Raw genomic sequence first — 72,089 nt, 5'->3', positions numbered from 1 at the left:
AATAGCTCAACTGGAATTCCATCACCTCCACTAGCTTTGTTCGTAGTGATGCATTCTAAGGCCCACTTGACTTCACATTCTAGGATGTCTGACTCTAGGTCAGTGATCACACCATCATGATTATCTGGGTTGTGAAGATCTTTTTTGTACAGTGCTTCTGTGTATTCTTGCCATCTCTTCTTAATATCTTCTGCTTCTGTTAGGTCCATACCATTTCTGTCCTTTATTGAGCCCATCTTTGCATGAAATGTTCCTTTGGTATCTCTGATTTTCTTGATGAGATCCCTAGTCTTTCCCATTCTGTTGTTTTCCTCTATTTCTTTGCATTGATCGCTGAAGAAGGCTTTCTTATCTCTTCTTGCTATTCTTTGGAACTCTGCATTCAGATGTTTATATCTTTCCTTTTCTCCTTTGCTTTTAATGCAAATATAATGTCATCCACTATCAAATTCTAAAACAAAACAATTCTGTTTCTTCTTCTAGTTTGCTCACACTTCACTTCTACCACCAGATGTGTGGGTTTTTCCACACCAAGCAATTAAACTCAATTCTGACACTGTCTACTGAGGAATTAGTGTCAGATTCCACAGTTTAAGAATTCAGTCCCACTAGACTGCTTCCCAGTTCAGGTGCCAGCCACAAGTATGCACCTCTGGTACTTCTGACCAACTGGCTATAAATTGGCCTCTGCCACAACTCCCTCATCATCCCATTCTATGAGCCATATAATGGTTCTATGAGCCATTCCATTCTTCACTAGAATGGCTCATAGAACTCAAGGAAGAAATTCATTGTATTTACCAGTTTACTGTGTAATAGAGGACACAGAGGAGTCACCAGATAAAAGGAACACAGGATGAGGGCCCTGGGGGCAGAGCTCTCATCTCTGTGGAGTCGGGTGCGCCGTCCTCCCACCACGTGGAGGCGCTAGCCAGCCAGCGACTTCCCCAAACCCCCCAGTCAGGGATGTGTATGAAGGCTTAACTGCTTAGGCATGACTGACAATTGACTCACCCTCTAGCCACCTCCTCCCTAGAGGATAGGGAGGTTATAGAACTGCAAGTCTCGAGTTTCCAATCATGACTTGGTCTTTCTGGTGACTAACCTCCACCCAGGAGCCCATCAAGAGTCACCTCATTGAAACAAAAACATTCCTATCATTAAGGAAATTAAAAGTGTTTTATAAGCTCTGTGTCAGGAGTCAGAGGCAGAGACCAATACACACACACACACACACACACACACACACACATAATATCTGTATATACTTATACATGGGCTTCCCAGGTATCTCAGCAATAAAGAATCTGCCTGCAATGCTGGAGATTCAGGAGATGCAGGTTCAATCCCTGGGTCAGGAAGATACCCTGGAGGAGGGCATGGCAACCTCCTCTAGTATTTTTACCTGGAGAATCCCAAGAACAGAAGAGCCTAGTGGGCTACAGTCTGTAGAGTCACAAAGAATCAGACACAACCTAAGCAACTGAGCATACATGCATACATACATATACATATATATATACACACACATACATATACCACTATTTGTATTTTTAAATTTATATGGAAATGTAAGGGACCCAGATAGCATATTAAAAAGCACAGACATTATTTTGCCAACAAAGGTCTGTCTAGTCAAGGCTATGATTTTTCCAGTGGTCATGTATGGATGTGAGATTTGGACTGTGAAGAAGGCTGAGTGCCGAAGAATTGATGCTTTTGAACTGTGGTGTTGGAGAAGACTCTTGAGAGTCCCTTGGACTGCAAGGAGATCCAACCAGTCCATTCTGAAGGAGATCAGCTCTGGGATTTCTTTGGAAGGAATGATGCTAAAGCTGAAACTCCAGTACTTTGGCCACCTCATATGAAGAGTTGACTCATTGGAAAAGACTCTGATGCTGGGAGGGATTGGGGGCAGGAGGAGAAGGGAATGACAGAGGATGAAATGGCTGGATGGCATCACTGACTCGATGGATGTTAGTCTGGGTGCACTCCAGGAGTTGGTGATGGACAGGGAGGCCTGGCATGCTGCAATTCATGGGGTCGCAAAGACTTGGACACAACTGAGCAACTGAACTCAACTGAACGGAAGGGACCCAGAATTGCAAAAACTATCCAGGGGGAAAAGTAGGAAATAAAACAAAGTTAGAGGACTCAAACTTTCTGATCTCAAAACTTACTACAAAGCTCTAGTAATCAAGACAGTGTGGTACTAGCATGAGGACAGGTAGATAAATGGAATGGACGACAGTTTAGAAATTTTGAAGACAATAAAATGGGAAAGAATAGACTTTTCAACTACTGATCTTGGAACACCTGAATATCCACAAGTGAAAGAATAAAGTTAGAACCCCCATCTCATTTCATATACAAAAATTGACTCAAAATAGATTTTTTAAAATAAATTTAGGGGTTAAACTGAAAAACTCTTGGAAAAAAACATAGATGTAAATGTTTATGACATTGGATCAGGCAATAATATTTAGCTATGACACTAAAGCAAAAGCAATGAAAGGAGAAAATTAATTGGACTTCAGAATTTAAAATCTTTGTGCTTCAAAGGACACAGAAGAAAGTGAAAAAGAGGACCTATGGAATGGAAGAAAACATTTTTGTCAATCATGTATCTGATAAAGGACTAGGAGCCAGATGATATGAAGAACTTTTACAATAAGTTGAAAACCCACTTAGGAATTGGCAAAGTATCTGAATAGACATTTCTCCCAAAAAGATATACAAATGGGTAATAAGCACATGAAAATATGCTCAACATTCATTAGTCACTAGGGAAATTCAACTTAAAATCACAATGAGGCATTAATTTATATCCACTAGAATAGCCATGTTTAAAAAAAAAATGGAAAGCAGTAAGTGTTGCTGAGGATATGGAGAAGCTGGAACATTTACGTATTAGTGATAGGAACTTTAAATGGTACAGCCACTTAGGAAAACAGTATGGCAGTTTCTCCAAAGGTTAAATATATAATTATCATATGATCCAGCAAATCCATCCCTAGGTATATACCTTAGAGAAATGAAACTACATCCACAGAAAAATGTCTTCATGAATGTTCATAGCATCATTATTCAAAGTACTCCCAAAGTAGGAGCAATCCAAATGTTCATCAATTAATATGTGGATAAACAAAATATGATATTCCATTCGATGAAATATTATTCACTCTAAAAAGGAATTAAATGCTTAACATTCAAGGTGCAAACCTTGAAAACATTATACTAAGTGAAAGAAGCCAGACACAAAAGGCTACAAATTGTATGATTCCAATTATATGAAATGTCTACAATGTAAATCTATAGAGACAAAGTAAATTAATGGTTGCTAAGCAGAAGGAGAAAGTTTATCAATACAGAGTTTCTCCCCAGTAATCACCTACTCAAGGATACAAGTATTGTGTGCTTATAAGTTTTCAATACTATGAAGGCAAATATATTGGAGCTCCTATTTTACTAAGCAACAAAAAATGTTTGCTATGAGCTTGAAGTGAATTAAACAACGCATCCATTTCTCATGGTATGTTAAGTGGGTTTGTGCATGTTTGCTTAACATCTTTTCCGTATAAATTAGGTCATTACGTTTTCTGGTGAAGTGGGAGCATGTCTGGTTTAAAAAAAAATAATAATAACTCTGCAAACTCTGAAATTTCAGGTAAATCCCTCTTCCTGTATAAATCTCTTCTACTGAGATGCTATTCTACAAATCCAAATAGAAAGAGTTAACTTTAATAGTTATCTATTTGGCTTTGATTTTATAAAATATTTGGTATAACACTACTTATAAGAATTGCTCCTTGGAAGAAAAGCCATGACAAACCTCGACAGTGTATTAAAAAGCAGAGACATCACTTCACTGACAAAGGTCTATGTAGTCAAAGCTATGGTAGTTATAGCTTTTTTCAGTAGTCATGAAAGTGAGAGTTAGACCATAAAGAAGGCTAAGTGTTGAAGAATTGATGCTTTTTAACTGTAGTGCTGGAGAAGACTCGAGAAAGTCCCTTTGACAGCAAGATCAAACAATTTAATCCTAAAAGTAATCAACCTTGAATATTCATTGGAAGGATTGACGTTGAAGCTGAAATTCTAATACTTTGGCCACCCGGTGTGAAGAGCTGACTCATCGGAAAAGACCCTGATGCTGAGAAAGATTGAGGACAAGAGGAGAAGGGGGACAACAAAGGGTGAGATGGTTTTGAGAGGGTAACAGGCAGGCTAGTGGCCCCCAAATGAAGGAAATAGGCTGCAAGTGTCAGACACTTTTTCTCTCTCTCTTAAGCGGCAGGAGGAAACAAACTACAAGTGTCAGATTTTTTTTTCCCTTCTCTATACAAAATTAAGAGGAGGTTTCTTTTAAAATTCTGTGTTGCCACGATGACATCTGGTTCCACCTGAACTTAACTTTTCTCGAACTTTGAGCTAACCAATGCATTATTCTTATAGAAATGTTTGTTTTAAGCTATGTTAATGAGCTATGTATTTATCCTAAACTTTGTCTTTCTTCAAGTCAGTTCCACTCAGAACCAACAATGGCTCAACAAATCAGTATGGTTTACTCATACAATTGTTCTCCTAATCTATGTTAATGAGACTATATATTTGCTTGGAAATCTGCCTTTCTTCAAGATTCATGTCAATCATTTTATGGCCTGGGATGACTCACCTTGTTCCAATGTTGTGGGTGAGAGGCCTGGTGCCACTTTCTGAGTTTTGAGACAATTCCTTTCTCTAATTAGTTATATTAGTACGTATATAACTCTCTGTTAAAGACTAGCAAGGGGGCACTCTATCTACCCACTTCTGATGTCTACATCAGATGCTTTCTCTATCTGTTTTATACTTTAATAAAACTTTATCACACAAAAGCTCTGAGTGATCAAGCCTTGTCAGTGGCTCTGGATTGAATTCCTCTCCTCTGGAGGCCAAGAATCCCAGCATCTTTCATGGCTCAGCAAACACCTTTCAGTTGAATGGCAGCATCAACACAATAGACATGAGTTTAACTAAACTCAGGAGATAATGAAAGACAGGGAAGCCTGGTGTGCTACAGTCCATGGGGTCACAAAGAGTCAGACATGACTTAGGAAATCAGTCCTGAATATTCATTGGAAGGACTGATGCTGAAACTGAAACTCCAATACTTTGGCCATCTGATGGGGAAAGCTGATTCATTTGAAAAGACCCTGATGCTGGGAAAGATTGAAGGCAGGAGGAGAAGGGAATGACCGAGGATAAGATGGTTGGATGACATCACCAACTCAATGGACATGAGTTTGAGCAAGCTCTGGGAGATGGTGAAGGACAGGGAAACCTGCGTGCTGTAGTCCATGGGGTCACAAAGAGTCGGACTGAGAGACTGAGCAACATGCCTTTTTCTCTCTTTTAGATTGTTACATGCCTTTGTGCCAGGCACTCCCAATATGCTCAGGTAGTAGAAGGTGGATGGACCAAGCGATGGAGAGCCACAGACACTTGAAAACCACGGGCAGTTATTACCCATCTAATAAAATAACTCCTTTTGTCTGTGTTTTTCTGTCCTTTCACTTGGGGACAAACGACATTATGAGGAAATATTTTCCCAGTAGTCATTCACTGATCTCTGGGGATTTGAAAGAAGGTAAGAGAAACAGACTCCAGAAGTTAGTTCCCCTTTTGTTTTGTTCTGCTCCTCCCTACAGGCAAGAGGGTTCTACACAGTCCTCGTTTTACCTATACTTTTGAAGACACTAGAACTCTAGGTTACTTCAGATCTAGAGATACATTGTTTGTCCCAAAGCAATACCAAGGGAGAAGCAGGATCTCAGCTTCAATAGTTTTCCTCCTATCTTTCCCTCCCACAGTTATGCCTGGCTGACTTCTGCCCAGACCAAAAGCCTGACCAGTTCAAAAGAAGTTACATCACAATATCCAAGGTTTCTCATAGTTTTCTCCATTTCTTGGTGTTTTTTTCTATAGAACTATCCTGAGGTTGATCTTGGGAGACTGAGGTCAACAGGTGTCTTGGAAGGAACTGCTGCTATTGTTTCCTCTTTTGCTGTACTGTAGTCATGAAACTACACAAAATGTATTAGACAGCTTCATTTGTCCCTTCATATGGTATATATGAATTTGTATGCAAAGCAGGAAGCCAACAGTAATTACTTATCCCTTCTCATGTTTAATATTGTTCTGTATGATAGGGAAATACTGGTGAATCAAAACAGAAACAAATAAAAACAACTAAGAGTAATGTTGGAATGTAAATGGTTCAGTTCATTTCTGTTCAGTCATTCAGTCATGTCCAGCTGTTTGCAACCCATTGGACTGCAGCACGCCAGGCCTCCCTGTCCATCACCAACTCCCAGAGTTTACTCAAACTCATGTCCATTGAGTCAGTGATGCCATCCAGTCATCTCACCCTCTGTTATCTCCTTCTCCTTCTCCCTTCAGTCTTTCCCAGCCTCAGGGTCTTTTCCAATGAGTCAGTTCTTTGCATCAGATGAGCAAAGTATTGGAGTTTCAGCTTCAACATCAGTCTTTCCAATGAATACTCAGGACTGATTTCTTTTAGGATGGACTGGAAGGATCTCCTTGCAGTCCAAGAGACTCTCAAGAGTCTGCTCCAGGACCACAGTTCAAAAGCAGCAATTCTTTGGTATTCAGCTTTTTCTATAGTCCAACTCTCACATCCATATATGACTACTGGAAAAAACACAGCCTTGACTAGAGGGACCTTTGTTGGCAAAGTAATGTCTCTGCTTTTTAATATGCTGTCTAGGTTGATCATAACTTTCCTTCCAAGGAGCAAGCATCTTTTAATTTCATGGCTGCAGTCACCATCTGCAGTGCTTTTGGAGCCCAAAAAGTCTCTCATTGCTTCCACTGTTTTCCCATCTATTTGCCATGAACAGATAGGCCCAGATGCCATGATCTTAGCTTTCTGAATGTTGAGCTTTAAGCCAACATTTTCACTCTCCTCTTTCACTTTCATCAAGAGGCTGTTTAGTTCTTCTTTGCTTTCTGCCATAAGGGTGGTGTCATCTGCATATCTGAGGTTATTCCAGTTTGTGCTTCATCCAGTCCAGCATTTCTCATCATGTACCCTGAATTAAGTTAAATTAAGTTAAATTAAGTTAAATAAGCAGAGTGACAATATACAGCCTTGACATAACCCTTCCCCAGGAAAAGAGACTGATTTGGAACCAGTCTTTATTGACTATGCTTTGCAGTAGTCAATAAAGCAGAAGTAGATGTATTTCTGGAACTCTCTTCCTTTTTTGATGATTCAATGGGTGTTGGCAATTTGACCTCTGGTTCCCCTGGCTTTTCTAAATCCACCTTGAACTTCTGAAAGTTCTTGGTTCACGTACTGTTGAAGACTGGCTTGGAGAATTTTGAGCATTATTTTGCTAGCGTGTGAGATGAGTGCAATTGTGTGGTAGTTTGAGCATTCTATGGCATTGTCTTTCTTTGGAATTGGAATGAAAACTGACCTTTTCCAGTCCTGTGGCCACTGCTGAGTTTTCCAGATTTGCTAGCGTATTGAGTGCAGCACTTTCACAGCATCATCTTTTAGGATTTGAAATAGCTCAACTGGAATTCCATCACCTCCACTAAGGCTCCTAAGTAAAGCTTCCTAAGGCTCACTTGACTTCACATTCCAGAATATCTGGCTCTAGGTGAGTGATCACACCATCGTGATTAGCTGGGTCATGAAGATCTTTTTTGCATAGTTCTTCTGTGTATTCTCACCACCTCTTCTTAATATCTTCTTCTATCAGGTCCATACCATTTCTTTCCTTTATTGTGCCCATCTTTACCTGAAATTTCCCCTTGGTATCTCTAACTTTCTTGAAGAGATATCTAGTCTTTCCCATTCTATTGTTTTCCTCTATTTCTTTGCATTGATCACTGAAGAAAGCTTTCTTATCTCTCCTTGCTATTCTTTGGATCTCTGCATTCAAATGGGTATATCTTTCCTTTTCTCCTTTGTCTTTAGCTTCTTTTCTTTTCACAGCTATTTGTAAGGCCTCCTCGAAGACCATTTTGCCTTTTTGCATTTCTTTTTCTTGGGGATGATCTTGATCACTGCCTCCTGTACAATGTCACGAACCTCCATCCACAGTTCTTCAGGCACTCTGTCTATCAGATCTAATCCCTTGAATCTATTTGTCACTTCACTGTATAATTATAAGGAATTCAGTTTAGGTCATACCTAAATGGTCTAGTGAATTTTCCCTACTTTCTTTAATTTAAGTTCATGATTGAACCACAGTCCATTACTGGTCTTGTTTTTGCTGACTGTATAGAGCTTCTCCATCTTTGGCTACAAAGAATATAATCAATCTGATTTCATTATTGACCATCTAGTGATGTCAACGTGTAGAGTCTTCTCTTGTGTTGTTGGAAAAGGGTGTTTGCTATGACCAGTGACTTCTCATGGCAAAACTCTGTTAGCCTTTGCCCTACTTTATTCTGTACTTCAAAGTTAATTTGCCTGTTACTCCAGGTGTTTCTTGACTTCCTACTTTTGCATTCCAGTCTGCTATAATGAAAAGGACATCATTTTGGGATGTTAGTTCTAAAAGATCTTGTGGGTCTTCATAGAACCATTCAACTTCAGCTTCTTCAGCATTACTGTTTGGGGCATAGACTTGGATTACTGTGATATTGAATGGTTTACCTTGGGAATGAATAGAGATCATTCTGTCATTTTTGAGAATGCAGCCAAGTACTGCATTTTGGACTCTTTTGTTGACTATGATGACTATTTCATTTCCTCTAAGGGATTCTTCCCCACAGTAGTAGATATAGTGGTCATCTGAGTTAAATTCACCCATCCCAGTCCGTTTTAGTTTGCTGATTCCTAAAATGTTGATGTTCACTCTTGCCATCTCGTGTTTGACCACTTCCAATTTGCCTTGATTCATGGACATAACATTCCAGTTTCCTATGCAATATTGCTCTTTACAGCACTGGACTTTACTTCCATCACCAGTCACATCCACAACTGGGTGTTGTCTTTGCATTGGCTCCATCTTTTCAATCTTTCTGGAGTAATTTCTCCACTGATCTCCAGTAGCATATTGGGCACCTTTGCCTTTTCATAATGTTCATGGGGTTCTCAAGGCAAGAATACTGAAGTGTTTGCCATTCCCTTCTCCAATGGACAATGTTCGTCAGAACTCTCCACCATGACCTGGCCATCTTGGGTGGCCCTACATGGCATGGCTCATAGTTTCATTGAGTTAGACAAGGCTGTGGTCCATGTGATCAGATTGGTTAGTTTTCTGTGACTGTGGTTTTCAGTCTGTCTGCTCTCTGCTGGAGAAAGATAAGAGGCCTATGGAAGCTTCCTGATGGGAGACTCTGACTGAGTCAGAAACTGGGTCTTGTAAAATGGTAGCCACTTTGAAAGACAGTTTGGTATTTTCTTACAAAAGTAAATATATTCTTAGCATAAAATTCAGCAGTTGTGTTCCTTGATATATACCTACAGGAGGTGAAAATTTGATTTTGGTAAATCATTATGTAAACTGGATCACAATAAACTGTGGAAAATTCTGAAAGAGATGGGAATACCAGACCACCTGACCTGCCTCTTGGGAAAGAAACCTATATGCAGGTCAGGAAGCAACAGGTAGAACTGGACATGGAACAACAGAATGGTTCCAAATAGGAAAAGGAGTACGTCAAGGCTGTATATTGTCACCCTGCTTATTTAATATATATGCAGAGTACGTCATGAGAAACGCTGGGCTGGAAGAAGCACAAGCTGGAATCAAGATTGCTGGGAGAAATATCAATAACCTCAGATATGCAGATGACACCACCCTTATGGCAGAAAGTGAAGAGGAACTAAAAAACCTCTTCATGAAAGTGAAAGAGGAGAGTGAAAAAGTTGGCTTAAAGCTCAACATTAAAAAAACAAAGATCATGGCATCTGGTCCCATCACTTCATTGGGAAATAGATGGGGAAATAGTGGAAACAGTGGCAGACTATTTTTTGGGCTCCAGAATCACTGCAGATGGTGACTGCAGTCATGAAATTAAAAGATGCTTACTCCTTGGAAGGAAAGTTATGACCAACCTAGATAGCATATTCGGAGAAGGCAATGGCACCCCACTCCAGTACTCTTGCCTGGAAAATCCCGTGGATGGAGGAGACTGGTAGGCTGCAGTCTATGGGGTCGCTAAGAGTCGGACATGATTGAGTGACTTCATTTTGACTTTTCACTTTCAGGCATTGGAGAAGGAAATGGCAACCCACTTCAGAATTCTTGCCTGGAGAATCCCAGGGATAGGAGAGCTTGGTGGGTTGCCCTCTATGGGGTAGCACAGAGTCGGACACGCCTGAAGCGACTTAGCAGCAGCAACAGCATCAGATAGCATATTCAAAAGCAGAGACATTACTTTGCCAACAAAGGTCCGTCTAGTCAAGGCAATGGTTTTTCCAGTAGTCATGTACGGATGTGAGAGTTGGACTGTGAAGAAAGCTGAGTGCTGAAGAAGTGATGCTTTTGAACTGTGGTGTTGGAGAAGACTCTTGAGAGTCCCTTGGACTGCAAGGAGATGCAACCAGTCCATTCTGAAGGAGATCAGCCCTGGGATTTCTTTGGAAGGAATGATGCTAAAGCTGAAACTCCAGTACTTTGGCCACCTCATATGAAGAGTTGACTCATTGGAAAAGACTCTGATGCTGGGAGGCATTAGGGGCAGGAGGAGAAGGGGATGACAGAGGATGAGATGGCTGATTGGCATCACTGACTCGATGGACGTGAGTCTGAGTGAACTCCGGGAGTTGGTGAGGGACAGGGAGGCCTGGCGTGCTGCGATTCATGGGGTCACAAATAGTTGGACACGACTGAGTGACTGATCTGAACTGAACTGATGTAAACTGGATTTTGGAGGTGATGATGTGTCAATGACGGTCCATCAGTTCAGTTCAGTTCAGTTCAGTCGCCCAGTCGTGTCCAACTCTTTGCGACCCCATGAATCACAGCACGCCAGGCCTCCCTGTCCATCACCAACTCCCAAAGTTCACTCAGACTCCCGTCCATCGAGTCAGTGATGCCATCCAGCCATCTCATCCTCTCTCGTCCCCTTCTCCTCCTGCCCCCAATCCCTTCCAGCATCAGAGTCTTTTCCAATGAGTCAACTCTTCACATGAGGTGGCCAAAGTACTGGAGTTTCAGCTTTAGCATCATTCCTCCCAAAGAACACCCAGGGCTGATCTCCTTCAGAATGGACTGGTTAAATCTCCTTGCAGTCAATGGGACTCTCAAGAGTCTTCTCCAACACCACAGTTCAAAAGCATCAATTCTTCGGCGCTCAGCCTTCTTCACAGTCCAACTCTCACATCCATATGTGACCACAGGAAAAACCACAGCCTTGACTAGACGGACCTTTGTTGGCAAAGTAGTGTCTCTGCTTTTCAATATGCTATCTAGGTTGGTCATAACTTTCCTTCCAAGGAGTAAGCGTCTTTTAATTTCATGGCTGCAGTCACCATCTGCAGTGATTTTGGAGCCCAGAAAAATAAAGCCTGACACTGTTTCCACTGTTTCCCCATCTATTTTCCATGAAGTGATAGGACCGGTTGCCATGATATTCGTTTTCTGAATGTTGAGCTTTAAACCAACTTTTTCACTCTCGTCTTTCACTTTCATGAAGAGGCTTTTTAGTTCCTCTTTACTTTCTGCCATAAGGGTGGTGTCATCTGCATATCTGAGATTATTGATATTTCTCCCGGAAATCTTGATTCCAGCTTGTGCTTCTTCCAGCCCAGCGTTTCTCATGATGTACTCTGCATTTAGGTTAATTAAGCAGGGTGACAATATACAGCCTTGACGTACTCCTTTTCCTATTTGGAACCAGTCTGTTGTTTCATGTCCAGTTCTAACTGTTGTTTCCTCACCTGCATACAGATTTCTCAAAAGGCAGGTCAGGTGGTCTGGTATTCCCATCTCTTTCAGAATTTTCCACAGTTTATTGTGATCCACACAATCAAAGGCTTTGGCATAGTCAATAAAGCAGAAATAGATGTTTTTCTGGAACTCTCTTGCTTTTTCCATGATCCAGCGAATGTTGGCAATTTGATCTCTGGTTCCTCTGCCTTTTCTAAAACCAGCCTGAACATCAGGAAGTTCACGGTTCACATATTGCTGAAGCTTAGCTTGGAGAATTTTCAGCATTACTTTACTAGCGTGTGAGATGAGTGCAATTGTGCGGTAGTTTGAGCATTCTTTAGTATTGCCTTTCTTTGGGATTGGAATGAAAACTGACCTTTTCCAATCCTGTGGCCACTGCTGAGTTTTCCCAATTTGCTGGCATGTTGAGTGCAGCACTTTCACAGCATCATCTTTCAGGATTTGAAATAGCTCCACTAGAATTCCATCACCTCTACTAGCTTTGTTCCTAGTGATGCTTTCTAAGGCCCATTGACTTCACAGTCCAGGATGTCTGGCCCATGAGTTGTAAGGAATGAACCACTTTTTGGTTGTGGTGACCCAAGGTAGAAAAAGCAGATAAAACCAAGAAGGATCTTGGAATGCAGAAATGTAAAAACCAGACCCTTATCGTTCTTCCCTCCCCACGTTGTAACTATTAACAGATTTCAGGTTCTCTTGAGCAGTATAACCTGTCTCCCTTACTACGCCATATGAAGAAGATATTTGCCTTACTCTCCCCCAACCCCCACCCAGTATATGTGCCTCACCCAATCAGCAAAAGACCCATAAGACCCCTATCCCACTCCTTGTGCCCTGGGGATAAAAGTGGACTAAGAACCGTTGTTCAATGTTGGTTCTCCCTTGAGCTGGCTCACTGTTCTAACAGCATCTCCCACTCTAATAAACTTTATTTCCCTCTCATTCTGTCTCATGTCTGGTAATTCCTTTCCAACTGTGCCCAGACCATGACAGTGGGGATGTTGATAATGGGAGAACCTAAAACTGCATTAAAAATGAAGTCTTTAAAAGAGAATAAGTAGTGTAACAGAGAGTCAAGAAGAATGCTAGGTTTTAGAAATGTGATATTCAAGTTGCAACTTGAATGATGAGAAAGATATGAAAATCTAGGGGAAAAGATTTCTAACCACAGATATCTGAAAATTCAGTAGTCCAGAAGAAGGAATAAATCTGGTCTATTTATGGGATGGAAACAAGTTGGTATGTCTGGTACTTAGGAATTATTTATTCCTCAAAAGTTTTAAAGAAATCATTCATAGAGCTAAGGTAGAATTCATTTTGAAAGATAAGAATTTAATAGTTTTTTTCAGTTTCTTACTTTGTTATGAATCTATTTTGGTGTGGGGGGGGGGGGTGGTGGTAAGTAACTTTTAAGCTATGTCCTGGAAAACCTGTTATTTCATTGAAGTATAAAGGAACATTTGTGTATTTCATTTCTACCATTTCCTTAAATGAACTCTCTCCTCAGTTGTAATATATGTTCTTTTATTTCTCAGTTAATGTTTTCTGAACAGTCTTCTTTCATCCATTTTGTTATTTTTGTCTCAGAGAATCAGCTCTTGGATGCACTAATTTATCAGTTTCATTTTTTAAATGTATTGTTTTCTCTTTGTAATCTCTTGGGGTTTTAAGTGTTTTTATTTGTCCTAGTCTTAATTTCTTGATTTGAATGCAATAGAAAACACATCTTTTTTTTTTCAATACATATGCATTTTCATTTTCTCTACTTATTCCAAGCTGTATGTATGCCTCCTAAAGCAATATATATAGAAAGTTCGTGGACTGCTTGAATGATAGTTGTGTGCCAGTAGTTCCATTGTGTTTGATTCTTTGTGACCTAGATTCCTCCATCCATGGGATTCTCCAGGCAAGAGTACTGGAGTGTGTTGCTATTTCCTTCACCAAGGGATCTTCCTAACCCAGGGATTGAACCTGGGTCTCCTACATTGCAGGCAGATTCTTTACTGTCTGAGCCACCAGGGAAGCTTGAATGATAGGGAGAAGGTTAAAGTTAAACGGAAGGAAAACAGTTCTCTAATTTAAAATATCCTTTGAGAGTGCTTGGTATAAAGTTGGGTGGTGATGGAACACAAGAATGAATCCTGCACTCTATGGATTATAGATGGAAATCAAGACATGGATGATGAACAAGAATTTGTAATCTGGTTGTCCATTCTCAGGGTCTCTATATTCATTTCCCATCCCACACCACACCTTGTATTGGTGAACCATGAAAAATATATGCAGTTTCCTTGTTTAGGAGCATTAAACTAGTGCTTCCCTTAGGCAACTGTGGTGGATGAAGCAGGGTCACTTTCACCCGAGGCAGAGCTGGGCTGAAAAGATTAGCTGCCTTTCTGCACTTCGAGGTTTTTTTTCTGTGCCTGTCATAGAGGAGATGGAATTTGGGGCTTCCACAGGGTTTTCCTCTCTAAGTTCAGGTGAATTTAAAGTGAAAGTTTAGTCACTCAGTTGTGTCCGACTCTTTGTGACCCCATGGGCTGTAGCCCACCAGGCTCCTCTGCCCATGGGATTTTCCAGGCAAGAGTACTGGAGTGGGTTGCCATTTCCTTCTCCAGAGGATCTTCCTTACCCATGGGTTGAACCCAGGTCCCCCACATTGTAGGCAGATGCTTTACCATCCGAGCCACCAGGGAAGTCTTACTAAATACAGTCTGCTGCTGCTGCTGCTAAGTCACTTCAGTCGTGTCCGACTCTTTGCGACCCCATAGACGGCAGCCCACAGGGCTCCCCCGTCCCTGGGATTCTCCAGGCAAGAACACTGGAGTGGGTTGCCATTTCCTTCTCCAATGCATGAAAGTGAAAAGTGAAAGTCAAGTCGCTCAGTCGTATCCGACTCTTGGCGACCCCATGGACTGCAGCCTACCAGGCTTCTCCGTCCATAGGAATTTCCAGGCAAAAGTACTGGAGTGGGGTGCCATTGCCTTCTCCGAAATACAGTCAAATGGGTCTTAAACGTCAAAGTTGGCTACCTCTTTCAGGGAGCACCCTCTGACCATCATTGCTCTCAATGGGGCTGGAGATGCACGCAGAAATTTCACTTTATTCCTCAAGTGCGTGTTACTTAAAGGAAGGAAGGAAGTTCTGATGTCTAACATGAACATTCTTTGGTGATTACTGGGGATTTGTTTGCTCAGCATCCAGTTCAACCTCTTACTAATGTGCTTCACTGTTCTTCTGAGGCTGGCAAGCTAAAATCTACATTTCTCAGATTCCTTAGCAGCTATGTTCCAGTATAATTTTGATTTAGGCTTCTATAATCAAACGGACATGTATAAGATCTCATTGAGGTCAAAGAATGTTACATTTATAAAACAAGGGTGAGAGTAATACCTACTTCATTGGACTTGAAGTCATATAGAGATACGTGTGTGTGTATATATATATATATATATATATATATAATAGTATATATATAACTACTATATACATATAATGGTATAAACTATATATACTGTATAGCATATTATGAATACATATATATTTATACATATATGTCACATATATGTATTAATAGTACATATATATGTATATAATGGAGTGCCTGGGATCACAGTAAGCAGTTAAGTATTATTAGCTAATATTATATCAATATTTGTAAACATCTCAAAGTGATCTAAAATATAGCCAAGGTAGGAACCATTAATTTTACTTTTTTATGCATTCATTTTTTATATTATTTTTCATTATGGTTTATCACAGAATATTGAATATAGTTCCCTGTGCTATATATTAGGATCTTATTTCTTATCCATTCCAAATGTAATACTACCAACCCCAGACTCCCATTTCATCCCTCTCCCATCCCCTCTCCCCCTTGGCAACCACAAGTCTCTTCTCTATGTCTATGAGTCTGTTTTTGTTGTATAGATAGGTTTATTTTTGCCGTATTTTAGATTCCATATATAAGAGATATCAAATTGAAAGGTTGTTGATGAACCACAAAAGGCCAGGATTCTAGGCCTCTGGAGGAGAAGAATTCAATCTGGGGCCAGTGACAAGGCATGATTGCTCAAAGCTTTTGTGTAAGTGTAAGCTTTTGTGTAAGCTTTTTAAGTTTTATTAAAGTAAAAAGAGATGGAGAAATCTTCTGACATAGACATCAGAAGGGGGCAAAAATAGTGCCCCCTCTAGTCTTTAGCTGGATGTTATATAGCTACTGCTGCTGCTGCTGCTGCTAAGTCACTTCAGTCGTGTCCAACTCTGTGCGACCCCATAGACGGCAGCCCACCAGGCTCCCCCGTCCCTGGGATTCTCCAGGCAAGAACACTGGAGTGGGTTGCCATTTCCTTCTCCAATGAATGAAAGTGAAAAGTCAAAGTGAAGTTGCTCCATAGTGTCCGACTCTTAGCAACCCCGTGGATGGCAGCCCACCAAGCTCCTCCGTCCATGGGATTTTCCAGGCAAGAGTACTGACAGTCTGCTAATTAGAGAAAGGGAATGTCTCAAAACTCAGAGACTGGCACCAGGCCCCTCACCCACAACATGTATTTTGAGACGACATTGGCACAAGGTGAGTTGTCCCAGGCCATAAAATGATTGACATGTATCTTGAAGAAAGGCAGGTTTCCAAGCAAATACAGTCTCATTAACATTGCTTAAGAGAACATTTGCATAAGTAAAACATACTGACTTGTCAAGTCGGTTCTGAGCCTAGGTAAGCCAACTTGAAGACAGAGACTAGGGTATGTAGCTCATTAACATAGCTTAAGACAGACATTTCCATAAGAAAAATGCATTGGTTAGCTCAAGGTTTGAGAAAAGTTAAGTTCAGGTGGAACCAGGTGTCCTCACAGCAACACAGAATTTTAAAAGAAACCTCTTTTTAAATTTGTATAGAGAAGGGGGAAAAATCTTAACACTTGTAGTTTGTTTCCTCCTGCTGCTTAAGAGAGAGATAAAAAATGTCTGACACTTGCAGCCTATTTCCTCCATTTGGAGAGCCCTGGCCTTCCTGCCTGTTATCCTCTCAAAATGGTATTTGTCTTTCTCTTTCTAACTTACTTAACTTAGTATTGTTAGGTAGTTAGAATAGCAAAAAGGAGTACAAAATGGTGGCGGCTAAAAGACAAGAAAGGGAAAAGCCCACCAAAATAGAACAAAGGAAGGTCCAAGGACCAGAGTGAGGACCTCAGGTATAACAAACAGCACTCCTGGCTGACCCAATTTACATGGGGAAGGCCCAGGGAGAGGAAAAAAATATATAAAAAGAAGAGCCAATGGGCCGGGGCTCTCTCACAGGCGTGCACTCTCTCTTCTCTTTGCGTCTTTTGGGTCGGCATGCCCTCACACTTCGAGGATGTGTTTTCCTTTATTTTCTAAATAAAACTGAGCTGTAACACGGAGCTGTAACACTGATCTGTCTGAGAGCTGTAACACTCTTCTATCCAAGAGCTGAGACATGGTCTGTCCAAGAGCTGTGACACGTCGAGGGCTTTAACGTCCGTCGCTTCAAATTTTTGTTGTGACAAGACAGAACCAAGGAAATTACACACTCCTGGCCCTTTGGTTCCTCTTTTTATATGTTTTTTCCTCCCTCTGGGCCTGTCCTATGTAAATTGGGTCAGCCAGAAGTGCTGTTTGTTCTACCTGAGGTCCTCACTTTAGTCCTCAGACCTTCCTTTGTTCTATTTTCATGGGGTTTTCCCTTCTTTGTCATTTAGCCACTGCCATTCTGGACTCCTTTTTCCTATTCTAACTACCTAACATTCCCCCTTCAAGAGATGGGAGGCCCAGTTCTTTGGGAATAGGGGCATCAAGGTCTTTCTGGCTACTTCCTGCTGAAGTGGGATAGCGAGGGGCATTGGGGCTCCCCCTCTTGCTAGTCTCAGGCCTCAGAGTCTTTATAGCAGTGTCAATCTAAGGGTGAGTGATATTTTCCATGGTCAGCTGTAGTTTTATATATCTTTGTTGAACTGGCACTGCATGTTGTAGCTTGTTGACCTGAGCAGAGACAAAATGGATTAGACAATTGATAATACATGGAGCAATTATAAGCAACATCAATACAGTATAATAAGGACTAGTAGGGGCATTAGCCAACTCCAAATTTCCATCACCAGGATGGCTCAAATCCCTTCTTGTTCAGGGATCAGAAGATCTATCTCCTGTCTGTTTTGGAGTACAACCCCTGCCAAGCTATGTTGGCTCTTTAGAGCTGTCCTGAAAAATATTATCCCCAGAAACTTGATTTTGGGGGTTTTCATTAGGATGGCACTCATTTGTAGTTCTTAATAGGTATCTGAGATCTCCCAGGGACTCACAGGTGTATTGAGTGTCCTCTTGTTTTCTTCCGTGGCTTGACTCATGAGTAGTGAATCCAGGAGTTATGACCCAATACCTTGACTGCTGTGGGGGTAGAAAGTATTACAGGGTAGGGACCCTTCCATGTGGGCTGGATTTGAGCCTTTGGGGACCCACCTTTCCAGACTTTAATTAGGACTTGAGTCCCTGGAGCATATAGTGGTGATTCCTTAGAATCTTTTGGGTCCTGGTTGACATCCCACAAGCATATACCCTGTTGGAATTGACCAATGGCCATGGTATAAGACTGGATGGTCTGAGCCTCTGGATCTAGGAAGAGGTCATTGACATAAACAAAAGGTCTGTTCCTTAGGGGCAATATGGGTGCCAAGGAACGCTATTGGTAAAGCCTCCTTCCATCCCAGGGAGGTCCCCTGGGTTATCTTTTTCATCACTGATTTTAATAATTGGTTGGCTCTTTCTACTTTTCCTAAAGACTAAAGCCCCCAGGCACAATGGAGATAATAAGTAATGCCCAATGCTTTAGAGACCTCTTGGGTGACCTTAGAAGTAAATGATGCCCCATTGTCACTTTGAAATGACCTGGGCAGACCAAATCTCGGAATGATTTCATGAAGCAGTTTTTTTACCACCTCCTCAGGCTTCTCAGTCCAGGTGGGAAAGCCTTCAATCCATCCTATGAATGTATCTATCATGACTAATAGGTATTTATACCCTTGAGAAGCTGGCATCTGGGTGAAGTCCATCTGCCAGTCCTCTCCTGGGTAGGTCCCACATCTCTGGACAGGCTGGGCCTTCTGGGGTCTTCGAGATTCTTGGGGATTATTTAATTGCCAAGTGGGACAAGAGGAGACCACTTGCCTTATAGTCATTTGGAGGCCTGTTCCTCTGAAGGACCTTTCTCTGAAGGAATCTCTGGAGGGCCTTTTCTTCTAAATGAGTGGTGGCATGTAAGGAGTTAACCAACTTCCATTGGAGGTTCCCAGGCAGAAAAAGGAGCCCCTTCTTTTGGAACCATCCCATATGATCTTTTTGAAAGCCCTCACTCTTAGCTTTAAGAGTCTCACCTTCAGTATATGAAGGAGTTTCTGGCAAATTAGTCTGTGGAACTAAGGTGGCAACCCCTATTAAGTCATTGTTCTGTAATGCTGCTTTCTTTGCTGCCTGATTGGCTGCTTGGTTCCCTCATGCCACCTCCATGCTACCTTTTTGGTGTTCTTTACAGTGGGAGACTGAAACCTCAGCAGGCAGATGGACTGCCTCCAAGAGTCTAAGGATTTGATCACCAAATTTGACTGGGGACCCTCAGGTGGTCAAGTGGCCTCTTTGTTTCCAAATAGCAGCGTGTGCAGGTAGCACCAGAAAGGCATACTTGGAGCCAGTGTAAATGGCTACTCTTTTTCATTTGCCTAGCTCTAAAGCTCGAGTCAGGCCTATAAGCTCAGCTAATTGGGCTGAAGTACCTGGTGGCAAAGGCTTAGCCTCAGTGGTCTCAAAATTGGAGATCACTGCATATCTGGCTCCTCTTTTTCCATCCAAGACAAAACTGCTTCCATTAGTGTACCAGATTTCCTCAGGATTGGTCAGAGGATCTTCCAACAATCCCTTTTGGGGTTTTGTCCAGTGGTCCAAGGTTTCTAGGCAAGAGTGAAAGGGGGAAAAGCCCTGCCGGGGGTAGGCAGGAGGGTGGCTGGGTTAAGAACATAACAAGGGGATGTAATGAGGCCTGGATTTTCAATCAGCACTACTTGATATCTGAGGATTCTTTGATCAGACATCCATAAATGGCCTCTCCCATTTAGGAGTTGTTTCACTTGGTGGCTGGTAAAAATAATTAGTTTGCCCTCAAAAGAGAGTTTTAAAGCATCTTCTATCAGGATTGCAATAGCTGCAAAGTTTCAAAGGCAGGGAGAGATTTCTTCCAAATAAGGGAGGAGGACAGTCAGGGACCACTAGAAACTGGTGGCAAAATATTTGTCCATCCCAGCAACAAAGTGCTCAGGTGAATCTTTTTGTAATTGTTTTTCCTGTAGCATCCCAAATAGTACAGGTTTGGGAGGAGAAGGCTCCAGAGTAGGAGGTCAGGACAGAGTAGGTGGCCCCTGCGTCAACAAAGAAATTCTCAGACCTACCTGCCACATCCAGTTGCACCCTAGGCTCCAGCCCTGTGGTGGTTATCTGTGACAGGTGGGTTGGCTGGAGTGGACCACTGCTTCAGTTCTATTGAACCATCATGAGGGAAGGCTTGGTGCTAGACCTTGAGGCTCTTGGGTCCCGAGGGCAGAGTGCTGCCCAATGTCCCAATTGATGGCATTTGTAGCAAGCCGATTTAGAAGACTTGTCATGGTTTGAACACTCTTTGGCCCAATGCCCCGCCTGTCTACAGATTAGGCATTTGCCTCATGCCTTGTCCTTCAAGGACTCAGGATTTGCCATAGGGCTTCCCTGGAGAGCAGCCAGCATCTGGACATGCCTTGTCTCTTTCCTTTTCTCCCTCTCCTGGGCCTTGGCCTTCTGTTCTGTGTTATAAAAGGTATTGGTGGCTGTTTGGACCATCTCATCTAAAGAGGCAGCAGGGTCCTGCTGCTATAGTTGTAACTTTATCCTGATGTCTAATGCACATTGGGACAGGAAGTCCAGATTGGTAATCTTCTGGAGGGCCTCTTTCAGCCTTTCCAAAAAAGGCAATGGGGTTCTCATTGGGCTCCTGAGTTATTGCTGAGACTGGGCATAGTCCACAAGTAATAGGCTTCCTTCTATTTCCATGGGTGGACTTCCTTAGGGGTGAGTCTTTTTGAGACTTATCCTACCCAGTACTGTTGCAACCTAAGAGTCAGGCATCCCTGGGTCAGGGTGCAGATCCCCAGGCAAGCTGAGGTGTGACAGTCTCCTGGAGATCAAATCCCCAGGCAGGGGATTGAGGAAATCACTCAGTCATCTCCAACTCTTTGCAACCCCATGGACTGCAGCCTACCAGGCTCCTCCATCCATGGGATTCTCCAGGCAAGAATACTGGAGTGGGTTGCCATTTCCTTCTCCAGGGGATCTTCCTGACCCAGGGATTGAACCCAGGTCTCCCACATTGCAGGCAGATGCTTTAACCTCTGAGCCACCAGGGAAGGTGGTGGTCTTTTCAAATCTGAGACTGAGCCACGTGAGCTTTCTGCTGAGTTCGTTTTTTGCTGTACTGGTTTCCAGCACGCTGGGCTTCTTGTCATTTCCCCTGTGCTGGGTTTTCTTCGTGTTGCGCTTCCACTGCAAGAGCTTTCCCCAAGTTGGGCTCCTGCTGTGCTTGGCCTCCTCCTTGCTGGGGCCACGCCAAGGCTGTTTCAGCCAGGTTAAATCAGAGTCACGGCACCACAGATGTTAGGGGAGTGTAATTTCCTCGGTTCTATCTCGTCACAACAAAAATTTGAAGTGATGGACATTAAAGCCCTTGGTGCATCACAGCTCTTGGACAGTGTTACAGCTCTGTGTTACAGCTCAGTTTTATTTAGAAAATAAAGGAAAATACATCCTCGAGGAGTGAGGGCATGCTGACCCAAAAGACGTGAAGGGGAGACAGAGACCGTATGCACATGTGTGCAAGAGAGAGCCCCAGTCCTTTGGCTCTTTTTGTATGTTTTTTCCTTCCCCTGGGCCTGCCGTATGTAAATTGGGTCAGCCAGGAGTGCTCTTCGTTCTACCTGAGGTCCTCATGCCAGTCTTTGGACTTTCCTTTGTTCTATTTTTGCAGGCTTTTCCCTTCCTTGTCTTTTAGCCACTGCCACTCTGGACTCCTTTTTCCTATTCTAACTGCCTAACAGTGTGATAATCTCTAGCTGCATGCATATTGCAGCAAATGCACTATTGCATTCCTTTTTTATGGCTGAGTAACATTCCACTGTATATGTACCACATATTCTATATCCATTCATCTGTCAATGGACATTTAGGTTGCTTCCATGTTTTGGCTGTTGTGAACAGTTCTTCTGTGACCATAGATGTTCATGTACATTTTTGAATTAAAGTTTTGTCCAGGTTTATTTTCAGGTGTGGGGATTGCTGGACCGTATGGTAATTCTATATTTAACTTTCAGAGGAACCTCCATACTGTTTTCCATAATGGCCATACCAGCTTGCATTTTCACCAACAGTATAGGAGGGGGAATCACTGATTTAGGGTCTTATAACTATGGTAGAGTACATCATGAAAAATGCTGGGCTGGATGAAGAACAAGCTGGAATCAAGATTATCAGCAGAAATATCAATAACTTCAGATATGCAGAAGACACCCTCCTTTATGGCAGACACTGAAGAAGAATTAAAGAGCCTCTTGATGAAAGTCAAAGAGGAGAGTGAAAAAGTTGGCTTAAAACTCAACATTCAGAAAACTAAGATCATGGCATCTGGTCCCATCACTTCATGGGAAATAGATGGGGGAACAGTGGAAACAGTGGCAGACTTTATTTTTCTGGGCTCCAAAATAACTGCAGATGGTGACTGCAGCCATGAAATTAAAAGACGCTTACTCCTTGGAAGGAAAGTTATGACTAACCTAGATAGCATATTCAAAAGCAGAGATATTACTTTGCCAACAAAGGTTCGTCTAGTCAAGGCTATGGTTTTTCCTGTGGTCATGTATGGATGTGAGAGTTGGACTGTGAAGAAGGCTAAGCGCCGAAGAATTGATGCTTTTGAACTGTGGTGTTGGAGAAGACTCTTGAGAGTCCCTTGGACTGCAAGGAGATGCAACCAGTCCATTCTGAAGGAGATCAGCCCAGGGATTTCTTTGGAAGGAATGATGCTAAAGCTGAAACTCCAGTACTTTGGCCACCTCATGCGAAGAGTTGACTCATTGGAAAAGACTCTGATGCTGGGAGGGATTGGGGGCGGGAGGAGAAGGGGACGACAGAGGATGAGATGGTTGGATGGCATCACTGACTCAACGGACGTGAGTCTGAGTGAACTTTGGGAGTTGGTGATGGACAGGGAGGCCTGGCGTGCTGCGATTCATGGGGTTGCAAAGAGTCGGACACGACTGAGCGACTGATCTGATCTGATAGTACCAACTAATTACAGAACTCTCTCTGCTCAAAAAAAAAAGTGTTCTCACAGAAGGATCCAGTGTGTCTTATGTGTGTCTCTAAAACCCTCAGGAACATGCTGTATGTGAACCTGGAAATCTGATTCTATGGACAAAAGATGTATTTTCTGCCTGTGAAAGTTCCAGACTGAAAGTTACTGAAATAACTCTTTGGTTGTTGGTGTGCTGTTGTTGTTTTTTTTTTTTTTTTCTATTCAGTGCAACAAGTTCCTTAGTTTAATCAGTGAATTTTGTGAAAGAAACACTCTTCTTCCAACTCCTTGTTAGGAGGTCACCTCAGAGTACATTTTCACCTAACCAGGGTAGTTACAGGTATAGTACTAACTAATCACAGAACTCTCTGCTCAAACAACCGTTCTCTAGAAGGATCCAGTGTGTCTTGTCTGTGTCTCTACATGCTTCAGAAATATGCTACGTGTGAAGGATCATAAGAGACTACTATCAACAATTATATGCCAATAAAATGGAAAACTTGGAAGAAATGGACAAATTCTTAGAAAAGTACAACTTTCCAAAACTAAACCAGGAAGAAATAGAAAATCTTAACAGACCCATCACAAGCACGGAAATTGAAACTGTAATCAAAAATCATCCAGCAAACAAAAGCCCAGGTCCAGACGGCTTCACAGCTGAATTCTACCAAAAATTTAGAGAAGAGCTAACACCTATCCTGCTCAAACTCTTCCAGAAAATTGCAGAGGAAGGTAAACTTCCAAATTCATTCTTCTATGAGGCCACCATCACCCTAACACCAAAACATGACAAAGATCCCACAAAAAAAGAAAACTACAGGCCAATATCACTGATGACCATAGATGCAAAAATCCTTAACAAAATTCTAGCAAGCAGAATCCAACAACACATTAAAAAGATCATACACCATGAACAAGTGGGCTTTATCCCAGGGATGCAAGGATTCTTCAATATCCGCAAATCAATCAATGTTATACACCACATTAACAAATTGGAAAATAAAAGCCATATGATTACCTCAATAGATGCAGAGAAAGCCTTTGACAAAATTCAACATCCATTTATGATAAGAACTCTCCAGAAAGCAGGAATAGAAGGAACATACCTCAACATAATAAAAGCTATATATGACAAACCCACAGCAAACATTATCCTCAATGGTGAAAAATTGAAAGCATTTCCTCTAAAGTCAGGAACAAGACAAGGGTGCCCACTTTCACCATTACTATTCAACATAGTTTTGGAAGTTTTGGCCACAGCAATCAGAGCAGAAAAAGAAATAAAAGGAATCCAAATTGGAAAAGAAGAAGTAAAACTCTCACTATTTGCAGATGACATGATCTTCTACACAGAAAACCCTAAAGACTCCACCAGAAAATTACTAGAACTAATCAATGAATATAGTAAAGTTGCAGGATATAAAATCAACACACAGAAATCCCTTGCATTCCTATACACTAATCATGAGAAAACTGAAAGAGAAATTAAGGAAACAATTCCATTCACCATTGCAACGGAAAGAATAAAATACTTAGGAATATATCTACCTAAAGAAACTAAAGACCTATATATAGAAAACTATAAAACACTGGTGAAAGAAATCAAAGAGGACACTAATAGATGGGGAAATATACCATGTTCGTGGATTGGAAGAATCAATATAGTGAAAATGAGTATACTACCCAAAGCAATTTATAGATTCAATGCAATCCCTATCAAGCTACCAATGGTATTCTTCACAGAGCTAGAACAAATAATTTCACAATTTGTATGGAAATACAAAAAACCTCGAATAGCCAAAGCTATCTTGAGAAAGAAGAATGGAACTGGAGGAATCAACCTTCCTGACTTCAGGCTCTATTACAAAGCCACAGTTATCAAGACAGTATGGTACTGGCACAAAGACAGAAATATTGATCAATGGAACAAAATAGAAAGCCCAGAGATAAATCCACGCACATATGGACACCTTATCTTTGACAAAGGTGGCAAGAATATACAATGGATTAAAGACAATCTCTTTAACAAGTGGTGCTGGGAAAACTGGTCAACCACTTGTAAAAGAATGAAACTAGAACACTTTCTAACACCACACACAAAAATAAACTCAAAATGGATTAAAGATCTCAACGTAAGACCAGAAACTATAAAACTCCTAGAGGAGAACATAGGCAAAACACTCTCCGACATACATCACAGCAGGATCCTCTATGACCCACCTCCCAGAATATTGGAAATAAAAGCAAAAATAAACAAATGGGACCTAATTAAACTTAAAAGCTTCTGCATAACAAAGGAAACTATAAGCAAGGTGAAAAGGCAGCCTTCAGAATGGGAGAAAATAATAGCAAATGAAGCAACTGACAAACAACTAATCTCAAAAATATACAAGCAACTCCTACAGCTCAACTCCAGAAAAATAAATGACCCAATCAAAAAATGGGCCAAAGAACTAAATAGACATTTCTCCAAAGAAGACATACAGATGGCTAACAAACACATGAAAAGATGCTCAACATCACTCATTATCAGAGAAATGCAAATCAAAACCACTATGAGGTACCATTTCACGCAAGTCAGAATGGCTGAGATCCAAAAGTCTACAAGCAATAAATGCTGGAGAGGGTATGGAGAAAAGGGAACCCTCTTACACTGTTGGTGGGAATGCAAACTAGTACAGCCACTATGGAGAACAGTATGGAGATTCCTTAAAAAACTGGAAATAGAACTGCCTTATGATCCAGCAATCCCACTGCTGGGCATACACACTGAGGAAACCAGAAGGGAAAGAGACACGTGTACCCCAATGTTCATCGCAGCACTGTTTATAATAGCCAGGACATGGAAGCAACCTAGATGCCCATCAGCAGATGAATGGATAAGAAAGCTGTGGTACATACACACAACAGAGTATTACTCAGCCATTAAAAAGAATACATTTGAATCAGTTCTAATGAGGTGGATGAAACTGGAACCTATTATACAGAGTGAAGTAAGCCAGAAAGAAAAACACCAATACAGTATACTAACGCATATATATGGAATTTAGAAAGATGGTAACAATAACCCTGTGTATGAGATAGCAAAAGTGACACTGATGTATAGATCAGTCTTATGGACTCTGTGGGAGAGGGAGAGGGTGGGGAGATTTGGGAGAATGGCATTGAAACATGTATAATATCATGTATGAAACAAGTCGCCAGTCTAGGTTCGATGCACGATACTGGATGCTTGGGGCTGGTGCACTGGGACCACCCAGAGGGAGGGTATGGGGAGGGAGGAGAGAGGAGGGTTCAGGATGGGGAACACAGGTATACCTGTGGCGGATTCATTTCGATATTTGGCAAAACTAATACAATATTGTAAAGTTTAAAAATAAAATTAAAAAATAAATAAATAAAAATGCCATATATGGCTGCAAAAAAAATAAATAAATAAAAAAGAAAAGAAAAGAAATATGCTACGTGTGAACCTGGAAATCCGAGCCTCTTGGCTAAAGCTGTATTTTCTGCCTGTGAAAAGTTGGTGATTTTAGACTGAAAATTACTTGAAAAACACTTTGATTGCTTTTCTTTTATTCAGTTCAACAACTTATTTAGTTTAACCCTTGAATTTTCTGAAAGAAACGTGCTGCTTAAATATGCTTGTTGGGAGGTCTTCTCAGAGTACATTTTCACCTAACCAGGTTAGTATAGGTATAGTACTCCCTAGTCACAAAACTCTGCTCAGACAATCATTCATGTAGAAGGATCCAGTGTGTCCTCTGTGTGTCTCTAAAGTCCTGAGGAACTTGCTGTGTGTGAACCTGGAAATCCAAACCCATTGGCAAAAGCTGTATTTTCTACCTCTGAAAACTAGATATTTTCAGATTGAAAGTTACTTGAGGAGGAACAAAATGGTGGAGGAGTAGGTGGATGAGGAATACATCTCTCCACGGATACATCAGGAATACACCTTCAGACACAGAAGTGCTTGCAGAACACCAGCTGAGAGCAGGCAGGAGTACCTGACCAGTGGAGAAGACAATATAGAATCATGCAAAACTCTGTAGAATGAAGGCAGTAGGTGGAAAAAAAGGAGAGTTAGTAGGACTGGACCTGCCATCGGCAGGTTAGGGAAAAGAAGCAGGTTCCAATCCTCACACTGGAGCAATTGTTTGGAATAGAGGAGAAGCATATGAGGCTCACAGTGAAGCAACTGATTTGTGACAGTCTAAATAGAATGAGAACCACACAGACAATCCTTGCTGCAGTCATATGTACCCTGGATAAGGACATGGGCCCCCTGAAAGACACAGCAGCTGGGAGCTGGAGTGCAGGGGTTGTGGAGCAATCCCAGGGCACAGTCTGCTGTTGACTGTGGAGATGACCCACAAAGATGTGGGGGAGGAGATTGTGGTGGGAAATACCTGTGGGGGAAAACCAGGTATCCATGGAAGCAAGGCAGTACTGCTGAATCGCATGTAGGGTGTGGAGCCATCACTGTAACATCTTTCTCCCCACATGCCAGTACTAGCAGCTGAACAGTAGAAAGGTTGGCCCTTCAAGCACCTTGACATACTGAACACCAGGGTAGAATCCCATTCAGCAGTGCCCCTTTATGTTCCTGTTGTGTTGAGCAACAGAGAAGACCCCAGCCAGGGGCGACCTCTAAATGCCTGCATAGGCAGAGCAACAGAAGACTGGACAAAGAGGCCTTCTGGTTGCCAGCTGCCAGAGTCTAGAAAAAGACCGTAATAGGGCCATAGTTCCTGTGGCCAAGGCAGTCCATGTTCCTGAAACACTTGGTGAAGTCAGGGTCCCCACAACCCAAGCAGCTGTGCCACTCAATTCTCACTAGGGCAGATATGCCACAGGCTAGGAAAAGCCCTAAGAGTGCCAGATCTCCTGTAACAATAGCCGCTGGTAGTCAGCATTGCCAGGATCCCTGTGATCTAAGTAACTGCACCACCTCTATGCATGATTTGCACTGGGACAGAGATGCTAGAGGCTAGAAAGAGCTCTGCATCTATGCATGCCACGTCACTCTGGTCATATACAACTGTTTATGATCCTGTGGACTGTGACCTGCCAGGCTTCTCTGTCCATGGGATTCTCCAGGCAAGAATAGTGAACGGGTTGCTATACCCTTCTAGAGCACCATATTTCCTGCTGCCCTAGCCACCAGCTCCCCTGAGTACCTGGTGCTGCCAGTGCCCCTATGATCCAAGCAGCTGCACCAGCTCCACAAGTGGCCCTCGTTGGGGCACACCCAAGGCTTCCAGAACAGCCTCAGGAGCAAACCCCTGTGAATGATCCATGTGCAGAGGTGGCGATAAAACCACAGTTGAAACCCAGGGGCAGTGTGGTAAAAGAAGAGGACCTAAACTTCCCACCAGCTGTACAAGCTTTAGATTAAATCCACATGATCAACTAGGCAGACTCTGTGTCTATGGAATATATGAAAGGACAATGAGAGTTCTAACAAAAGAAAATGCACTAGTTCTGACAGTGTGGACCTTGGAGGCTAGAACACACAGGAGTAGGAACAGATTAGAGTCTGAGTTGCCTGCACAGCAGGTCCAGAGACCAGCCCAGTGTTGGAGGGCATCCTAAGGAAATGAGGTGGACTGCGACTCTCAGTGAGGAAAGGACACTGACAGCAGAGACTCAAGAAAGACATTTATTATTCTTACATTTTGACATGTTCTTCAGTTGCTTCATTCTTGGGGGCTCCAAAATCACTGCAGATGGTGACTGCAGCCACGAAATTAAAAGACATTTACTCCTTGGAAGGAAAGTTATGACCAACCTAGATAGCATATTCAAAAGCAGAGACATTACTTTGCCAACAAAGGTCCATCTAGCCAAGGCTATGGTTTCCCCAGTGGTCGTGTATGGATGTGACAGTTGGACTGTGAAGAAGGCTGAGCGCTGAAGAATTGATGCTTTTGAACTGTGGTGTTGGAGAAGACTCTTGAGAGTCCCTTGGACTGCAAGGAGATCCAAACAGTCCATTCTGAAGGAGATCAGCCCTGGGATTTCTTTGGAAGGAATGATGCTAAAGCTGAAACTCCAGTGCTTTGGCCACCTCATGCAAAGAGTTGACTCATTGGAAAAGACTGTGATGCTGGGAGGGATTGGGGGCAGGAGGAGAAGGGGACGACAGAGGATAAGATGGCTGGATGGCATCACTGACTCGATGGATGTGAGTCTGAGTGAACTCCGGGATTTGGTGATGGACAGAGAGGTCTGGGGTGCTGCGATTCATGGGGTCGCAAAGAGTCGGACACGACTGAGCGACTGAACTGAACTGAACTCAGTTGCTTCTGGATTTTTTTTTCCTTTTTTCCCCTCTGTTGTTGTAGTTGTCAGTTTCATTCAGTCAGTTCAGTTCAAGGACAAGGTGGATAAGCTTATTGTGAGGCAAATTAGGGTGGCCGGTGTAGGCATGTGGTGGTGTGGGATAGGGATGGGCAAGTAGGTGTGTGGCAGCTCAGGTTGAAGACAGATGGGCACATGTGTGGGGGGATGGTTGGAATGAGGCATGAAGTCATGTCATAGGGCAGGTTGGGGCGTGGCGGGTAAATGGGTAGTGGAGCAGGTTGGGATGAGGCATGTCGGAGTGTGGTGGGATGGGTTGGGGTGAGGCTGTTAGATATGTGGCAGGATTGGAAGAGGCGGCTGGCATGAGTTGGAGTGATTTGGCAAGAGGCAGGTAGGTGTATGGCAGGGCGGTTACCAGCAAGGCAGGTATATGTGTCAAGGGGTACACTGAGGCAAGGCAGGTACACATTTTAAGGGGTGGGTTGTGATAAGGGGCTAGGCATGTGGAGAGCCGAGTTGAGACAAGGCAGACAGGCGTGTGCTCAGGCAGTAAGGTAAGTAAAGTAGACCTGTAGCAGGTCGGCTTGGAGTGAGACAGTTTGCTTGCAGTGGTACTTGTTGGGCAGGCTGAATATGCATGTGGAGGGGCAGTTTCATGTGGTGAGGGCGAACAAGTGGTTGGGCATGTTGGTTCAAAACAGTTAAGCATATGGCGGGGTGGCTTATGGTGAGGTAGTTAGGCATGTGCCAGGCGGGTTGGGGTACAGTGGTTAGGCCTGTGGCAGGGTGTGTTGGGTGAGTTGGGTAGGTGTGTGGAGGGATGAGTCCATATGAGTTGGGTACACATCTCATGTATACCCAACAGATGGGTATACATGAGATGTGTACCCAACACATCTCTTGGACCTGTTCAAGCAAGCTGTGTGACTGTCTGACAAAGGAATTGGGCAAGATGGATAGGTGTGTGACAAGGCAGGTTGGGCTGAAAATGGTGCATAGCAAGGCAGCTTGAGTGAGGCAGTCAGATGTGTAATTGAGTAGGCTGGGGCAAGGCAGGTAGGCTTGTGGATCTGGGTAGTCATGTTACAGGGCAGGTTAGTGTGGTGTCTGTAGGCGTGTGACGGGTGGGTTAAAGAGAGGAGGGTAGGTGTGTGGCAGGGAAGATTGTTGAGTGGTTCAACAGCATGTGGTTGGGCAGGTTGAGACAATGTGGGTAGGCATATGGAGGTGCATGTTTGGCGTGGCTCTAGGTGTGAAGCAGTGTGGTTTAGGGTGAAGCTGGTAGACATGTGGTGGAATGGGTTAAGGACAGGTGGCTATTAGTTTGACAGGGTGAGTTGTGAGGTGTAGTGAAATGAAGCAGTGAGGTGTAGCAGTGAAGTTGTGTAATCTGGGGCAAAGTGGCTAGCTGTTCATGTTGCAGGGCTGGTTGGGGCAACATATGTAGGAAGTGTGATGCAGTGGGTTGGGACAAGGCAGGCTGGTGTTCAGCAAGGAGGATTGGGATAAGGCAAGTGGCACGTCGCAGGGCTGGTTGAAATGAGGTGGGTAGGGGTGTGGTGGTGTGAGTTGGTGTGAGGTAGTTGGCATGGGTGGGACAATTTGAAGTGAGGTGGGTACTCATCTTGCAGGTGGGTTGGGGTGAGTTGGGTAGGTGTGTGGTGGGATGATTTCAGTGAAGCATGTAAGCATAGGCAGGGCAGGTTAGGTTAGATGAGTAGGCAGGTCGTAGGTAGGGTTTGGGCAACATGGATAACCATTTCAAAGTCCTCGTAGGGGTGAGATAGGTAGGGGTGTGGCAAGGCAGGTTAGAGTGAAGCTGTGTGGTGGCATGCACTGGGGCAGGGTGGGTAGGTGCCGGGGTCCAGCCCCGGTGGATCCAGGGAATTCGAAGCGGGGACAGCGTCGGCGAGGATCAGGAAACAATTGCTTAATTAAATGTTAATTAAGGATATAAAGAGTGGTTAAATAAGGATAGCTCAATGAGAAGATTTAGTGGAGAAAAGAGGCTGAATAATTCAGCCAGAAGGTGAGAGAAAGAACATGGGGAGACCAAGTTTCAGTGAACAAGGCCCAAATATGAAAAACAAATAAAGAGATGTTGTATTACATCTTTAATTGCTTCCCCTGTGCTGGGAGCAGGAGCTCCGCCCATGGCAGGTAGGCACGTGGTGGGCCAGGGTGTGGCATGGTGTTTAGGCATGAGATGAAGCAGGGTGAGGTGAGAAAGGTAGATGTGTTGTTGTATTTCTTGCATTAAGGGGTGTAAGCATGTGGCAAGGATGGTAGGGACAAACTGTAAGTGTGTGGCAGTATGGGTTGGAGTGAGCACAGCATGTAGATAAGTGGTTCATTGAGGCAAGGCAGGTAGGTGTATGTTGCATGAATGGGGTGAGGTGGATAGGCACATGGTAGGATGGGTTGGGGCAAAGCAGGCAGACGTGAGGCTGTCCAGGTTGGTGTGAAGCAGCAAGGTAAGCAGTGGAGCAATTGGGTGCAAAATTGGTGGACATGTGGCAGAGCAGGTTGGGACAAGGCAGGTGAATGTGAGTCAGAGCAGGTTTACAAGAGGCAGGTAGCCCTCTGGCGAAGTGGGTTGAACAAGTCAGGAAGGTGTGTGGCTTGGCAGGTTAGGGTGAGGAGGGTAGTCATGTATTTTGTTGGGTTTGGACAAAGCATGAAGGTATGTGGTGGGGAGGCTTAAAGTGGTAGGAATAGGAATGTGCCAGGGCAGATTTGGGAGAAGCAGGTATGCATTTGGCAAAGCAAGTTTGATGCGAGGCAATTAGACATGTGGTGAGATGGATTGAGTCAGGCAGGTAGGTGTGTGGCAAGGCAGGTTTGTCAAGGCATTTAGATTTGTGGTGAGTCGGGTTTGTGCAAGACATGTAAACATGTGGAGGGTTGTAGTGGGGCGAGGCTGTAGGTGTGTGGCAAGATGAGTTGAACAATGTTAGTAAGCATTTGTAGCTTTGGCTTGAGGCAAGATAAATAGGCGTATTGTGGGTGGGTTGTGGTGAATTGGTTAGTTGCATGGCAGGGCAGGTTGAGGTTGGTAAGCATGTGACATGGCAGGTAAAAGTATGTCAGGTAAGCGTGTGGAGGGGCATGTTGGGTTGAGGCTCATAGGTATGTGGTGAGACAGATTGGAGTATGGAGGGTAGTCATGTGGCAGGGCAGGTTGGGGTGAGGCAGGTAGGTGTGAAGTGGAGCGAGGAGGTGTGGAGGTGTGGATTGGGACAAGACAGGTATGGATTGGGTTGATGTGTGGAAGGGCAGTTGGGGTTAGGCGGGAAGACTGGGGAGGGGCAGATTAGGGTGGCATGTGTAGGCGTGTAGTGGGTCGAGATTGAGCAAGGCACAAAGAGGTGTCCTGGGGTGGCTTGAAATGGCGGAGGTATCTTTGTTACAGGGTGGGGAGAAGATATAAGTGTAGGTAGAGTGAGAAATGCAAAAAAGCAAAATGGCTGTCTGAGGAGGCCTTACAAATAGCTGTGAAAAAAGGGAAGCGAAAAGCAAAGGAGAAAAGAAAAGATATACCCATTTGATGTAGAGTTCTAAAGAATAGCAAGGAGAGATAAGAAAGCCTTCCTCAGCGATCAATGCAAAGAAATAGAGGAAAACAACAGAATGGGAAAGACTAGAGATCTCTTATAGATATCAAGGGAACATTTCATGCAAAGATGGGCTCTATAAAGGACAGAAATGGTAGGGACCTAACAGAAGTAGAAGATATGAAGAAGAGGTGAAGTAAGCCAGAAAGAAACACACCAATACAGTATACTAATGCATATATATGGAATTTAGAAAGATGGTACGATAACATCGTTTTCTTGTCTTGTATGTGAGACAGCAAAAGAGATACAGATGTATTGAACAGTCTTTTGGACTCTGTGGGAGAGGGCCAAGGCAGGATGATATGGGAGAAGGGCATTGAAACATGTAAATTATCATATGTGAAATGAATCACCAGTCCAGGATCTATGCATGATACAGGGTGCTCAGGGCTGGTGCACTGGGATGACCCAGAGGGATGGAATGGGGAGGGAGATGGGAGGGGGGTTCAGGATAGGGAACACGTGTACACCCATGGCAGATTCAAGTCAATGTATGGCAAAACCAATACAATATTGTAAAATAAATAAATAAATAAACATAAAAAATAAATAAAATTGCTACCAAAAGAAAGTAAATAAATAAATAATTTTATAAAATAAAAAAAAAAAGAAGAGGTGGCAAGAATACACAGAAGAACTGTACAAAAAAGATCTTCATGACCCAGATAATGAAGGTGTGATCACTCACCTAGAACCAGACATCCTGGAATGTGAAGTCAAGTGGGCCTTAGGAAGCATCACTACGAACAAAGCTAGTGGAGGTGATGGAATTCCAATTGAGCTATTTCAAATCCTAAAAGATGATGCTGTGAAAGTGCTGCACTCAATATGCCAGCAAATTGGGAAAACTCAGCAGTGGCCACAGGACTGGAAAAGGTCAGTTTTCATTCCAATCCCTAAGAAAGGCAATGCCAAAGAATGCTCAGACTACCGCACAATTGCACTCATCTCACACACTAGTAAAGTAATGCTCAAAATTCTTCAAGCCAGGCTTCAGCAATAACATGAACCATGAACTTCCAGATGTTCAAGCTGGATTTAAAAAAGGCAGAGGAACCAGAGATCAAATTGCCAATATCCACTGGATCATGGAAAAAGCAAAAGAGTTCCAGAAAAACATCTATTTCTGCTTTATTGACTATGCCAAAGCCTTTGACTGTGTGGTTCACAATAAACTGTGGAAAATTCTGAAAGAAATGGGAATACCAGACCACCTGACCTGCCTCTTGAGAAACCTGTATGCAGGTCAGGAAGCAATAGTTAGAACTGGACATGGAACAACAGACTGGTTCCCAATTGGGAAAGGACTACATCAAAGCTGTATATTGTCACCCTGCTTATTTAACTTACATGCAGAGTACATCATGTGAAATGCCAGGCTGGATATAGCACAAGCTAGAATCAAGATTGCCGGGAGAAATATCAATAACCTCAGGTATGCAGACGACACCACACTTATGGCAGAAAGGGAAGAAGAACTAATGAGCCTCTTGATGAAAGTGAAAGAGGAGAGTGAAAAAGTTGGCTTAAAGCTCAACATTCAGAAAACGAAGATCATGGTATCCAGTCCCATCACCTCATGGCGAATAGATGGGAACAGTGGAAACAGTGAGAGACTTTATTTTGGGGGGCTCCAAAATCACTGAAGTTGGTGATTGCAGCCATGAAATTAAAAGACGCTTACACCTTGGAAGGAAAGTTATGACCAACCTAGATAGCATATTAAAAAGCAGAGACATTACTTTGCCAACAAAGGTCCGTCTAGTCAAGGCTATGGTTTTTCCAGTGGTCATGTATATATAGAAAGCTGAGCACTGAAGAATTGATGCTTTTGAACTGTGGTGTTGGAGAAGACTCTTGAGAGTCCCTTGGACTGCAAGGAGATCCAACCAGTCCATCCTAAAGGAGATCAGTCCTGAGTGTTCATTGGAAGGACTGATGTTGAAGCTGAAACTCCAATACTTTGGCCACCTGATGTGAAGAGCTGACTCATTGGAAAAGACCCTGATGCTGGGAAACATTGAGGGCAGGAGGAGAAGGGGATGACAGAGGATGAGATGGTTGGATGGCATCACTGACTCAATGGAGTTGGCGATGGACAGGGAGGCCTGGCGTGCTGCGGTTCATGGGGTCACAGTCAGACACAACTGAGCGACTGAACTGAACTGACTGAAGGTCACCACGTGTTTGGAGTGGCATCACTGCCAGAGATCCAGGTCCAAAAATGGAATGGCACCAGAAAACAGGCTAACTACAACATGTTAAAAGATCCTTCTCTGTAGAAAAAGCCAAGGACTCACAGTGCTGTGTTTGGATGCCCCAGGCTAAGAGTTGGCATGGGTGAGTTTTTATGGGCTCTACTGATGGAACTGTGGGAGTGATCTTGGTACCCAGCAGTGAGTGGTGACATGAAGTGAGAACTTAATTTCCTGCCCAGGAATTGAACCTGGATAGCCTGGGTGAAAACTAGAAGACTGAGCCACCAGATCAGCAAGGGCTAGAGGCTAGAAGCTATTTTTCTGGGCTCTTTCCTCCAGTGAAAAATGCATTTATTATGGAGGCAAAAACTGTAAATGCAGGTTCAGTTTATTATTAGAGGCACAGCACAACAACAAGTGGGGCAGCACACAGAGGAATGGTTTCTTAAGGTGGAAGCAAGGGAGAAATGCATACTCAAAGAGAAAGGGTATAGGTGTACCCCCTAGAGAGGGGGAGCACAATAAAGAAGTGGTTAAATCATTTATATATGACAGTTCTTCAGATCTTTGTTTATCTTCTGCCAATTATCTGGCTTCTTTTTCCACACCTGACCTACCCCAGAACCCTTCCCAACATGCACACACAACTGTTTTCCAAGATGGATTTCCAGTTGAGAGGCCTATGGAATCACATATTAACATCACATATTATGGGGCAGTACACCATTCTTTTGGAGAAGGCAATGGCACCCCACTCCAGTACTCTTGCCTGGAAAATCCCATGGATGGAAGAGCCTGGTAGGCTGCAGTCCATGGGGTCACTAAGAGTCGGACACGATTGAGTGACTTCACTTTCACTTTTCACTTTCATGCATTGGAGAAGGAAATGGCAACCCACTCCAGTGTTCTTGCCTGGAGAATTCCAGGGACGGGGGAGCCTGGTGGGCTGTCATCTCTGGGGTCGCACAGAGTCGGACATGACTGAAGCGACTTAGCAGCAGCAGCACACCATTCTTTTTGACCCCAAGGAGCCTTTCTGCACATGTGAAATGTCTCTCTTGCCCCAAGGATGGTAAATATATAACCTCTTGATTTTTTACTCAAACAGGTTTAGCTCCTCTATGTTCCTGCCATAACTGTTACCTTAGGGTGTCCACAGGAGACAAAACTTGGCTTTTTATCCTGTTTCAGTTGTTAGTTCCATTTAGAAGAGCAAACACGAGGCTGGTTGTAGATATCTAACCTGGAGCCCACCTATTGTCTATTTCGAGAAATGCAAACAGGTGGCTAGCTGTAAGTGTCTGGCCTGAAGCCCATCTTTTTCTTGCCTCAAGAAATGTAAACAGGAGACCAGTTATAAATGCCTGTCTCCTGCCTCAGTGGGAACAGCTGAGCCATGGCCAGGTTCCAAATGGACTCTCAGAGTCCCTCAGGAATGACCCAAGAAAGCTGCCCAGTCCGTGCAGCATGCTATCGATGCTGGGAGAGCCACCTTTCATCCAGGTCTGGAGACCTCACTCCTGTAGTGATCAGCACATCCAGTAGTGGGTAGAAAAGGAAAACCAATGAAACATGATTCTGCTCATTGGCTATGGCAACGGTCTAGAATGGTGCAGAGGTTGAAACCCTTATCTGATGAGATCCCAGGAGTATTTATCATTCTGTTTCTCTGTTCCAGGCAAGTCATTTTCAAATTTGGCTCTGAGACCATTGTCTGGAACACTTGTATGAAATGCAGATTCCTGGACTCCACCTCCAAAGATTCTGATTCAAGAGTTGTGGAGTGTGCCAAAGAATTTATTTCTCAGTGTTCCATGTGGTTCAGAGGAGGGGCTCCAAGGACCAGTGTCTGGGAACAATCACCCTAGCCCACACCATCTCCTTATACAACCAATCACTGAGAAAGGGCTGCACTGCAAATGTAACACCCAGAGTGTCCCCGATCTCCCGCTTTGACCTGCTGCCCATTATGGGACATATATCTCTGAGCTCTGCCCTCCGTGAGCTCCATAGCTGTCCTTTTCACATATGCACTTCACATGCATTCAGTTCAGCCAGTGTTTATTGGGTGCTTCCTATAGGATAGGCACAGAACCAGGTGCTGCTGTGGGGAACAGAGAAGAGAAGGCTGGGCCTCACCCTCAAGGGGCTCACAGTCTAGTGGAAGAGACACAGGTACTGAAAATACAAGGGAGCATGAGATGAACTCTGTAACGGAGGCAAAACCAGTGGGAAGGCAGGGAACCCAGGCAGATCAAATGCTTGGTGCAGCAGGTGATGCTCTGGTCAGTCCATGGGAGATAAGCAGGATTCGCACAGGTGGAACTGAGCAGAGAAGGAAATTTCAGGCAGGAGAGAAGGTACAGAGGTGGGAAAGAACACTGAATGTTTAAAAGATAGAGGAAGAATGTATGCCTTGACTGAAATAGAGGATACTAATGGGGTAACAGGGAGCTAAAGCTGGAGAAATGTTTTGAGGGCAGATGGCAGAGGAGATCAACTTTGATCTGTAGGTGATGGTAAGTCACCCAAGGTTTCTGAGCCAAGGAGCAACATGATTTCATTTCCTCAATTCTCAGTGCTATAACATGTAATTAACTCTACTTCTGTTAACTTCACTCCATGGCCTTACACCCTCTCTTGGTCTCAAAGCAGAAGCTCTGTGGCTACACATACCTTTAGGACTGTACAAAGTTATGATGCAGTAGCCTTAGGCTAGGTAAATTTTTAGCTCACTTACCAGCTTTACACTATGTCCACAGAACAGGAGGGGCAGCCTTCTAGAATCATTTGAGAGTAAGGGTCAGGGCACAAGGAAGGTACTCAACGAACTTTTGTTGCCTAAGCATGGCATGGATAAGCTGCGGAAAAAAATGGGAGCACAAAGAGAAAATGGTAGAGAGATGCAGGTGACAAAATTAGTGTCATCTAAACCAAACCGTTTCCTAGGAGGCTTCTGCTACAGCCCACTTCATTGGGTGGGGAGACTCTGCAGTCTGACTCACTGGGGTCAGTAGGTGGTTCTTCTAAGAGCTCTACATCTAGCAGATTCTCTACTGACACCTTCACTAGGATCCTGCTTAACTATGCAGTGAGGAGGGAGAATGGTGCCCACCCCTACCTGGGCTACCCCAGCCTGTAAAGGAATGTGAAGCCACTGCTGTCCAGGTGGACATGGCGATGCTGGTCAGCGAGGGCTCCCCCAGAACCTCCACACTAACCGAAGTGGGTGTCTGGGTGGAGACAGGTGAAGTCACAGCTGGGTTACCCAGGAGAAACGCTCCCGGGGAGTTGGCATGCACCTCTGAGCCCGACCCGGCGGGTCCCCCGCCACTGTTGTTGATGGTCCACAGGCATGGGTGTGGGCTGCAGAAACACAGAGAGAGAGAGAGAGAATGGTGATGATACTCCTAGACAGGAGTGCAGTCTGAGAGGGACGCGAGTTAGAAACAGTATCTAATCATGGCTTTATTTCCAGCTCTGACACACACTGGTCCCATTTCCGCAGAGAAGCAGCAAGATGTAGTAGAATAAGCATACAATTAGGTGTCCTGAGACCTGCATTTTGATGCTGGCCCTGCCTCTAGCAAGTTGTTCAGTTTTAACACAGCATTTTATTTCTCTAGGCTTCCTTTGCTGTCTGTGTAAATGGGCAGGGGAGTTGAAAGGATATTTGGGCAGTATCATCTGTGAGTAAGATCTCTCACTGGCCAAGAGAAGTGATGTGGCCTAATAACCAGGACAGAAATCTAGGTTTAAATCCTAGCATTACAGCTTATTAGCTCTGTGACTGTATACAAATTATTTAATAGATAAGCCTCAGTTTCCTTATCTTCAAGATTTGGAGTGATAATTAAACATATCTTACTAAATATTTTTATGAGGATTGAATAAGAAAATGACTACATGAAATCCAAAATATAGCACTCAGTAAATGGTGGTTGTATAATTAATTCTTCCATTCCAGGTTTCTACCTGTCAATTCTGGTCCCTGGTAGAAAGGCGGGGAACTGGACCACTTTCTTAGACTTTTCTATCCTACATCACTGGGTCACGAACTTGACTGTACATTGAAATCACTTAGGAAATTAAAAACATTTCTGACACTTGGGTTCTACCCCAAGAGATCTGATGTAATTAGTCTGGCATGAAGTATAAGAATTTTTTAAAGCTTTCCTATTGACTGTGATGTGCAGCCAATTTTGCACCTTAACATAGAACCTGGATTAAAATGACTGCAGTCAACAGGCAAAATAAGTTCCAGTATTTTCATCATCACTTTTCAGAGTCCCTACTTTGCTTGATAATAGGCTCATTACCCAATGACAGTACTGAACACATTTTGCTTTTCTCTAGCAAAATATTTAGTCAGCAATGAGTTAAACATGCCACCGATGAAACTAGAGGTAGAAATGCACTCTGCCATATTTCAGATTCCACAGACCTCATTGGACCATATGAAGCCTGCAGAAACCTAGATAGGCCATGGGGGTTGTTGGTTTTTTTAGCCAGCTCAGCTTGCTGGGATTCTGACCCCAATTCCCCAGGTTTCAAAAGAAATTCTTCTACAATAACAGTCAGAGCCCCTTTCTGAGGCTTCCTGGGCTGATTAAAAAACCATGGGCTCTGAGTTACTTTATTTACTGTCTTAGCTTCAGGCAGTTTTTAATGCCTCTGAGATTTAGTTTCTCCATCAGGAAAATAGGAATTTCAAAAGCAGCCTCATGGATGTCTTTGAATCCTATAAATGACTTACATAAAGGATCTAGTACAGAACTTGGCACATAGTAATTTGTCTAATAGCTTCAAGGACACTCTTTCCCTCACTTCCAATACAGCACCAATAAATGCATTTCCCTGAGGTCCTCTACTCAAGCACTGCCAACAGAAATAAAATGTGAGCCACAAATATGAGGCTAAATTTTCAAGAAGCCACACTTGAGGAAAGAATAAAAAGAAACAAATGAACTTATTATTAATACTATTTTATGTAACTGAAAATATTTAAAATATTATCATTTTTACATGCATCAGTATAAAAAATTATTAAGAATTTATTCTTTATTATCTACTGTCTTTAACATTCTGTGTGTTACAGCCCATCTAGTTTGGACCAGTTGCATTGCAAGAGTCCAGGAGCCAAAGCAGTTGGGGGCTGTTGCCTTAAGAGCACAGCATTAGATCCTCAAGGGCCATAGCAACATCAACATCAAAATCAAGATCACAGTTTACAGCAACATCAGCAACACCTGGAAGCTTGTTAAAAATGCAGAATCTTGGGCCCTAACCCAGACCTATTAATCAGATTGTGCAGTTGAGCAACATCCCAGGTGATTCTAATGCACATTAAAGAGTGAGCAGCATTGATGTGAATCAACGTTCTATGACCCTCAAACTTTTTTAGATCTGCAACTCATAAGTCATCTAACATCTACCCCCAAAAAAGATAGGACATCTTTTAATTTTGAATTGCTTTTTAGACCTTCTCAAAACTCTGCCTAATTATGTTGAACTTAACAAGACATATATATATTGATACAATGTTATTGCTTACAGTACATATTATGCTCTTTTTAATTTTGGTGTTCACCATAACTCTACAGAGTAGCTCATATTATTGCCATGTTACAGATAAGAAAGTTTAAGCTTAGTGAGGCTAAGAAAATTTCCTAAAGTCACAGAGTCAATAAGAAGTGAAACCGGGACTGAAGGCCACATTTGTCAGATTCCAGGCCCCTTTCCTTTCTACTCATCACACCGATTTCCAACAGTCAGAACTGAATGCTGGTCTCTGGTATAAGAGTTATGCCATGGGTCCTACAAGATCCTCTCAGCCCTATTGCCTGGGTTGAGGCCGGGGGGCCCAAAATCTGTCTACCTGTTAGAATGAGTAGCTTGTGAGGATATAGACAATCAAGGGTCTTGAGGTTTCAGTGCATATTTACACTTTTCCCTTTAAATTCCCTGATGCTACCACCATTGTTCACAGTACTTCTTCCTGACTTGAGACAAACAATCCCAGGCCACAATATCTTTTCCCTCTTAAAAAAATACCAAAGTTACAAATGAAAAGAGTACAGGACTGAGTAGGTGCTTTCTCATCACACTTTTTCCAGGGGTGAAGAGTTGACCTTGTTATTTTCACTTCTTAGTGGCTTAGAAGTCAGGACAAAAGCTTAGACCAAGGCATTCCAGGAAAAATATATGAATTCGAGGTCCCATGCCAAAAAGTAAACCTCCAAGAACAATGAGCAAGTTGATTGTGTTGGTCTTACCTAGGCCCTGGATTGACTGGTCCGCTGGTGTGGGGTACAGACAGGATGCTGGCGTGGGGTGTGGAGGATAAGGAAGTCCAATTGTCAGCTCCAGAGAAAACTTGCAGATTATTGCTGGAGCTTTCTATCAAATTCACTTTGGGGAAATAACAACAGTTCAATTTATGAAGCATGGAAAATATAAAGATGGTGACCAATGACATTATCCTAGGTCAAAATACAACCATGGCTTGTGCCACATGTGCCAACAGTGTGTTGATACTTTCTGAAGGAAACACGAGGGAGGAACTTAGGTTTATTGAAGTTTATTGAACGTCAACCATATGTCATGTACTGAAAGTGAAAGTTTCTCAGTCATGTCCAACTCTTTGCCACCCAATGAACTATACAGTCCATGGAATTCTCCAGGCCAAAATACTGGAGTGGCTAGTGTTTCCCTTCTCCAGGGGATCTTCCCAACCTAGGGGTCAAACTCAGGTCTCCTGTATTGCAGGCAGATTCTTTACCAGCTGGGTCATGTACTGTTCATCTTTTAATCTTTATAACAACTTCTCACCTCCATTTTATAGATGAGGCTCAGACAAGTGGAATGATTTTCCCTTTTTGACACAGATCTAACTCAGGTCACAATGCTTACATCCCCTTTAAAATGGGCCATGTCATCATCCCCTCAAAACAAGCCTAAGGCCACCAGTGCTTCAGATGAAATTCTAAGGATCAGGACCTATTTTTCATAGCAACCCCAGGGAGATTTAAACATTTCAGGAATAGTGTCTTCTATGTATTTGAATCTTCATTTGCACAAATAGTGCATATATAATAGAGAGGAAGAAGGGAAAGAAGATGGGAAGGAAGGAGGGGAAAGATAGGAAGAGGATTTCATGTACATCCCTGGCCAAGTCACTCCTTTTCATGGTGTGGCCTTCAGCCTCAACTCCTGCACCCACCATATTGCCTCCCTCCTTCTCCACTCTTCCCAAACCATTCCCAGGTAACCTAGGTTCTCTCCTCCTTCTGTACCTTTGCTCATACCACTCTCTCACATGGAATGCCCTTCATTTCTGCCTATGTCCCATGTCATCCATCTTTCACCCCTGCCCACTCCAACCTTTATCCTTTTCTATTCATTCTTCAAATCTCAACTTAAGCATTAAGCCCTCTGGTAAATCTAGCTGCCCTTTTCTTTCATTCCCATAGCACCATGGCTTGTGTGCTTTATAGAATGTTTCTCTAACTTTAATGTGCATAAGAATCACCTGGGGATTTTGTTAAACTGCAAACTCTTTCAGAAAGAGAACCTGAGAGTCTACATTTCTAACAAGTTCCTAGGGAATGCTACAGGTCTGAGGACCACATTAAAGTTCTCACTATACTGTATTAGGATTAATTATATATATTTGCATAACCCTAAGATCCTCCAGGGAATAAATTAAACCTTAATCACCTTCCTTACCCCCCTGCTTAGAAGAGTGCCTGGTGCATAGCAAATACTCAGATGTGTTTTGTGTGCTGACCCCAGGAAAGAATCAAGAAGTAAATGAGAACCCTGCTCAGTTTATGATATCATTAAGCTCCATTTTCTCCCTTCCTGGAAGCAGCTTGCTTCAAGGTTCCTGGGAGTAGCCAGCTATGGGGCACAGGGACAGGTAGCTGATGATCAGCAAAGTCATCTGCAGGTACAGAGCTCAGGATGTCCCTGAGGCTGGTATCCTAACACACTCCTCTATCTCCCATACCATGAACTTTACTTGTTTCCTTTAGTGTTAGTGTCCCCATATGAGAATAGAATCTCTGTGAGATGATTGGTTCTGTAATCTATTTTGTTCATGGACAAAACCTGGCACAAAGTCAACCCTTGATAAATATTTGCCAAATCAGACCAAAGCCTGGATGTAGGATGAGCTAGCTTCCCAAAACTTCCTAATGGCTCTCCAATACTGGGCCCAATATCTTCTGGACTGAGCCATGTACTACAACTGTAGAAAAGAGTCATGTGAGGGCAATGAGCTGAGCGTCTCAGAACTCCATGACTTAACTTGGCTTTTAGAGTGCAGCCTGAAACTGCTTAGTACACCAGTGCCCTGGGAGGAGGACTTTCACACCCATTAGAAATTGGGAGACTGGTTGTCTCCCAGCTTTCATAATTATTTGAAATAATTATAAAACACTAATAATGCTATAATGATATAGTCAACTATTAGTATATAAAACATCAAAATTTTAATATATAACAATATTACATATATTAGATAAAATGGATTCTATCTTCAGATATTTACTTCTACTAGTTGTTTATCTACTTCTTACCACCATCCACACCCCCAAGGGTATTGTTAGCAGAATCACACACCTGAGGGAGAATGATTTCTATGCATGTATGCAGAAGGGTAGGGAGCCTGCCGGTGGTGTCCTCGGATGCCAGGATAGTGCTCACAGCCATGGTGGGTGTGGGGAGCAGACAGAGGCAAAGGAGTAGTATACTGGTAATTGGTGTTTCCTGCTGTGCACACTCCATCCGGATTGGAAAAGATCCAGCCTCCCACTGGAAGAGATAAGAGGAAGACACAGAGGAAGACTCTGTGAACTTCCACGCCGAAAATCAGGTTACCAGCCACTTCGCATAGTTATATTTCTGAGTGAATGGCAATGTCTACCTGTGTGGAGTTAGATACTATCACCTCCACTGCTACTTCCCTTCCATGTTAGCAGCAAAGTTGGCTTCTTTGGAGATGGATGACAGGTCCTATCAAGTTTGGAAAATCTCTTAAGAAATGCTGGAATCACAGCTATATAAAATATTATTTGAATGTATAAGTTAATAGAAAATACAAAAGTTAAGTTGCTTCTGACTTAATTGGATTAAACGTCAGTCCACGAAGGAGATGTCAGATGATATATTAATCATTGATTAATAGCTACTAGGGAATGTTTAATTTGGTTACCCAGAAAGAATGGAGCCCTCCCTGTTTCTGCCAAATGATAAATTATCTTTAGTTCTCACTCCAAGCAAGAGGAGACATGATGCCTCCCATCACCACCCAACAAAGAGGATTCTGAAGGCAAAGAGAGAGGGAGATGGCTAGCACAACTTGATAAGAATCTTGCAAAACATTTTGGAAAACTGCAAAATATTTCACAGAAATGTGTTTGTGAAAGACCATCTCAATTGATGCAGAAAAACCATATGACAAAATTTAACACCCTATCATAATAAAAGCGTTCAATAAAGAATACAGGAAAATTGCCTCAACATAATAAAGGCCATATAGAACAAGCCCACAGTTAACACCATGCTGCTGCTGCTGCTGCTGCTAAGTCGCTTCAGTCCTGTCTGACTCTGTGCGACCCCATAGATGGCAGCCCACCAGACTCCCCTATCCCTGGGATTCTCCAGGCAAGAACCCTGGAGTGGGTTGCCATTTCACCACCATACTCAATGGTAAAAAACTGAAAGCTTTTCCTCCAAGATCATGAGCAGAACAAGAATATCCACTCTTACCACTTCCATTCAGCATCGTACTAGAAGTCCTAGTCAGAGCAACTAGGAATAAAGAAAAAGAAAGAAAGAAAAGGCATCCAAATTGGAAACAAAGAAAATTATCTCTGTTCATAGATGACACAATCTTATATGTTGAAAATTCTAAATATTCCACAAAAAAACTTTTATAATAAACAAATTCAGCAGTTGCAGGATACAAAATCAACACACAAAAATCAGTTGCATTTCTATACACTAACAATGAACGATCCAAAAAGTAACTAAGAAAACAATCCAATTTAGAATAGCACCACAATTAATAAAGCACTTTGGAACAAAATATACCTACAGGGAAAAGACTCGTACACTGAAAACTATAAAATATAGATGAAAGAAATTAAAGAAGATATAAATAAATGGAAAGACATCCTATGTTCATGGATTGAAAGGCTTAATATTATTAAAATGTTCATACTACCAAAAGAAATCTCTATCAAAATCCATAAGACACTTCTGTCAGAAATGTAAAGCAATACTAAAATTCATATAGATTCTCAAAGAACTCCAAATAGAACAATCTTGAGAAATAAAAATAAAGCTGGAGGCCTCACAGTTCCTGATTTCAAAACACATTACAAACCTACAATACTGTAAATAGTATGTGCTCAGTTGCCCATTTGTGTCTGATTCTTTGCAACCCCATGGACTGTAGCCTGCCAGGCTCCTCTGTCCATGGAATTTTCCAGGCAAGAATACTGGAGTCGGTTGCCATTTCCTACTTCAGGGGATCTTCCTGACCAGGGATCGAACCCAGGCTCCTGTGTCTCCTGCACTGGCGGGCAGATAGCTTACCACTGAACTACCTGGGAAGCCCCCTAATTAGTATGGTGCTGGTATAAAGACATACAGACCAACGGAAGAAAAGAGAGCCCATAGATAAACACCACTTACATAGTCAAATAATCTTCAACAAGGGTGCCAAGAAAGGATAGTCTCTTCAACGAACAGTGTTAGGAAAACTGGATATCCACATGCAAAAGCAATGAATTAAACTCATATTACACCATATAAAAATTTTGACTCTAAATGAATAAATGTAAGACCTATAAAACTCCTAGAAGAAATGCAGGGGAAAACTTCATGAAATTGGATTTGGCAATGATTTCTTAGATATGACACCAAAAGCATGGACAACAAAAGCAAAAATAGACAAACTATTTCAAACTTTAAAACTTCTGCACAGCAAAAGAAACAATTAACAGAGTGAAAGGGAAATCTATAGGATGGAAGAGAATATTGGCAAACTATAAAACTATAAAAGGGATTAGCATCTAGAATATGTAAAGATCTCTTATAACTCAACAATAAAACAACAAAAATCCTAATTAAAACAAGCAAAGGACTTGAACAGACATTTCTTCAAAGATATACAAAAAGCCAATATGTATATGAAAAGATGTTCAACATCACTATTCATTAGCAAAATGCAAAACACAAATCGAAACAAGATATCACCTCGTACTATTAGGATGGCCATTATCCAAAAAAGATCAGGAAATAATAAGTGTTGGCGAGAATGTGGAGAAATTAGAACCCTTGTGAACTGTTCATGGGGATGTAAAATGGTACAACTGGCATGGAAAACACTATGGAGTTTCCTTAAAAAATTAAAAATAGAAGTACTGCATGATCCACCAATTCCATTTCTGGCTATATACCCAGGAGAATTAAAGACATTCGCAGATTCATATTCATTGCAGCATTATTCGCAGTTGCCAAGAGGTGTAAGTAAGCTAAATGACCATCAGCAGATTATGGGATAGGCAAATTTGGTATATACATGCAAGTGAATATTATTTCAGCCTTAAAAAGAAGGAAATCCTATCGTATGGTACTATATGGGTGAGCCTTGAGGAACATTAGGATAAACAGAAGCAGCCAGTCATAAAATATATATATATATATATATATATATATATATATATATATTGCATTATTCCTCATACTAGGTATCTAAAGGCTATGGATATAGAGGTATAGAGTAGAACGGTGGTGGCCAAGGGTTTTGTTGGGAGGGAGGTGTGAAGAGATGAAGTTTGGTGAGTATATGTAGTTTTAACATGCAGGAATTGGGGTGGAGGGGGCAAGCAGGTGGTTCTGGGAATCTTTTGCACCAAAATGTGCATGTGATTTGACAATATTGTACTATACATACAACTCTAGTCAAGGTGCATTTTATACTGTGGTTTTAAGCCACAATAAAAAGTGTAGTTAGTATTATGAGGAAAAGGCTTTACTTCAAGTGAATTCACGGGAAAGGACAGAGAGGCCGTAGAACAAGAAACACATTCTTTCACCAACCAGCTCTCAACTGAGGGGCCCACAGATAAAGATTCAGACAGGACCAGAAATGTTCCTTAAGAATATTGACTAGGGATTGTCACCAGGGATTTTGTGATATGGAACTAGAACTTTTATTAAAACCATTTGCTTAATACTTCTTAAGTATAAGTAAACAAATTATACAGAATTCATATTACAAAATGTAGGTCAGTCATTCTTAATAAATCATTTTGTTATCTTCATTTTCTCTTTGTTGTATAGACATGTGGCTCAAGGGATCACTATCTGAATGACAGAATCAATATTCAGGTGCTCAGTAAGCAAAGCCAGGCAGAACTAGACTTCTGTTGTGAAGTTTGCCACATATAAGGATGTTTACCGAGAAGGTTGCAACACATGAACTTGAAACAGTGTGGTTCCACATGTGATCCCATCCTATACAAAATAGCTTTTCATTCCAGGTCAGTTAAAAAGTGCTTTTCTTGGATAAATTGTTAGAAATGTACCATCTCCCACAACTGAATCAGGAAGAAATAGAAAATATGAACAAATTGATTACCAATAATGAAATTTAATCAGTAATCAAAAAACTCCCAACAAATAAAAGTTGAATTCTACCAAATGTTTTAAGAAGTAAACATCTATCCTTCTCAAACTATCCCAAAAACTGAAGAGGAAGGAATGCTTCTGAATGCATTCTATGAGGCCAGCATCACCGTGATACCAAAACCAGACAACAGCACCACAAAAAGAAAGTCACAAAACAAAACAAAAGATAACATTGCACCACTATTTACAATAGCCAAGGAAATGAAGCAAATCAAGTGACCACCAAGAGATAAATGAATAAATAAGGTGTGTGTATGTATATATATATATATATATATATATATATATGTATACACACACACACACACACACACACACAGTGGAATATTATTCAGCCATAAAAAATAATCATGCCATTTTCAAAATCACGGATGGACTTAGAGGGTATTATACTAAGTGAAATAAGTCAGGTAAAAAAGATAAATACCATATGATTTCACTTATATGTGGAATCTAAAAAACAAGCCACATGAACAAATACAACAAAACAGAACAGACTCATAGAGAACAAACAAGTAGTTACCAGACGGTGGGGAGGAAATAAATAGGTGAGGGAGATTAAGAGGTACAAAATTCCAGTCACAAATGAGTCATGAGGATGAAATGTGCAGTATGGGGAATATAGTCAATAAGATTGTAATAACTTTTTATGGTGACAGATGGTAACTAGACAAAGAAAAAAAAAGACTCCTAAGAAAAGGGTTTTTTTAAGTTATTTTTTGAGAGTTGTTTCTCTTTATGTGGCTATACTGCCACTTCTGCAATGAAAAATGCATCGAACTTTAGGGGAAGGAGGGAGTAAAGAATTTCATAGCTGGAAAACTGTAGAAGGGATCTTAGCAAACCATTATACTCTGAATTAAAGGGTATCTCAGACACTGATGCTACTGACCTTGGATTACTGCTGCAGCTTTAGAGGGCTTGCTCCACTGTGGAGCCTCCTCTCTGTTCTGAGACATGGAGAGGGTGGCACCCTATCAGGTACATCCAGTCTACCTGCAGAATTCCAGGTATATGACTCCACTAATACTGTAGTTTTCCAGTCAACAAATACAGAAGTTTCCTCATGTGCAAAGCTGTGGCCTTCCTGAGGCGTGGCAATGGTGATAAACTCAAAAACCAGAAAGTACTAAGAATAAGGAAACCCCAAAGCAGGAGTGGAGTGTCAGGGTAGAACCTATAGCCAGAATGCACTTTTATGAGCTCTTTAGCCTCCCTGACACAAAAATGGGAGTCAAAGAAATTCACTATTTCCATTTTTGTCTCCTGCCTTGGATTTGTGTACACTCCCCCAGGAGCAGTGGTTCTCTCTGGGAGTTCTTGAAAGGGCATATACTTGTCTTGAGTGGGAGAAATAACCGTTGGGTCTTGATAGAATATTGGGAACAAGCCTGAAGCAGTCATGACAGGTAAAAAGTCTGAGTGTGGTGGAGATGCTCCTAGTGTAGCCCCAGGCCCCTCCTATCCAGGGTTCACCCAACTCACAGTGAGAATAGGTCACATGCTGGCTCTCAGACATAGCTTCTGGAATATCCTTGAGGTGGTTCCTGAAAGAGCAATGAAAGTGCACCATAGCTGTCCAGCTTACCATTCATATCCAGCATCAAGTACACCCAAGATTGTCTTTGGAGAGCAATAAATTTCTCAAAATAAGAAAATCAAACACTTTTTTCCCCTCAGACTACTATCTTTGCCCCATTCTCCTTCTCCTACTTTATGTTCTTATGCAATTGCTCTTTGAATTGCAACTTTATAGTCAATCCAATTTACCTTATTTACACCTATCACTATGTAGCTTGATCTTACTGATTTGTGGTCAGTGTTTCTGCTTGTTAAAATTCAAGCAATGATTACGGCAGCTAAGATTTGCATAGGACTTCAGGGCACAGTCGCATCTGTGATATGCTAGGTCCACCAATTATCCTGTGATAGAATATTACTACATGCTTTCGCAGATTTAGAAAGTGGGTCCCAGAAAAGCAAATTGACTTATGCAAGTCAGGAAATGGTAAAGCTAGGACTCAAAGCAAGGATCTCTCTCTCTCAAAGTCCTAAATATTTTTATTATATGACTTTTCTTATCTGAAAAAAGGTATTTCTTCTACATCATCAAAATTAAGTCAAATATTGACAGGACAGACCCCTGTGACACACTATTATAAATACCTGTCCATTAGTCTAGAGCCTTTATGATGAAAAAGAAAGATTAGACAGTTATAGGAATTAGTGTAAAGATTTGAAACAGAAACAACAAAATCTCAACACTTCAAAGGAAATCATTCACAACCCCCAGAAGTCTTTGACTTAAAGACATGAGCCTCTCACCTTTATGAATTACTCACCTTTCCTAGATGAAATCCAGCTTTAAAAAATTTATTGAAATTGTACTACTCAGATAACTATGGTAAAGGAAGATTGAATTATTTAAAATTTAAAATCACATTTCCTGCATTGGCAGGCGAATTATTTAACACTGAGCCACCTGGGAAGCCCCAGGTTCTCCTGGACCCCTATTATAAAGGACAAGTAATTATAAATTTGTTTTATCTTGCTGATTTTGTTGGACACTGAATTAAATATTAAAAACATGTTTCTATCAAAGGTAATGCAAATGCCACTAGTTAGTTCCTTCCAAGATTATTATAAACTTCATATTTGCAATTTGCATATTCCCTGAAATTTCTCTACTCACCTTTCCTTGGCATCCAAGAAGGCCTTGGCAAAAGGGTTGTACTTGATTTTGAGAGCTGTTATCTTGCATTTACAAAGACAAGTAGTGTTAGTGAAAGGAGAATATGCGTGGGGAACAGAACACTTTATCTTCACCTGTGAATTTCTGTAAAACCAGAATAATTCTCCTCTTTTTTTCTCCTCTCCATGTTTCTTTGCTTCCTTCTGCACAAAATCACTATTGCACTGTCCAACAAGCAACGTTTTATTGTCACATATGGTGAAAATGGCAAATGCAGTATAAAGTGAGCAAAGAAACGACAAAGCAACAAAATTGCACAAACCTGATGTGCTAAATCTAGCATTTATTCTATTATTCATTTTTTTCAACAGTAATTGAACACCCACCATCTGTCAGTTACTTTTCTTGTCACTGGGACACAAAGGAGAGGATACTGATGAACACCTGTCTCTAGACTCTCGAGTACAGACTAGAATCAACTCCCTGACCTCTTAAATAATCACTTACCCTTTGGGCCATGTTTACACACACACACACAAACTATCAATTCCACCTATTGTCACCCTTTATCTCCCCTGGGCTTAGCCTACTTCATTTTCCTTAGAGCCATCTGACCAAATATATATTTATCATTTTTATCCCTTCTCACCGGGATACAAGTGCCTTGAGTACAGTGCAGTATTACCAGCATGTAGGAAAACATCCAGCCTGTAGTAATACCCAACAAATATTTGCTGAATAAAAGAAGATTTTTGGCTCCCTCATCCACCCCTGTACCCATTCTCAGGGTGAATTTACATTGGCAGAGATACGTTGTCAGGAGACAGAGGCTCCGAGGTTAGAGTTTCCCAGGTTTGATTCCCTTGGGGCATGTCCAAGACCAGAATTACAGCATCAGGCTAGTAGCCTGTTGAAAACATAGCCTTAGCCTTGCTACTAGTTCAGAGGGAAACCTCCAGCATGTGTCCAGGAAAATCTGAGCACTTAGCCAGAGGGCAACCAGATGACAGGTTCCACCTGCCATGGACTAAGAGAGCAGGCAGCATGTCAGTGGATAAGGGACATTGTCCAGAGAACAGAGGAGGTCAGGATGTAGCCCCCAACTCCTCCCCACTTTCTGAAGTTGCAAAAGTCCACTCAACCTTCATAAACCCAGAGGCCATCCTACAGAGAGTAAAAGGGGATGAAAGGCAATCTGAGAAACAAAATGCATCAGCCTATAAAAACAGAACAGTTTTTGAGGGCCTGTTTAAATTTTCAGATATTTGGTTAATTTTTCTTTCCACTGACCTGCTAAAGGGCTCGGCTGAGAGGCCAGATTAGTTATAGAAAAGAAATTACATTTCCCTGCACATCATCTGTAGGCACTAAGGCAGTAGTTTCCAAACCTGGATGATCATCAGAATCCTTTAAGAAGACTCTTAAAACCAGATTCTGGGTATTCTCCCTGGAGATTCTGACTCAGTTAGCTGGATGGGAGCCTAAAAATCTTAAGCTTCCAAATAAAGAAATGCAAATTAAAGCCACAGTAAGATACCATTTTTTCTACCCTGTTGAATTATCAAAGCTGAAAATGTAGGTAATCACCAATGTTGAGATTGGTGTGGGAATTATAAATGGATATGCTCTTTGGAGGGAGGCAATGGGGCTTTGTCTATCACAGTTCTAAACATACACTCTCCTTAACAGAAAAATTCCATTTCTGAGTGCTTAATATTCTTTGCAGTGTTATTTATCATAGAAAATAAAACAACTGGAAATGACCTAAACATCATTTAGGTGGGAAACTGATTGCCTGAAATACAGTGTATCCTCTGCAATAATTTCAGAAAAGGAGATAAATCCTAATCCAATTTACATAGAAAGATATTCATAATGTACTCTTAAATACAGGGGGTGGGGAGAAATTTCATACTAATATGAACATGAGCCAATTTGTGTGAGGAAATCTATACACTGTGCATATTTATAAATGAACAGACTATGCGTGGGAAAAAAGCACACTCTAAGCTATTATTTGTAGTGTCCCTGGGGTGTAGGATTCACAAAATAGGGAAAGAGTAAATTTTTACCTCTAACTTTTCATTTCATTGTATATACTTCCATACTAGTTGTTTATCATGTGAAGTTTTTTTAAATAAACATGTATAATTACCATTAAAAAAATTTTTTAAGGGTGGAAGAGGGATGAACTGGGAATTTAGGCTTAAATGCAAACTATTAAATACATAGAATGGAAAAACACCAAGATCCTTCTGTATAGAATGGGGAACTATATTCAATATTCTGAGATAAACCATAAAAAAAGAACATAAAAAAAGAATACATATATATCTATGTATAACTGAATCACTTTGCTGTACAGCAGAAAATAAAAACATTGTAAATCAACTATACTTCAATTTTTAATCTTTCAAAGTTTAAGCAAAAAGAATCCAACCGATCAGGTATCCTGGTGACCAGCAGTCCTGGAAACTCCTATAGTATGTGGATGAACCAAAAAAATTTTGCTCCCACAGAGTTTACGGAGGCCAAATGCTGGCTCCTCAGCTGTAACCATCAGAGTGGCCCAAGTTAGGCAGGAAAAGGTCTACATATGGCCCCAAAAGAGCTAACAAGTGGGACAGATAGTATAACACAAACCCAAAGAGGGTGCACGATTGGATCAATTCCCACAGACTTGCTTTAGAGCAGGAGAGATGCTTAGCTCTGTCAGGTCAAGGGCCTGGAAACAAAGATCCTGCATTTCTGCTGGTTTTATTACAACGCACCACTGTGCCTTACTGGCACCAGGAGAAGAAACACTGGTGGAGCTTTGGCAAGCAGGGAGAAGGAGGTGGAAAGTGATTACCACACTGTTCAACTTGGTCTCTACCGAGTCTTTCTGAGTATATCTGAATGTTAGCAAACCTACCTTTCATCCAAGTTTGGTCATAGCAATAAAAGCACCACTCCCTAGTCCCACTACACTCCCCCAGGTGACATTTACACATACATACACACACACACTCACCTCCTCGTTCTGATAGGCAGTCACAGCTATGAACTGGGTTTCAGGGAAGGAGCAGTTCATCACCATTCGATGGGCATCTCCAACACGCACTATGTGAACCTGGGGTTCATATTTATGCAGAGAATTCAACATTATCTGTTTAGGTGGAAGAAGAGAGAGGACACACAAAGCCTGAGGCATCACAGGTTACAGATGACCCAGCACCTCTGATTAGTCCTAAGGTTAACATTTAGGGCCACACACATTGATCCCCAGTCATCTGAGCTGCCACTGTCTCTCTGAGAAATTATTGAAGGGAGATTTTTTAGAAACTCTTAAGGAGAATAACTTTGGAGCTGCTTATATGAGCGTGACTAAGTACATACACACATAAGAGGGTGAAGAGTGGGTTGCCAGAGAAGAGCTGGTCTAAAGAGTATTCAGTTTTCTGCCAAAATCCTGGCTTCCTTTTTTTTTTTCCTCCTATTTTCAGCACAACGGTATGAATTTTGCTCTGTTAAAACATACTGTTTTTCTTCCTATGAGAAAGTGTGTTAGTGTTAGTAGCTCAGTCATGTCTGAATCTTTGCAACCAATCTAGCCCACCAACCTCCTGTGTCCATGGAATTCTCCAGGCAATAATACTGGAAAGGGTTGTCATTCCCTTCTCCAGGGGATCTTCCTGATCCAGGGATCAAACCTGGGTCTTCTGAATCACAGGCAGATTCTTTACCATCTGAGCCACCAGGGAAGCCCCCTAGTAAGAAATCCTAATTGTCTCAAAATCCTGACAAAGGGCTGAATTACCTAAAAAGTAATGATAGCTGACATCTGCTGGTTATATAACATCCACTCTTTGTGATTCAAATCAAAGGTTTATTCAAAGTCTCCTGTTGTGAAAACTGGGAGAGATTAATAGTTTACTTTTCAATTTCCTGATTCAATAAAGAACTGGAAACTTCTGAATATTGCAGAGACTTAGGAAGATGACTTACCATTCTTAAAACAAGAACCCCTACATCCCAGCTGGACTAGCACAGAGATCAGAGAAGGGGTAAAATGTCTAAGGGCTTATGAGACTGACCAAAGTGAAATCTGGGGGAATAAGACCTCTTCCCCCAACTGGGTCTAATCCCCCCAAACAGTCTACATTTTATAAAGCAAATAACAACCTTGCACAGCACACTAGTATGCACAATCCTACCAGAGAAAACAAAAGAGTAAAAAGCCTCAAAATCTTGTTTACTCTAATTGGAGACCTTAAATAAAACCCTCCTTATTTAAGGTTTGTTTGGATTCTTTTTCTGAAAACCCAAAGCTGATTCAATATTCTATTGATAATTATCATAATGCCCAAGTGGAGGGAGCAATTATTTCATTTAGGAGCAGGTTTTTATCAAGATGCCACTTACACCAGAAAAAAAAAAGGGAGAGGGAATAACAAAACCCTGGGACCCACAAACATCTCCCTCCTCCCTGGCTTGGTAAAAAGCACCGCACACAAGGCAAAACTCTGAAAGGCCCCTGATGATTAAGTAAACTACTGCACTCTCTCACTCTCTCTTAACATCAGGAAGTCCATTAAAAACTGAAAGCACCAATTAAGAGCTGTTTATTCCTGTTCACATTTGGACTCCGGGGAATAATTGGCTTCTGTGAGAGAAGAGGTCGGTGAGGACCCCCTAATTGCCTAAATGCACCCTCGATATTTCTTGATGACTGTTGTGGGGCAGCCGGGTGGCCAGGCTACCGAGCATACCTGCCCACCTCCGTTGAGCTTATTGGTCAGCTTCACTTTGCTGAAGGAGATGGGTGCCTTCATCCAGTGGGCACCGAAGTTGGGGGAGTCTGGGTGGATGTAGACACAGCTGTGGCTGGAGACCTCTGGCTTGCCTGCAGGCACCCATTCTCCATTGACGTACTTCCAGCGATGACTGTCCGTTGGGACAAAGTCCAGAAGGAGTGAGTACATGGCATTGGGGTCCAGCCCTGTGATGCTAATCTTTAGGACCGGGAACATCCGTCTAAAAGAAAAGGCAGAAATTGAGCCACAAGAAGGATATTAGAATGTTAGGAACATTCTAATATGTCCAGTCCTCTCTCTGCTCAGAGGAGACTGTCCTTGGACGGCTCTGGTGATGCAGAAAATGCACAGGGGAAGCCAAATAAAGAGGGGCCAGGCCAGCAGCCTCAAACTCAGTCAAGCCTCTTTTTACCAATGTATTTTATATTGAGGTTTTACTTTTAAATGTTATGCTCTGTTTTCAAGTCTGAAAATCACTGATCTAGTCATTCGACTAGAATGAAATTCCTCCTGAAACTTGAGGTGTTATAGACAGGCGGGTGCCAGGTCTTCACAGAGCTTCCTTCAAAGGTTTTTTCTCAGCATACATCAGGTTTTCACACTACTGCCACAGAGTAGACCTTCTCTGTAACAGAAAACAGTTCTAAATAATAGTAACAGTGTTAATACAGGAAACATGGTTTGTGGTAAAGGCAGTGAAGCGGACCCTTAACTCTACATATTTAGACCAGTTCCTTCCCTGCATGTTAGAGGCTTTAATGCCCCTGCGTGCACTTTGAGAAGGGTGAGGGATTCCGCATTCTGCACTTGTGTACCAGGGCAACCATCTTCTCACTGAGCATCTTGTGGGAATTTGTGTTCAAGAAATACACTTTGAGGACTTCCCTGGTGGTCCAGTGGTTAAGAATCTGCCTGCCGATGCAGAGGACATGGGTTCAGTCCCTGGTCTGGGAAGAGTCCACGTGCTATAGGGCAACTAGGCCCTTGAGCCACAATTACTGAAGCCTGCATGCTATAGAGCCCTCAAACCGCAACCAGAGAGTAGCCCCAACTCACCACAACTAGAGAAAATGTGCACCCAGCAACAAAGACCCAGTGCAGCCAAAAACAAATGAATAATTTCTTTTTAAAGGAAGAGGTATACATTAAGACACGATGATCTGGATTTGCTGGTCCTTCTCCCACCCTCTGGGGTGTTCCCAGGTGGTTCAGTGGTAAAGAATCTGCCTGCCAATGCAGGAGACGTGGGTTTGATCCCTGGGTTGGGAAGATCCCCTGGAGAAGAAAATGGCAACCTACTCCAATATTCTTGCCTGGGAAATCCCATGGCCAGAGGAGCCTAGTTGGCTACAGTCCACAGGGCCCTAAAAGAGTCGGACACGATGTAGAGATTAAACAGCTGCAGCAGCAGCTCCTACGCTCTAAGAAAATACCAGCAAGCTTACTGTCACAAATATTTGGAGAAGCCATCTTACCTGGCTTCTGATTCTCTTTAGCTTATTTTTCCTTCACCAAGCTTTCTAAGTTGCTCAAATCTCCTCAAAAGACCTAGTTTCCATACAGACACCCCTACCACCTCCTGATTGCCCCAGAAGCTATCTTTTTTGTCAATACATCTTTGAAAATCTGAGTCCCCAAGTTGAGAAGCTAACAAATTAGGGTCCAAAAACTTGCTACTCAAAGTGGTTCATGACTCAGCAGCAGAAGTAATCAGAAATGCGGCAGCTCAGACCTAACTCCAGACATACACAATCAAAATCTGTGCTTTTCAAAATCTCCAGTTAAGTCACCAGAACTTTAAAGCTTAAAATGTACTGGTCTAGGGTATCTTTAGCTTTTAAGATAGCAACTAAGGAGACATCCAAGGGAGTAAAGGGAGTCACTTGGAGGATTTGTGCTTCTATTAAGGTTGGGAAGAGAATAAAAAGGGGGAAACTGAGTATGTCCACTGCTAAAAGAAGGAGTCCAAGGATGCCAGGTATGGAAACATTAAAAGCATAATGGGTATAGATGAGGGACTGGAGGGTCACCAAGAGAATCCTCCTGTACCCAGTAGTGCCTAGTTTTGAAATAACGTACAATAAGAACTGTCACATATGGAAAGTGAAGAAATTGAGCAACAGATAATAAGGGCTGGATCTAGAGATGGACTCAAGCCATCCAGGCTCCTCAGTCTTCTGAGCTTAAATTGCATGGGCTCCCTGAATACTCTGGACAGACAGGATATTTTTCCCCTTGGTTCATCCACCTCATCAACACTTCCTTCCAACTCTTTGCTGGGTCCTTTTCCAACTTAGTCCTCCAGCTGTGTATGTATAACGGGGATCTGTTTTCAGCAGCCGCTCTTTTCTAAATGCCCTGCCTTAGAGACTACTTCAAAACTCATGACAGAAGACAAAGAACCTGGGGGAGTTTACACCAACCAAGGTTTATACCCTGGAATGGCTCCTAGCAAGCATTTAATAGATAGTAAATAGATAGTACCTTTGAGTACTAGAGGCTGGGTGAGTGAGATAATGAAAATGAAGCTTGGTGAGTTTAAGTAAACCAACTTAAGTCCATGTATTCAGGAAGAGTGCAAGTTAACACCTAACAAACTGAACTATAACCTACATTTGAAATCATTCCTCATACTCACTAGATGGCTATAATAATAATAATAATAATAATAAAAGGTGAATAACAGCAAGCATAGAGAAATTGGAACGCTCATACATTGCTGGTGGAATACACAATGGACCAGCCACTCTGGAAAAAAAGTGAGTCTTGTAATTCCTCTAACAAATTAAAATACAGAGTTACCATATGACCCTGTAATTCCATGCCTAGGTGTTATGTGCATGAGTAATGAAAACATACACCCATGTAAAAACTTATATACAGACATTCATAGTGGCATTATTCATTACAGTTGAAAATCGGGAACAAGCCACATGTCCAATATGAGTGAATAAATAAAATGAAGTATATTTATACAGTGAAATGCTATTTGTCAATAAAAATGCTACAACACAGATGAAACATGAAGACATTATGGTATACTTTAAACAAGTTTTTTGGATTGTACAGTATGTAAATTATCAAAATAAAGCTGTTAACAAAAAAAGTAAATAAAGAAAAAGAAGTAAAGAAGCATCCTGGTTCTTAGAAGAACACATGTAAAACATGGTAGGACCATTTGTTGCTTTAATCTCTAATACTTCATTTGCTGAGAATTTTATCATTATTTTTCTCTTTTATCACTACAGAAATGAACTGAGATGCTATGTATTTTTATCTTCTTTATACCAATGATGTCATAAATGTCACCAATGTGAATAAATGTCAACTTGCCCAAAGTCTTATAACTAGCACCCTGCCTCCAAGCCAAGTTCAGCACCTCCTGCTCTCCTCTGCCTCTTTCTCTAGCCTCGCAAGGACTGGGATGTGCTATCTCTTTACTTGGGGGCAACACTCATGACCAGGCTGTTTTCAGGGATGAGCTGCACTTCTTTGATCTTTTCTCCCTTTTCTTCCAAGGGAAATCTTTTCTCCCTTTTATTCCATCTCTGTGGCTAACCACAGAGACGGCCAAGAATCTTTGAGAAGCTGAGAAATATGTAAACCAATCCGTATATCAGAGAGAGAGAAGCAAATGTAGTAGGGAATACAAGCACTGCCCAAAACCATGCTTGAGGAACCACACATGCTTAGGCTTGGCCATGAACTCTGTATTGTTTAGCTATGAGGCTAGTTTCTCAGTTTTTATTTCTCTTACAGGGGATCTTGAGAGCCAGCACTGCTGAAAGAGGCTGTGAGGACTGAGATCTATCGGAAGAAAGAGGGCAGACAAGGCAGATTTCCTAGGTGGGGAAACAGCAGAGATGGTTAAAGGCAAAAATCAGGAAGTAAACCCCTTCTCTTTCCCACCACAGAATTTTAATAATCATAAAGCATTCATCAGCGTTTTGGAGCGTGTGTGTATGCAGACACATGGGGCATGGATGTTTAGACTTATATGAAGATGAGAGAAGGAGCAAGAAATCAAAGTAGCCTGGTTAGAGGCTGCTAAGTCTCTTCAGTCATGTCCAACTCTGTGCGACCCTAGAGACGGCAGCCCACGAGGCTCCCCCGTCCCTGGGATTCTCCAGGCAAGAACACTGGAGTGGGTTGCCATTTCCTTCTCCAATGCAGGAAAGTGAAAAGTGAGAGTGAAGTCGCTCAGTCGTGTCTGACCCTTAGCAACCCCATGGACTGCAGCCCACCAGGCTCCTCCGTCCATGGGATTTTCCAGGCAAGAGTACTGGAGTGGGTTGCCATTGCCTTCTCCATGGTTAGAGGCAGATCACACAAAAACATATGATCCTCATAAACTGCAATTGTAAGCTTCAGAGAAAAATCTCCATAGACTACAGGGACATGGAAAATTTTTCCTGATGTACAACATTGGTTTTCTCTGTTCTTGCACCACTATACCTTCAGGGCCCTGGTTGCGTCCCACTATGAGCATTAGCTCATCGAACCAACATCTCTAAATCACTGGGAAGTTCAACTTAGCGATCCTAACATTTTATGATAACAAATGGATACACCAATTACATCAGAAATTCTTCCAATTTATTAAAATCTTCTCAAGGCAAATTTAATCTGAATGAAATCAAATTATTCAACTTCATGGAAATACACATGAAATATAGCTTTTCCCCCTAAGGCAAATATGTTACTGTAGAGAAAACAAAAGTTACAAGAGATTTCACTTATTTGCCACTGAAATCTGAAATAAATCTTTTTGTGCAACCTAAAATACAAGTTCCTAGCTTAAAGGATGGAGATGAAAGGAAGTATTTACAAGCCGATGCACTAGAGATGATTCAAATGATTCTAAGGAGGTATTATAATTGTTATTGTTATGTCTGAAAGGCTATTGAATATCAATAACTAAGCATTTTCAATAAAAAAGGAGGGGAAGAAAAGAGAGCAGAGAGAAAAGAAACGGTAAAACAGCATGAGGAAGGGACAGGAGAAGGAGAATGAAGAACCATCATAATCCCAGTTTCTGAGGCTAATTCACTGTTTTTCAGGGAAAATCTCTACTACTTCTGATCAATGTCAGAAGCAAGCCTCCTATTTATGCATATAAATAGATGTCCATTTGAAAATGAGTCCTTTAATTCATCATCCCATCTATGCTATTTTAAAACTTGCTATTACACAGGACAATTATGCTCAGGAGTACAGGAGATATCTGATTAACCCCACCAAAGATTTAGAAAAGTCAGAAAGTTAACTGACTACAGGGACAGGAGGGTAACATGAATGAAAAGGACCAAGACTAGGTATTAACTACCAGGAATGTTCTTTCCAGGGAAGGGCCACAGTTCCATCTGCCTTAGGCTCAGGAGTTGGTATGAAAGGTAAGGATGGGGCATCTGGAGGAGACATTTGGGTCTACTGACAGAGGAAAATAGGTCAAAAGCAGTGATACAAGGTTAGGAGAAAAAAGAGGGAAAAGAGAGATGAAGAGGAGAATAAAGAAGACAGCAAAACAAGAAAGATGTGCCTATATCAAGAACAGGAAAGTGTTGCTAACAGTTTATTCTGAGAAACTAAACAGACTGCAAGTAATTCCAGATCACACTCATTCGTTACCAACTGCATTAATTTCTTAGAGATTTGTCTTCCCTTCTTTATCTGAAATACAAAGGGAACTATCTCCTGGCAAAATCTTGACCACGAGGGGTTCAGAGATCCTAAGAAAAGATTTAAGTCACTGAGGAGGTAAAATGTCAGCAGGACCTCCACAGAAAATAAGAATAATCACATTGACCATAATTAGACTTTTTCTACAGAGAATAATTTTCACATAGTTAATGAGTTTAGATACGTGAAGACTTCTCAACTTTAAATATGGAGAAAATTATATAGGTGCAAAAAAGCAAGAGAAAGCTCTTCTAAAATTGTAAAAGAACATATCAATATGACATAGTATTAAGTTGAATTTTATAATGGTTTTCAAAATTTTTATTTATTCCTCATTCAAATATATGGACTGTATTTTTACTTGATTATTATACTTATTTTAATATCATATATGACCACTTTGACAGCCAAATAAATAGTATGAGGCTAAGTATTAGTGTAACTAAAAGAATAATAAACAGAATGGTCTACCTGTCATCAGATATCATAAAACTTTTAAAATTGTATCATCACTCATCTTTAAAAGGAAAGAAAGTATATCCAGTTTTAGGAATTAGGGATAATTCTTTGAAATTACAAACATGTTTTCTATTTCTTTTTACAGAATATAATGTGTCAATACAGATCAAAAGTAAGAATAGGTGAAATTATAATTAAAATTATTTAAAATAACAAATTCTATATATGAAATAAATATGGGACCCATTTAGAGAGAGAAAATATAAGTATCAAGCAAGATTGATATTCCTGCTACTATTAGTAATCACAATTTATTGAAAGGCCATTATCTCTAGAACAATTTTTATTTACAAAGCACTGTAATGTCACACAACAACACTCTAGTTCATAATTTTACCAGATAGAATGGTTCATTCTCTATGCCATGCATTTTATTCAGAAATGGAAAAGTGAGAAGTCAGGAATGAAAGTGTTTTTCACAAGGACAAAAGCCTGCCAGAATTTCAGCTAGCTTGGATTTTTCTCTCATTGGAAAACAGAATTTCTCTCAAAGGTCACAATCTTTGAGATTGTGCTGAAGCTAACCATATTGAAAATACCTTTCAATGTACTTTTTTGACCATGTGAACAGAAAGATCAATATCACATTAATATTGGGAGCTGTTTGGCAAAGCTTGGGAGCAATACTTTCTAAATATTTTTATCTCCTTTACTAAACAGAAACCCCTAATATTACCTTAGACAGTCACTTGGCAGAAATAGATTTAATATAATCCAAGAAATGCCAACAGAGACTCCATTTCAGTTAATCCCTAATTTGTTGCAATGAAAACACAGAAGGCATCTTCTCTTTTCTCAGTCAGTATATTATGGTTTCATTAACTATTACTGCAATGGCTTTCATACTGTCACAGACACACACAGTTTCAAATGAACACTCACCACAAACACACAGGAAGAAGCAAGTGTAGTAATAGGAAGTGAGATTAAATTTGCCTTTTAGCCTCTGAATCTTCAGCTTGTCAGAAATGTCTCGCAAGTTTGCTATACTTCAGACAAAATCACCCAGCTTCCAGATAAAGTTGCCTTTTATTTTATCTTATCTGAATGGAATTGGGGTTCAAAGAATAGTTATCTGCTCCAGGATGTACAGTCAGTCAAAAATTAACATTATTTTCTGACATTTGAGTGCATTTCCCAAACCCACGGGACATGCCCCCCTTTACAGTAATTTCAAAGTATTTCTTCATTTAAAATGCAGGCAAAACAGGTGGCTTCATCCTCCACTTCTCTAACGATCTCAGAGAAATTAATTAAGTTGGCTGGGGGAAAGCCGTAGGAGACTGTCCTCGGGAGTGTTTAATCAGACCCCGCTACCTCTGAGTGAAGAGCTGTAACCTTTTCTATGTTCGAGGGGCCTTGCCTCCCTTGCCAAGCCCCAGCCAGCCCAAGTAGAGCCACAGATAATCTCACCTGCCGTTCTTGGTCACGATCATTTCGTTAGTGACTTCCTTGAACCTCTGCCAGAGAGGGGCATCCTCCAGAATGATCTGAAGTTGCTTCTCTGTAGGGTCGCCTTTTTCCCTCCCTGCCTGAAGCTCACTTTCCACCACATTGAGCAGACGAGAAACAGTTCCATCACAGGTCTTCTGAGTGTCCAACTCACTCATGGCCACAGGCCCCTCTCAAACTTTGCTGAGAAACGGTAGTTACTTTGCCGGCTTCCACCTCTTTCCTCCTGTCACTTGCCTGCTTTTCAAATCCAGCTGGACAGTGCCTGGGAAGCTGGGGAAGAGATGCCTAGTCTCTTGCCTAAGCTCCTAGCATGACACCCTGAAAGTCTACAAATTATACCACCAACCTGTTAAGCTTTAGTTGGGGGTGGGTGGGAGGGGAGAGGTGGGGAAGAAAAAGCCCTCTCTTGATTACTCACAGGATCAGGTGGGAGAAAGCCTGGCTTTCCCATTGGCTGCTGTGTATAGAGTAGATATTTAAGAAGGGTACTCCATCCAAATTATCAGGCTTTTATCTTGCTGTACCTGAAGAGGTCTAATCGGTGTACTGAGGACCATTTTCCAGTTAATTAAAATTGTTGTGGGCCCAGACTGTAACAATCAGGCAAATCACATTTGTGTATAAATCATGGCTTGTGGTATCTATAGGGAAAAGAAGGATCGAAAACCTTGATGCCAATACAGGATTTCCTGACACAGTTGAGAACCAAACCACTGGCTCTGAATAGAATAGAATATATGGAAGGCCAAGGGCATTGTGCCAAGGAATATGACAACTGTACCACAGAAGAAAGGAAGATGCTCTGTGTGCCATCCACTCCAGGGTCAGAAGTCAGGAGAAAAGAGCTAAGGACTTCATTCTCCCAGGATATCCCCTACTGGCCATCTCTCTCCTGAAGGATCCTACAGACCTCTCAAGGTGTAGTCTCCTGCTCATCTCAAGGTCCTTCATTGCCTCCCACAAGCAGAAGAGCTCTGAACCTTGCTCCTCCTCCCTAGTATCCACAGCCCGAATATTTCTGATTTCCAATCCTAGCCAGGAGGAGAAAAAATCCTTCTAGCACCATATTAATCTAAGGAAACACTCTGTCCCCAGTGATTGAAAAATAAGCTTTTTACCTTATTGTGCAGTTGTAATCTTAAATCCAGAAAGGCATTCTGGCTTTCCCCTTCAATGGTTTGTGGCCTATCTGGCATTCTGAGGTGAATCCTCACTTTCCCTGAGGAGATACTACTGGTAGAAAACATTTCTTTTACCCACAACACACAGTGCACACAGTATACATGGGGAGGGCAGAGACAGCGCCACCTCCCCACCTGCGAGTAGATCCTGACACTTGTGGGTTTTCCTCTTGCTACAACAGAAAGCTGTAGAAAATGAAAATAAAAGAAAAATAAAAGCAAAAACATAAGATAAAGTCAGAGTAAGGATGGTATTCAAACAGTATGCTGTGCCTACTAAGTGCCAGATACTGATGAAGCCTTACATCCAACAATGAATGAAACAGAAATGGCCCTGCCTTCATGGAATTAAAAGTCTGACAGAGAAGATGAATAATATAAACAACTGAGACATTTACTCCTTGGCAGAAAATTTATGACCAACCTAGACAGATTATTAAAAAGCAGAGACATTACTTTGCCAACAAAGATCCATATAATCAAGATTGTGGTTTTTCCAGTAGTTGTGTATGGATGTGACAGTTGGAATATAAAGAAAGCTGAGCACTGAAGAATTGATGCTTTTGAATTGTAGTGTTGGAGAAGACTCTTGAGAGTCCCTTGGACTGCAAGGAGATCCACCCAGTCCATCCTAAAGGAAATCAGTCCTGAATATTCATTGGAAGGATTGATGCTGAAGCTGAAACTCCAATACTTTGGCCACCTGATGCGAAGAACTGACTCATTTGAAAAGACCCTGAGGCTGGGAAAGATTGAAGGCAGGAAGAGAAGGGGACAACAGAGGATGAGATGGTTGGATGGCATCACCAACTCAATGGACATGAGTTTGAGTAAACTCTGGCAGTTGCTACTGGACAGGGAGGCCTGGTGTGCTGCAGTCTGTGGGGTCACAAAGAGTTGGACACGACTGAGCAACTGAACTGAACTGAACTGAGTAATTACCAGTAGTGATAAGTATATGAAGATTATGTAAAGGGGTGAGACGGTCAAGAAAAATGTGTATAAGGCAGGGTGGGGAGGATCCTAATTAGGTGGGGTTGTATGGAGAGTCTCCTCTGAGGAGGAGACATTTCAGGTGAGAACAAAAAAGATGACAAGGATTTAGTTAGAGAAGAGTTGGAGGAAGAGTTTCAGGCAGAGGAGGCATATATGAGAAGTGGAGCTTGGGCCAGTTAAAGAACCATGAGGAGGCCAGTATGGCTAGAACATGGTGGTACAGAGATCAGAGTGAGATGTGCTTTAAGAGGGGCCTTATAAATCTTAAAAAGGAATTTGGATTTTATTCCACATGAGATACAAAACTATTAATGTGTATTAAAGCAGGAAGATACTATGTTTTGCTTTGTCCTCTTTTTAAATCTGGACAACTTATAGAGAATAGAGTAGTAAAAGTCAAGAATTGAAGAAAAGAGGAAAATTAGAGGGTTGTTATAGTGGTTCAGGCAAGAGATGGTGGTGGCTTATCCTAGGGTGGTGGCAGTGGCCACAAAGACAGGTGGTTGGACTCTAGATTCATTTTAGAAATAGATACGGCAGAACCTCAGAGGGACTGGATGTGGGGTGAGGGAGGGAGGGAGTGAGGAATCAAGTGTCTGTGGTGAACGGCTAGTAGGTAAGAGGGCCATTTACTGAGATGGGGAAGGATGCAGGGAGAGGAGTCTGCAGAGGTACGGCTTTAGTTTGAGGAATCAAAATTTTCATTTTCATGTAATTAATATTGAGAAAATTGTGAATAATAATTGTGAATAAGTTTGAATAATATGCCCATGCCCTAACCCCCAGAACCTGTGAATATGGTACCTCACATATGATAAAAAAGAACTTTGCTGCTCAACATTGTATGTCATCATGGAAAAGCAGGTTAAACCAATAACAAGTTACCATTATGTGCCCATTAGCAGGAACAAAACACTGACAACATCAAAGGCTAATGAGGTGGCTGAGCAATAGGAGTTCTCGTTCATTGCTGGTGGGTATGCAAAATGATACAGCCACTTCAGAAGACAGTTTGATGGTTGCTTACAAAACTGGACATGCTCTTACCACATGATCTAACAATCCATGGTGCTACGCAAATAAGTTGAAAACTTACGTCCACAAAAAAACCTGCACACAGATGTTAACAGCAGCTTTGTTTATAATTGACAAAACTTGGAAGCAACCAGGAAGTTGTTCTATAATTGAAAGGGTTAATAAATGGTACACCCAACAATGATTATTCAGCGCTAAAAAGAAATGAGCTATCAAGCCATGAAAATACATGGAGGAAATTTAAATGTATATTGTTAAGTGAAAAAAGCCAATCCCAAAAGGCTACATATTGTGTAATTCCAACTATATGACATTCTGAAAAACACAAAACTATGGAGACAATTGGAGAAGGTAATGGCACCCCACTCCAGTACTCTTGCCTGGAAAATCCCATGGATGGAGGAGCCTGGTGGGCTGCAGTCCATGGGGTCGTTAGAGTTGGACACAACTGAGCGACTTCAGTTTCACTTTTCATTTTCATGCATTGGAGAAGGAAATGGCAACCCACTCCAGTGTTCTTGCCTGGAGAATCCCAGGGACAGTGGAGCCGGATGGGCTGCCGTCTATGGGGTCTCACGGAGTCAGACACGACTGAAGTGACTTAGCAGCAGCAGCAGCAGCATGGAGACAATAAAAAAAACAGTTGTTGCCAGGGACTGGGAGAAAGAGGGATGAATAGACAGAACATAGAGGAATTTTATTTTTTTTTAAGTTCTTTTTTTTTTAAACTTTACAATATTGTATTGGTTTTGCCATACATTGACATGAATCCTCCATGGGTGTACACGTGTTCCCCATCCTAAATCCCACCTCCCACCTCCCTCCCCATCCCATCCCTCTGGGTCATCCCAGTGCACCAGCCCTGAGCATCCTGTATCCTGCATTGAATCTGGACTGGTGATTCATTTCACATATGATAATATACATGTTCCAATGCCATTGTTCCAAATCATCCCACCCTCGTCCTCTCCCACAGAGTCCAAAAGACTGTTCTATACATCTGTGTCTCTTTTGCTGTCTCACATACAGGGTTATCGTTACCATCTCATAAAGGAATTTTAAAGCAGTGAAAACACTCTGTATGATTTCATAGTAATGAACACCTGTCATTATATACTCATCCAAACCCATAGGACATACATCACCAAAAGGGTACAATACCAGAATGTAATTGATGGACTTTGGGTGATAACAATTTGTCAGCATAGGTTCATCAGTGTGACTCTGGCCCAGAATATTGACAGCTGGGGAGGCTATGCATGTATAAAGTTAGAAAGTATATGAGAAATCTCAGTACTTTCTGCTCAGTGTTCCTATAAGCCTAAAACTGTTCTAAAAACTAATTGGTGGGGGGAGGAGGCTTTACAGATATGACTCAGTTAAAAATTTGAGATGGGGGGATTATCCTGGATTATCTAGGTAGGTTCAAGGTAATCACAAGGGTCTTCATAAGAAGGAGACAAAAGGATCAGAGTCAGAGAAAAAATATGTAGGCACAGAAGCAGAGGTCAGAGAGAAGGGTATCTTACTGAGCTGCTGGCTTTGAAAATGGAGGCAGGGGTCACAAGCCAAGCAAGTTGTAAAAAGAAAAGGAAATGGATTTTCCCCATTTCCCCAACAGCCTCCAGAAAGAACTCTCACCAATACCTGGATTTTAGTCTAGTGAAGCTGATTTAAGACTCCTGACCTCCAAAACTGTAAGATAATAAATTTGTGTTACTTTAAGTCATTAAGTATATGGTAACTGTTATAGCAGCAATAAGAAACTAGTTCAAAGACGACAAGACTTCTAAGCAAAGATTTCAAGAAGAAACTATTTAAAACTATGGCACAAGTGTGGCTCTGATCTTCCTAGCAGCCAGTACAAGCAGGGGGAAATACAATCTGACATACATTGCACTCTGTTCCTAAAATAAAAAACAAGCCATTTGCCCAAGGGAAACTTCTCCTATGAGTTTTTAGAAGAAAACCCTGTGTGATATGCTGAATAACGTTTCCTCAAAAGGTCCATAAATGCCAGTAGGATGAGGATCCCTACCGTCAAAGTATGTAACAATCTAAAAGAGAGAAAAGGCATGTTGTTGTTCTGTCACCCCATTGTGTCCAACTCTTTCTGACCCCATGGACTGCAGCATACAATTTTCCCTGTCCTTCACCATCTCCCGGAGCTTGCCCAAACTCATGTGCATTGAGTCGGTGATGCCATCCAGCATCTCATCCTCTGTCGTCCCCTTCTCCTCCTGCCTTCAATCTTTCCCAGCATCAGGATCTTTTCAAATGAGTCAGCTCTTCACATCAGGTGGCCAAAGTATTGGAGTTTCAGCTTCACCTTCAGTCCTTCCAATGAACACTTAGGACTGATTTCCTCTAGGATGGACTGGGTGGATCTCCTTGCAGTCCAAGGGACTCTCAAAAGTCTTCTCCAACACCACAGTTTGAAAGCATCAATTCTTTGATGCTCGGCCTTCTTTATGATCCAACTCTCACATCCATACATGACTACTGGAAAAACCATAGCTTTGACTATTACAGACCTTTGTTGGCAAAGGAATGTCTCTGCTTTTTAATATGCTGTCTAGGTTTGTCATAGCTTTTCTTCCAAGGAGCAAACATCTTTTAATTTCATGACTGCAGTCATATGCCCTGGGAATTACAATACAAAGATGTATGAAGTGTACCCACAAGGAAGAAAAGAAATAAAGAGTGTTATTTTTCTTATCCATTACATCCAAATCAGTGTGCTCCTAAAAACTAGGTTAACACACAAATATCTTCAACCAGTATGCCCAGTAAAGAATGATACTTGGAAAACAGTACATGCAGTGGTTATGGGGTGAAACTAGCAGTCAAAAATGGTTTACACTCTCTTGGCTTTGAGTCTAGCCTATCTAGACAATGACTCCATTTTCCAGACTATCACCTCTAAGGTCTGTGTTATATTAGACAGTTTAGATTGAACCACATGAAACTGCTGCTATTCAACCTTTGTTTTATTTGAAAAAAAAAAAGTTTCATATAGTTCAACTAATTATTGGATTTGAAACTAATATAAAATGCTTTCCCTGAAACAGCTATATATTGGGCTGTCCAAAAAGTTTGTTTGGGTTTTCCCATGCCATCTTATGCAAAAATCCAAATGAACTTTTTGGCCAACCCAATAATATCATTTTACTTGAATGATCTTTCTTTAGTTACTAAGTATCTTGCTACAGATAATTTTGAAAAATTAAGTAAAGAAAAACTATCTATAATTGCAGCACCAAGAGATGACCTCTGCTAACAAGTTTGATGAAGACACTTTTATTTATAATACATGCATACTTCTTTTAAAATGGAATTTTTAAAGGCTCTTGATTAAGCATGGCAGATTAAACACATTCTTTTATATATGCTCCTCAAACCGCTCTAAAATGGTACTAAGGTAATATGAAATGTAAACCCACAAAGTTGAGGAGTGCAACAGAGCAAACAACAGCAGAAAAGAGATGCCACCAAGATTTTGGGAACTGCCGAAACAAATGGCTGAGTTACTGATGAGGCAGATCAGAGAAAGTTGAAATATAAAAAGCTTCAGGGGAAGAGACAAGAAGCAAGCCAGTTGTACCACAGAACCCTGAAATGCCTCAGGGATTTGATACACCATACACCTCTGAAAAGAAGTTGTTCAGTTGCTCAGTCATGTCCAACCTTTTGTGATCCCATGGACCACAGCAAGCCATGTCCTTCCCTATCCTTCACTATCCTTCCCTGTCCTTCACTATCTCCCAGAGTTTGCTCAAGCTCATGTCCATTGAGTCAGTGATGTCATCCAACCAACTCATCCTCTGTCAATCTTTCCCAGCATCTTTTCCAGTGCATCAGCTCTTTGCATCAGGTGGCCAAAGTATTAGAGCTTCAGCTTTAGCATCAGTCCTTCCAATGAATATTCAGGGTTGATTTCCTCTAGGATTGACTGATTTGATCTCCTTACAGTCCAAGGGACTCTCAAGACTCTTCTCTAGCACCACAGTTCAAAAGCATCAAGGTGCTCAGTCTTGTTTATGGCCCAACTCTGTTTCTGGCTAGGATCAAATAGGAAAATATCTTGAAATTTTGTTTACAAAAACCATTAATTTTTTTTTTAGCTTTCTCAAACTGAAGTTTTATTTACAGATTATTATTGTTTTTCAGCTGTTCTTGGAGTACACAATTTGCTCAACAATCCCAAATTTGATGAAGAAATGACTAACATGAAAGGTGGCAAAGGGCCTTTGAGAAGTAAGTTGACATGAAATCTGTGGTAAAAAAAACCATTAACTTTTGAGATCTTCACTTCTCAGCCAGACAACTGTACCTCCCCGTTGCAGGAGAAAACAAGAGAATGACTTTCAGAAGAGAGGGGATTTGGAAGGATTTGTACTCAGAGACAACAATTGCTGGTGGAGGCAGGGGTGAGGAACATTCTGAAAACAGAGTGTTATGACACACTCCTTAGGTAACAGACTTAGTGATTCCTCAGTGAAATGACCCATCCTCAATTATCACCAACCTCAATCAAATGGGAAAACCAAACTTTGCAAAACTGCCCATGAACATAGGAATTGCATCAGCATTGACAGGCATACTTCAGTGGTTCAGTTCCAAACCCCCCAAACAAAATGAATACTGTGATAAAATGAGTCACGTAAATGTTTCTTGTTTCTCAGTGCATATGAAAATTATTGTTATGCTGTAGTATAGCCTATTAAGTATGCAACAGCATTGTATCTAGAAACATAATGTACATACCTTAATTAACTTATATGCAGAGTACATCATGAGAAATGCTGGGCTGGAGGAAGCACAAACTGGAATCAAGATTGCCAGGAGAAATATCAATAACCTGAGATATGCAGATGACACCACACTTATGGCAGAAAGGGAAGAAGAACTAAAGAGCTTCTTGATAAAAGTGAAAGAGGAGAGTGAAAAAGTTGGCTTAAAGCTCAACATTCAGAAAACAAAGATCATGGCATCTGGTCCCATCACTTCATGGCAAGTCGATGGGGAAACAGTGGCTGACTTTATTTTTCTGGGCTCCAAAATCACTGCAGATGGTGATTGCAGCCATGATATTAAAAGACACTTACTCCTGGGAAGAAAGTTATGACCAACCTAGATAGCGTATTCAAAAGCAGAGACATTTGCCAACAAAGGTCCATCTAGTCAAGGCTATGGTTTTTCCAGTGGTCATGTATGGATGTGAGAGTTGGACTGTGAAGAAAACTGAGCACCGAAGAATTGATGCTTTTGAACTGTGGTGTTGGAGAAGAGTCTTGAGAGTCCCTTGGACTGCAAGGAGATCCAAACAGTCCATCCTAAAGGAGATCAGTCCTAGATGTTCATTGGAAGGACTAATGTTGAAGCTGAAGCTCCAATACTTTGGCCACCTGATGTGAAGAGCTGACTCATTGGAAGAGACCCTGATGCTGGGAAACACTGAGGGCAGGAGGAGAAGGGGACGACAGAGGATGAGATGGTTGGATGGCATCACTGATTCGATGGACATGGGTTTGGGTGGACTCCGGGAGTTGGTGATGGACAGGGAGGCCTGGCATGCTGCAGTTCATGGGGTCGCAAAGAGTTGG

General features: G+C 41.8%; 1 protein-coding gene across 1 annotated transcript; it reads right to left on the bottom strand.

Moving 5' to 3' along the window:
* Nucleotides 1-37,475: 37,475 nt before the first annotated feature.
* On the bottom strand, nucleotides 37,476-63,426 carry TBX19 (T-box transcription factor 19). The gene is made up of 8 exons (XM_005911120.3): nucleotides 63,230-63,426; nucleotides 55,574-55,838; nucleotides 53,836-53,970; nucleotides 50,823-50,884; nucleotides 49,616-49,677; nucleotides 44,051-44,242; nucleotides 41,701-41,836; nucleotides 37,476-38,791 (listed from the first exon to the last, which is right to left on the bottom strand). The coding sequence occupies exons 1-8, from the start codon at nucleotides 63,424-63,426 to the stop codon at nucleotides 38,506-38,508; spliced, it is 1,335 nt and encodes a 444-aa protein (XP_005911182.1). The 3' UTR covers nucleotides 37,476-38,505.
* Nucleotides 63,427-72,089: the final 8,663 nt, after the last annotated feature.

This window comes from Bos mutus, chromosome 3 (genome assembly GCF_027580195.1).
Source record: "Bos mutus isolate GX-2022 chromosome 3, NWIPB_WYAK_1.1, whole genome shotgun sequence".
Lineage (NCBI taxonomy): Eukaryota > Metazoa > Chordata > Mammalia > Artiodactyla > Bovidae > Bos > Bos mutus.
Note: the sequence above shows the minus strand (reverse complement) of the source record. Positions and strands in the feature narration are given on the sequence as shown.

What these genes read in the sequence shown, in the direction of transcription:
- TBX19 (XM_005911120.3), bottom strand. Translation starts at nt 63,426, where the DNA reads ATGAGTGAGTTGGACACTCAGAAGACCTGTGATGGAACTGTTTCTCGT. An exon ending in AGCTCAACGGAGGTGGGCAG is followed by an intron (nt 53,971 to 55,573) that starts GTATGCTCGGTA and finishes CCACCTAAACAG; the next exon opens with ATAATGTTGAATTCTCTGCA. An exon ending in CCAGTCAATCCAGGGCCTAG is followed by an intron (nt 38,792 to 41,700) that starts GTAAGACCAACA and finishes GTGTTTCTGCAG; the next exon opens with CCCACACCCATGCCTGTGGA.